Below are 72,089 nucleotides of genomic sequence, written 5' to 3' on the forward strand. Positions count from 1 at the left end.
CTTTTTTTTTTTTTTTTTTTTGATAATAGCCACTCTGACAGGTGTGATGTGATATCTCATTGTGACTTTGACTTGCATTTTCCTGGTGATCAGTCATGTTGACAACCTTTACATGTGCCTGTTGGCCATTAGTATGTCTTCTTTGGAAAAATGCAGGCATGGGGTCTCGTGGTGCCCTGTGCTAGGGCCACCTTTAGGGGATTGCTGTAGCAGGTGTGGTCGAAGGGCCTGGGGTGCACTGGGGCAGCCTTGGCAGGCCACCTAGAGTGTGAGCCATATTTCCACCTTGCTGTCAAGGTGGAGGAGGAATGCAAAATATGGTGCTCTCTGGAACCTTTGACCACAGAGAGAGTTCCAGCAGTTCCCCACTTTTTTGGCAGATGCTCTGGGGTTAGTAAATGGATTTCCTTAATGTATAGTCTAGGTGCCCTTTAAAATCACTGTTTTTTCACTGTGTCCCAGGGTGAGTGAGTCTACAACCTGGCTTCTCAGTGATATCCCTCCGTAATGCAGATTGCTGTGTTGGGTGTGGGGTTCCCATCGGTACCATGTCTCTGTCTTTCCTACCCATCTCTGTGTGGTCCCTCTATTATTTGCTGTGCAGAATCTGTTATCAGCCCTCAGTTCTTCTTCAGGAAGAACTGCTTTATGTGTAGGTGTATATTCACTGTGTTTGTGGTAGGAGGTGAGTTCAAGGTCTTCTAGACCACCATTTTTAAACTGGAAAACCCAAGACTTTTCATTCTAACTTTTTATCTCTGATTCTTTGTCATTACATCCAACCACCCCTAAGCAGTGAAGAAACTTTTCTGATTGCTGAGTGAAGGATATATGCCCCTCCCTTGTTTTTTGAAGACAGGAAGGAAAAGTTTATTCTTGTTTGTCTTAAGTATTTGATATATGATTGAGTTAATCCTTTTCAGATAACATCTCTAGTTAATTCAATCAAAATGAGACTCACTTTTTTAAACTTTAAAATTTTTTTTATATCTTTATTGGAGTATAATTGCTTTACAATGTTGTGTTAGTTTCTGCTTTATAACAAAGTGAATCAGCTATATGTATACATATATCCCCATATCCCCTCCCTCCCTTTTAAGCACTTTAGATCTACACAATTCCAAGAAGCCATCTGTGTTTTTTCTCAGAGCAGACAAATGGGGAGTGCATTAATTCTTTTAAATAATGAGACAAACATAAAAAAAGCCAAATGACAAACCTAGAACTCTCTTTCCCTCTGAAATAAGAGGGGTCATTTATCTACACCTTCTAATTTCAGAGGGAAGTATAAAAAAACTCCCCTTGAGGCATCCAGGTCATTTGTATTAAGCTTAGGTACACATTCATGTTTAGTGTAGCTGGATCTTATATCTATGACATTTAATCCAAAGGAAATATTAAGTATAGTTGCAAGGTTACGATATTGAGCAAGCAGATTCTCAAGGGAGGAAGTGCTCACTTCATTTCATCTAACCTCTCCTGCCTCCTTTCTGAAAGAAGGAAATCATGGACCAGAAGTAGGAGTTGGGGAAGATTTTGTGTTTAAGGTGGTGACATGTTTTCCAAAAAATGCAATTTTTGTGTGTATCTTATCTTGGAGCACATAATAGAGTGGGACTTCTTTGGAGCTTTTGCTCTTGCACAGAAGTGTCAATGTGAAAAACTGGCTAAAGGCTGCGTGTGGACAGTGTGCACAAGGGTGAGTGTAAGGCAAAAATCAGATGAGAGAAGGCAAGATGATAATAGCAAGGCCCTCTCCCTCTACCTGTCAAGCAGTATATAATTTTCACTCTCAAAATTTAGCATAAAATTTCTCGAAATTAGAATCAGCCTATGCATGAATCTCATACATTGTGCTGTTTAGCCGAGTAGAACCACATTTTTCCTTTGTGAGTCAGTATGACACAAAATGACTAAAAAATGACTAAAACTAATTTTTCCTCTATCAGTCTTTACTTCATGTTAGGTTCCACCCAGAAAGTGAGCAAAGGATGTCTAGGAAGCCAGCCTAGGGATAAAGGAAGAAACTGCTTAAATAACTAGAGCAGCAGTCTGTGGACATTTAGTGACGAGGCTGCCCTCCATATCATTAGGCTTGCCACAGAGGAAGAGATGCTAAAAATTGGCATCTAGCCTAAATTAGTAGGTGGGAGGAATTCAGTGAGTCCATTCTGAAATCCGAAGTCCTCAATTGCTATGCAACATCCAGAACATCAGCAGGATGCTCATGGTAAGATTTCTGTGTTACCAAGAAAAGGGTAAATCCTACTGTGTATGTTATTTGAGCAGGGAGGAGTCCTATATATCTCAGTGAGCTTTTCAACAAAATGATTGCATTGTTTGTAATCAGACGTAACGGGTTAAGATTTCATTATTCTAAATATTCACTTACTTGGATGACCTACCCTCCATCTTCCTGGATACTACTTTGGGTAACTTCGATGTCATGATATAAATATTTAGTTCTCTCTTAGTTACCAAATAGCATGCTTCTTCCTCATCTAATCTTCTGCTTGCATCTGTCCTTTTAACAGTGTACTAATATCACCATTGCAAGTTAATTTAAAATTATATTTATTTGGTTGCTTATTAAAGTATGTTGGTATGAACTTCTCCCTCTTTCCTTCCCTTTCTCAGGCACATACTTCTTAAACCCGACCAAACATAATTTGATCAGACTGTTCCCCTGCTTCCTCTCTAGCCTCTCCGTTCTGTTTCTCATCTCCTATATTGACACTAACACCTAGAGAGTTTGTTTCTCGGTCATTGTCATTGCTCACCTCCAATTTTAGCTCTTCAAATGACATCACCCTTCTCTCTCAACACATATGCAACTAATTTAGCTGCTCGACATGTTTACTCCTCACATTTATACAAAACACATTTAAACTTTCACTTTTCATTTGCATCTGCATTTCATCCTCTTTAGAAGAAAGCTCACACAAGAGAAGCATCTGCCAGAGCTGCAGTTCTTCCTTCAATTTCACTGTGCTTATTTTTTTCTTTTCTTTTTTCAACTCATCTAGTAATGAGAGAAACTATACCAGGGTTGTGTAATACTTGGCTCTTAACATCTCAAACAAGGTACTAGTACCTCCTTAATAAATGTATACCTATGTAAATATCTTTGGGAGTGATATTTCTCCATGTGTATGTATTTCACATGGATGGATGCACATGGTCATGTATATAACATATATTTATAATAAGGTTAGAAGGTTGGCAACTTAGCTTTCAATTCCTGTTAAGCAGGAAACAAACCGGTCTCTTCTTTAGCACAAAACCACCAAAGAGTTAGTGCTGTCTGGCCGTTGCTTTCAGGTGAATGATCAATTGTTCCTTTGCTCTCAGTTCTACTAGTGAAATCTCTATCATGAACCAGAAATACTACAAAGCCACAGCTTACCCTTTCAGTACTTTCAGACTCTAGCTCAGGCCCTAGATTTTATCTTAAACACTCAAGAGTTTTTTTCATTTAATTGTATCCATATAGTAATTTCTTGGTCTCTACTTCAGAATTTGCTCAAGTATAATTAAATAACTGCAAATGCTGCTGCTGCAGGCAGTATAACGGTAAGAAGACAGGCTGGTGTGGTAGCCAAGCCACAGGCCTAGAAGCGATCATTTATAATAGGCAGTGCTTTGTGACCCTCAGCTACTTTTTGCCTAGTTTCGTTTTTGGTAAGTTGGGGCCAGTGTGGGTTGATAGTGAGTACTGACATGGCTTATATTAAATACATAGACAAAAATATTATGTACTTCTTAAATCACAGAATCCTACTTTCTTCTAACCTTCAGTGACACTTTCTCAGATTATCTGGATTTTATGTTCATGGCTCCTTTTGTGCCTGAAGGATTTCTAAAAGTCATTCTACATGTCATTGTTTTTTTCTTCTTCAGATTTAGGGTTATCCATTGATTCTATATGCTACCAACCTCATCTTGTGTGACCTCAGGAAATTCATTAACCTGTCCACACCTTCGGGCTAGTATAGCTCCTGCACAATAAAATACACAAATCAGTCTTTTTTTCTGTGCACTTGCTTCTATTCATTTGTCTTTCAAAGCACCTCAGTTTCTCTTTTCCCAGGTCTGTACTTATTCAGAGCCTGGGTAACTTGTTGACTGGAAGCTTTAACTTCTGCCCCCCTTCATAAAATATGAAACGCTTCTCTTGCTCGGTCAACGTAGCCTGTTATTAAGAATCTGTGTTGCAAGTATCTATTATAGTCTACCTTGGTTTAGAAGAAAAGTTACCTTTTGGAAATGCAGGCCCCTGGTGAACAAGAATTTTAGTGAGGGATTTTTAACATTTCACACCAATGGTATTAATAGAGGTAGGAAACACTGCTTTAGCTAGAAGGGAATTAAAAGCCTTCCAGTAAAACTTGCTGTACTTTTCTCCTCAGGAAATTCTTGTACTGTAGCTCACAGTGCCTGTCAAACATGGTAATGTGTCTGTAAATTTCAGTTGACAGAAAACACATCAGTTAATCAGCAACCTCAGAAAGTAAACAAAGCTGAGCCACAGAGAGCGACTGCTAAGCAGCCAGTGTGGTTCCTAGAGGTGATGTTAGGAAAAGCATACGGAGACTCGAAGGAACACCAAAGATAATTCTCTTTATCCTGAGTGGGAAACCACCTGCCCTCCAGTCACTCCCAGAATGCTGTGACATTAAATACTTGCTGTCTCACATGGCTGGTAATTAGCTGGTAGACAGTGTACCTTAATGCTCTACATCAGGGGTCCCCAACCCCTGGGCCTCGGACCGCTGATGGTCCTCAGTCCTCGACCCCTTAGGAACCAGGCTGCACAGCAGGAGGTGAGTGGTGGGCGAGCGAGCTAAGCTCCATCTGCCTCTCCCCATCGCTTCCCATCGCTTGCATTACAGCCTGAACCATCCCTCCCCGCCCCCACCCTGTCAGTGGAAAAATTGTCTTCCACGAAACCGGTCCCTGGTGCCAAAATGGTTGGGGACCGCTGCTCTATACTTTGTCATCAAAACCCTGTCCATATTTCTCTTTTTTCTTTTTCTGTTTTAAAAAATCACACACACCATCATTACCATAAAACTGCAGAGAATATAACAAATACACATGTACCTGCCTGGAATTAAAAAATGGGGCCATTTTCATTCATATTGTTTTGAACTTAAAGCACAGATAAAGTTGACTTTCTTTCCTCCACCTAACCAGTTCCATTTTCCTCCCTACTTCCCTCACAGAGAGAACCATTCTCTGAACCTGATGTGATCTTTCCAGTCAGTTTTTTTAAACTACTTATAAATATAGCCCTGATACATATAACTTTTTTGTATGTGTAAAAAGGTACATGAATGTTAGCCTTGTGTACTTTACCTAACTAATTATTTCCCTGCTCTCTATATTATACTTTCGTAGCCCTGTCTTTCCTTTTCTTGCATATTCTTTCTCCTCATTTATACTTATATCTGTCTTATTCCAGTCCCTTCACTTTTTTCCTTCCTCATCCTTGTGCTATTATCTTACTTCTAGCGTGCACACACACACACACACACACATGACTATCTAAACTGTACACTAAAAAAGACCCCTGCATAGCAAGCCCTACCCATCTGCTTGCTGGTGGACCTTCCCATATGTACCAAAAGAGCAGTAAGTCTACACCACCAAAGGAGGATAAGTAAAGGAGCATGAAGTCTTCAACCTCTTAACTAACTCAAGTCTCTAATAATCTTCTTATGGAAAATGACCACTTTGAGAGTGATATATAAGCCTTGTTGAGGATTGACCATTGCAGTGGCTAGTGCGTTAAAATTAATGTGGCTGCCTCAGTCTTATCTTAATTTGCGTCTTCCCTGGTTATGGAAGCAGCTGAGTTTCTGACTACAACTTGCACAGGGTTGTAAGGGATTCGACGTCTAAAAGGAGCTCACTTTTTCCCCAGTGGTTTTGTGACTAGGTCTTAGAATTTCCCTAGAGAATAATCTCTGTACTGTATACACCTCCTGTTGTAATTTTCTGGTCCACTTACTGAACTCCCACTCAGATCAAAGGGCCGTATGTATTGACTCACTAAATTCTTGACCAACTCCTGCCCTCTCCTAGGTTACCTGATGCTTTTACCATGTGTCTTCTTTACCACATGTTCCTACCCTCAGTCAAATACTGACACTCACTTGTATTTCCTTGTGCACTTTTGATTTACCTCTTCCTCTTGCAAGAGAACCAAAGAGCATGCTTATACTCAGACAAATGGCAAACCTCTTCCAAGGAGCCATTATGAATATCCTCCTCTTCATTTTCACAAAACTTTGATGTGCACAAGGGATACTGAAAAGAGGAGGCAGAGAAGTAAGGTATCGTTTCCCCCACCACTGATTTGCTCTTCTTAGAATACTTCTTTTCTATGTAGTTGGTCCTTGACTGATTCACAGTTTAGTTTTGTCTGTCCAAGTGGATTTAATGTCTTTGAGGGTAAGGCTCATGGCTATGTCATTCAATGTAGTTGTGTAAAGCAGGCCCTACCTAAGGAGCCCTCTGTGCCACAGGCATCCTGAACTTTTTTTTTTTAGTTTCTTGAATACAGTATGAATATACCATAGGTCCTTGAACGCACAGTTTCCCGTGCTTGGAGCATCCCTAATATAAACCCTTCCCCCACTCCAACTCCCATCCCAGTTCACCCCAAATTTTCATCTGGATAACTCATCCTCATATATCATGTCTTAGCTTAGACAATGCTGTTTCCAAGGGATCTTCCTAGATATTCCAAGTCTGAAAAATCTCCTCATCACTTACCGTATTCTGTCCTTATTGGTTTACTTTTGTGCTGTCCTGACGAGATTGCAAGCTCTGTGTCTGTCATGTTCAGATTGTACCTTGAACGCCTGGCACAGAGTCTGGTACATAGTAAAAATCTTCCAATGAACCAGTGGTCTAGATTGCGGGGGCTCTTATTTTTCTCTGTCAACGACCTGGCAAAAGCATTTACCTTTTTCCCACTTCCCCTTTTTTTCTTTTCCTAGACAGTTTTCTCGAGCAAATTGCAGAGGAAGGAAAGTTGTTTTGCTCTTAACCTTTCTATGAGTTACTACATTGCACCTCTGCCCACTTTAACCAAGGGAGAAAAACATCTTTACATGTTTTTAGCTACTTGGGTTTACCTGGCTTAAAACCTTGAGTTTAAGGAGTATGAAACTTAACCTTGCTAAAACCCTCATCCTAAGGAATATGAAGCACCTTTAGCAGAACTCATATTTCATTTTAAGAAAACTCAAATAATGCTCCTGATGACACATTCACCAATGTCTCCTGTGTATAATATATAGACTTTTTATCTTAGGATTTCACATGGCTTTATCAATACTAATTAACTGATGGAAACAAGGTCCCGTGTGTAGAGGTAAAGAGATGGCATCAATAGCTCCTTTTATCATTGTGAACTAAGAAACCCCTAGATTCTTATCCACTAATGAGAAAATACACATCAAAAGTTATATTAGTCCAAGGCTGTTCTTTATCCAGGAGGCTTTTCTGCCTTCTGACAGTCATTCCTATGTAGACTATCCATGTAATTATTATTTGAATACTTTTGAAACTTTGACCCCTGAGTGGTTAGCCAAGCTGAACAACTTCTCGAATAGTTAAATAATTATTTTTTCCTGCGAGGTCCTCTGTAGGTGAAAGGGGAAAAAAAATCTGGTAGCTCATGTCAAAAAAGTAAAGAAAGGCCCTGAAATGTACAAAATGGCAGTATACTGACTTATCACATTTACACTTACATGGTAGCTTATTTTAATGTAAATTCAAGCTGCTAAAAATTACTCCCACAGGCAGCTGTGCAAAGTCATTTCTTCCCCCACACATTTCCTTGTAATAAACGAAGTCTTAGAGTAATTCCTTTAAATAGCTGTAGAGGAGAAAATGAAGATTGTGTGCCAGTTTCCAAATTAGGAAACTTCACCTCAGTGCGGTGACTATTTCCTGCAGAGGGACTCCAGAGAGCTGAGGCTGCCCTTGCTCGGGAGATCCTGCTCCTGTCCGGCGTTAAGGCCTTGCCTCCTGCGAGGCCAGTCTCCTTACTATGTAGAATAGGTGCCTTGGGGGAGCCTGGCACAAAAGGCTAGGTTCTGGAATCCGAGAATATTTGCTCAGATATTCTCTCTGCTGCCTTCTAGCTGTGTCACTTATAGTGATTTATTTGTCACTTCTACTTACCTCCCAGGCTTGCTGTGAGGGTCACATTAGATAATATAAGTGAGGTATGAAGTACTCTGACCAGCACATAGCAGTTACTCAGTAAATGTTCGTTCCTTCCTCTCGCCTCTGCTTGTGACTTTGCACATTCTCTTTTCCGCTTGGTATATTCTCTTCTATCTTCTCACCTTCAAGGAACAGCACTTATAACACTCACTCTGAGAATTTCTTTATGATTCCAGTCCACACTGAGTCACATCCTGCTTTAAGATGCTCTTAATTTTAGTTGGGGGTCACTGGTCTGTAGACTTGTGGTGTTTTGTTTCCATATAGTTACCCTAATATCTAACATTATGGGTAGGTAATCTAGGGGTTCCAAACTATGTAATTGATTATTATTATCTAGGACTCAGGCAGATATATAAGATGTTGAAAAGGCTAATCTCTAAAAAGACAAACACAGTGGTTTACCCACTTTGGGGTTTCAAGCTTCTAGTTAATTAAACAGTCATCCTTTCATTCTGTGAGCTGACCTACTTTTTATGATAAACTATCAGCTGGTTGAGGTTTTTTTTTTCCCACATTTTTTTTCTGGAAAGATCAAAACAAACCCCAAATTTCTCACTCTGTTATTGCATTTGAATTTCAGTGACTTCGGATAGCTAAGCAATTATTGTACAGTCCCTTACTCTATTCATAAGGATTTAGACGATGGGTTTAATTTTGGTGGTATGAGAAACAAGCTTCAGGGAAGATAACCAGTAACATTCCTGCCAACTGTGATCAAATACACTGCGGGAAGACAACATAGAGAAAGTTCTTTGGGAGCTGCTAACCAACATAAATTGAAGATGAGAGTCAGGCTTAAATTTAGCTAAGTCTATTTATAAGTGCATGAAAAAGTTCACAGCAAAAAGAGTTACAGATTGTTAGATAAACTAAAACACCTCAACACTTATAAACAATTTCTTTCAATTGTTTATTTCACTAAAGAAATTATCATCCATCATTAAATACACAAATCCCTGTGTGCCCCACCCTAGAGCACCTTAAGTATATGGAGTTGCCCATTTGAGAAGCAACTCAAATGCAAAATGATACTTGTGATTCAAGAGTCTGGTATTGTGATTTTTCTTTAGGACTAAGGCAAATATATATTACAGTTTGTTCAGGATAGTGCTGGTTTATATCTGTTGTCTTGGCATAATCATTCATCGCACCCACTTTCACTATCAAATGTATTTTAGTTTGGATAATAAATTTTTAAAAATTCTTTTTAGGGTCCTAGTTGCAGCTCTGTTTGTTTTCTGTGTTCATAGCATCTTACAGTCTGGGTCCTGTCTCTCCAGATGGGTATTTAGCGTCTGCCATAGCAGAGTTCTCCACCCATGTTGGTTAATGGTTCCTGTTGTTTGTTGAATTTTGTCCCTCCAAAAGAAAGGTTAATGTTCTAACCTCAGTACCTTATTTGGAAATCAGGCATTTACAGATGTAATCAAGTTAAATGAGGTGATATTGGATTAGGGTGGGCCCTAAATCCAGTGACTGGTGTCTTTATGAGGAGAGAGAGATTTGAAGACACGGAGAAGACACGGGAAGAAGGCCATGTGAAAGCTGAGGCAGAGACTGGAGTTATGCTGCCACAAACTAAGGAATGCAAAGGATTGCCAGCAACCACCAAATGCTAGAAGAGGCAAGGAAGGATTCCTCCCTAGTGTGTTTACAGGGAACGTGGCCCTGCCAACACCCTGATTTCACTAGTCTCCAAGCCTGTGAGAGAATGAATTTCTGTTGTTTCAGGCCACTCAGATTGTACTAATAAGTTACAGGAGCCCTAGCAAACTAATACATTTTTTCAATTCACCTGTTCTGGAAGATGACAGATAGGTTCTTTGGGGTTCACAAAGTGAAATTTGTATATCCTGTATAACCCGAGTCTTAAGTCAGGCCATCCCAAATGTATACTTCAAATGAGGTGAAAATATATCCTCAATTTTGGCTACCTTAGAAAGTCTCCCAGATTGAACTTTGCATTTGACACAGAGTCTGTATTTTAAGTCAGATCATCCCAATCATACCTTTCAAATTTGGTGAAAATCTCATATAGTATGGCAACTGCAGGTAAACTGACAAGTTGTCAGAAACTCTTTAAAAATGTTTGTATAGACAGATAAATATGGATACAGATTTATTTATTATAACTTTTTAAACAGGGTGTCTATCTAGTTGTTTGAAAAATTTTATATCTCTGTATAGATGCAGCTATAGATATGGATATCTATTTGTCTCATCTTTCTATCTTTATGTCTATATCTCTATCTATATATGGTATTTTTCAAACAATTTCCATCCATCTGTTACTCTGACATATCTGTTTATCTGTCAATTGATAGATGGATCAATAGATGTTGATAGACATTCATATATAGGTGTAGAGGTCATTATACATGTAGGAAATGCCATGAATAAAAACCAACTTTCAGAATACTTCACAATTGGATCTTGCTCATTTACATTGTATAAAGATATTGTACTGTTTCTGAAGCTGTCTTCCTTCTATTGCCGACTTCTATTCCATGGGAATAAAGTCTACATGCTTTACTAATCTGCTGTTAGGATTTAGGGAAAACATTCAAGGCCTGGTGGCACTAATGGCAGAGAGACCAGGAAGGGGTGGATGCTGCTGAAACCCTGCTGGGGAATAAGGAATGAGCCATCTGGACCTCCAGCTGAGGCCAATTGGATCCAGACAAGGGCTGCCAGCAGGAATGGTCTGGATCTGGATGAGGGCCATCCCTGCCTAAGGAAGTGGGTTGGCCCTCGAGCAGAGGGAAAGGGATGCTCTTCTCAGGAGAAAGGATTTGGAAGATAAGTTCTTTCAGAGGTCACAGTAGGGACAGACATGCTATAGTTATTAACACTGACTGAAGGCAGCAAGATGATGAGCACTGTTGAGAACATAGAAGCATTCTTGATTTCTGTCCAGGGAATCATTTATTCTGGTAAAGAAGTCAACTCTTTGGCATTCTTGTCCCTTATATTTTAACTCTGCAGAGCTGTCATTTTACCTGAACCAAAGAGACCAACCTTTTTCTTCTGTCAATCGTACCTCAGATGTTATGTTTCCATTGAAAATTTCTTGCATCTGATGTTGCTGTTCTCATTTCTTTCCTCTCAATTACTTTTGTATCAACTCCAGAAGAAAAGAAACATCCCCTGGTTCATCCACATCTTTCCTATTAGTATCTACAATATTTTGAAATGATGTAGTTTTAGTATAATTATTACTTCACTTTTATAGATTATGTAGTTACTAGATCTGTATAAGCACCTCTAATTTTAGAGCAGGCGAAGGGTAACACTTGAACGAATTCTCATTATCTACTATAGTTTATTCATTGAGTTTAAAAATAAGCTCTTGGTGAAATTTTGTTAAAATATGTAATTTTTTTTTTTAAAGGGAATGCTATTTATTTATTTATTTATTTTGGCTGTGTTGGGTCTTCGTTTCTGTGCGAGGGCTTTCTCTAGTTGGCGGCAAGCGGGGGCCACTCTTCATCGCGGTGCGCGGGCCTCTCACTGTCGCAGCCTCTCTTGTTGCGGAGCACAAGCTCCAGACATGCAGGTTCAGTAGTTGTGGCTCACGGGCCTAGTTGCTCCGTGGCATGTGGGATCTTCCCAGACCAGGGCTCGAACCCGTGTCCCCTGCATTCGCAGGCAGATTCTCAACCACTGCGCCACCAGGGAAGCCCTAAAATATGTAATTTTTAAGTCTAGTTTAGTAAGAGATGATTGAAGATGATTACTATACTCATTGAGTTGGCCTGTTGTTTTGCAGAACGAGTCTGTGGTGTTAGACACTTCTCTGTGCATTAGTATCATGAAAAGCATAGTAGCCATTGTTGCTCTGAGCACCATGACAGAGGACCCAAAGGAAAAGTCCTGCCAATGAATTTTTAACTACCCTAAACCATTTTATTCATTTTTTTCTCATCAAATTAATTGGTTTGGGTACTAACTGGACAATAAGTAAGCAATGATTTATTATTACCAGCAATGCACATTAGATCCCCTTGGGGAGTTTGACTGATTGTTTTTAAAATACTTGTGTCTAGGCCACCTCTAGAGCTTTTGATTCATTTGTTCTACAGTAGATACCAGCTATGTGTAATTTTGCAAAACCATCTCAGGTGAACCTGATATATACCCCTGAATAAGAGCCATTATTTTAAAGAATGTTTTGGTGTATATCATACACTCAGCAACCGAAAGGTTTCAATACTCTCCTAGTTTTTGTCTCATTTTTTTCTTTCTTAAATTCTAAGATTATACTCTGTACATGTTGTCTCTGTACATGTGGGCCTGCAAACTCAAGCCCATCGAATGATTTATTCCTGGTAGTCAAATGTTTCCATAACTATGAATATCAAAGACTTTTATTGATATGTGAGCCTTAACCTTGTCCCTAATTTGATCTTCTGGCGATAGCAGGATGAACTAATCTAGATTTAGTCTTTTTTATTTCCTCCTTTACCCAATGCTGAGTAATAAAAGGGCCAAGAGGGAGGTTGGCAGTAGTGAGCTGAAGCAAGGAGCCTCATCACTCGGATAAGCAGTCATTGGACATCCATTTCCTGGGTAATGGAGAGCAGACTGAAAAAGGCTGAGACAGATGCAGTAAAGGGAAAAGTGAGGTGGCTAACACAGTCTGCCCCAGCTGTAAACACAAAGCCAAATAAAAGAGCAACAAAGGACTAACAAAATAAGAGAGGGTTAAATAGTATTGTAATAGACTATATTTCATTTGAGACTGTTTCTACTGGAACATATCACAAGCCTAAATTGGAAATAAAGTCTATTAAGTTTCAGTCAACCCATGAAATCATTACTGCAAACATTCATTATTTTTTGAAGCTGCCTATTGACAGCCCCTTGCCTGAAGAATGAATTATATACCCAAGTCACAGTGTAACACAGTCACTGAGTTTCAGATTATAAATTCATCACTGTGCTCATAAGCCCATGCCATTGTTTCAAGCAATATTAAGGTAAAATATATGTACATTTTGTAACTTTTTTTTTACACTTTTAGTGAGATGTGTTGCCTGATGGAAATCATACATGCTGAAAGTCAAAATGAGCCAGGTTATGCACAGAAGGCAAAATTAGCATATCTTTGTATGTTAAAATACAGGCATACCTTGGAGATATTGTGGATTTGGTTCTAGATGACCACAATGAAGCAAATCTTTCAATAAAGAGAGTTACACAAATTTTTTGGTTTCCCAGTGCATATAAAAGTTATGTTTATGGAGCAGGGAGGGGGAGAAGGGATAAATTAGAAGTTTGGGATTAACAGATGCTCGCTACTATATATAAAATAGGTAAACAACAGGACCTACTGTATAGCACAGGGAACTATATTCAATATCTTATAATAACCTATAATTGAAAAGAATCTGAAATGAATATCTATATACATATAGATGTAACTGAATCACTTTGCTGTACAGCTGGAACTAACACAATATTGTAAATCAACTAGACTTCAATAAAAAAGTTATGTGTATACTACACCATAGCCTATTAAGTGTGCAATATTATTATGTCTGAAAGGAATGCACATACCTTAATTAAAAAATACTTTATTGCTAAAAAATGCTTTACCTTCAGCGAGTCGTAATCTTTTTGCTGGTGGAGGGTATTGCCTAGATGTTGATGGCTGCTGACTGATCAGGATGGTGGCTGCTGAAGGTTGGGTTGTCTGTGGCAATTTCCTAAAATAAGACAACAATGTGCTTACATGTGCTATAAGCACACAATACATTGTTTTAGGCAGTCAGTTATCATTTAGAGTAGTTAAAATATTCAATTTCCAGTGCTCTTTATTTATTTCTGTACATCCAAGATTCTGACTGGTATCATATACCTTCTGCCACATGTCTTGACCCCATCAAAATCATCCATGAAGTTTGGAATCAACTTCTTCCAAACTCCTGTTAATGTTGATATTTTGACCTCTTCCCATGAATCACAGATGTTCTTCATGGCATCTAGAATGGTGTAATCCTTTCCAGGAGGTTTTCAGTTGACTTTGCCCAGATCCATCAGAGGAATCACTATCTGTGGGAGCTATAAGCCTTACAAATATATTTCTTTAATAATGAGACTTGAAAGTTGAAATTACTCCTTGATCCATGGACTGCAGAATGAATGTTGTGTTACCAGGGATGAAAACAACACGAATCTTGTACATTTCCATCAGAGCTCTTGGATGACCAGGTGCATTGTTAATGAGCAGTAATATTTTGAAAGGAATCTTTTTTTCTGAACAGTAGGTCTCAACAGTGGTCTTAAAATATTCAATAAGTCATGTTGTAAGCAGATGTGCTGTCATCCAGGCTTAGTTGTTCCATTTATAGAGCACAGGCAGAGTAGATTTAGCATAATTCTTAAGGGCCCTAGGATTTTCAGAATGGTAAATGAGCATTGGCTTCAACTTAGAGTCACCAGCTGTGTTAGCCCCTGATAAGAGAGTCAGCCTGTCCTTTGAAGCTTTGAAGCCAGGCATTGACTTCTCTCTCACTATGAAAGTCTTAGATGACATCTTCTTCCAATATAGGGCTGTTTTGTCTACATTGAAAATCTGTTGTTTACTGTAGGCACCTTCATGAATTACCTTGGCTAGGTCTTCTAGATAACTTGCTGTAGCTTCTACACCAGCACTTGCTGCTTCACCTTGCACTTTGATGTTATGGAGATGGCGTCTTCCCTGAAGCCTCATGAACCAGCCTCTGTTAGCCTTCAACTTTTCTTCTGTAGCTTCCTTACCTTTCTCAGCCTTCATAAATTTAAAGAGAGTTAGGGCCTTGCTCTGGATTAGCCTTTGGCTTAAGGGACTGTTGTGGCTGGTTTGATCTTCCATATAGACCACTAAAACTTTCTCCATATCAGCAATAAGGCTATTTTGCTTTCTTATCCTTCTGTTCACTGGAGGAGCACTTTTATTTTCTTCAAGAATTTTTCCTTGCATTCACAACTTGGCTAACTGTTTGGTGCAAGAGGCCTTGCTTTCAGCCTATCTTTGTGGCTTTCAACATGTCTTCCTCATTAAGATTTCTAGCTTTTGTTTTAAAGTGAGATATGTGTAACTCTTCCTTTTACTTGAACACTAGAGGCCATTGTAGGGTTATTGATTGGCCTAATTTCAATATTGTTGTGCCTTGGAGAATAGAGAGGCCCGAGGAGAAGGAGAGAGATGGGGGAATGGCCAGTTGGTGGAGTAGTCAGAACACACAACATTTATCTATTAACTTCATGTCTTATATGGGCGTGGTTTGTGGCACCCCAAAACAATTCCAAGAGTAAAATCAAAGATCGCTGATCACAGATCACCATAACAAATATAATAATAATGAAAACATTTGAAATATTGTGAGAATTACCAAAATGTGACACAGAGACGTGAAGTGAGCAAATGCTATTGGAAAAATGGTGCTGACAGACTTGCTCAATGCAAGGTTGCCACAAACCTTCAATTTGTAAAAGAAAATTCACTATCTGTTGACGTGTAGTTAAGTGAAGTTAAGCACAATAAAATGAGGTATATACCTGCATAGGATAGGGAATAAATAGATCAGAAGATGCAATTTTGGACGTATGTACAGAATGATCTTCCTATTATACGAGTAGATATTGTTCATTTGTCACTTATTCAATCAAATAAACATTTATTGGGCAGTTACTGTGTCCCACATACTGAGCTAGGCATTGGGAAAACAAAGTTGAGTAAGTAATGCTTCTAGTTCTTAAGGACAAATAGATATGTATGTCAAAGACTACAGGGTAGAATAAGTAACTGCACCTTTATAGAGTTGTGTGTAATGGGCTATAGGAGCACAGAGGAGAGATGTTTAAATGGAACTTGGTAGTTAAAGGAGGACTTGCCAAAGAGGTGACATTTGAGCTGTCTTAAAGGGACGTCTTAATCCACATTACGCTTTTGGTGTACATGGAGCAAAGGGCAAGAGAAAGTGAAAGAAAGTTACTCTGAAAAGTTAAATGAAAATGCAGAATCTTAATACCCTTTTAAGTCCTGTAGAAGGTCACACAGGTTTGATAGAGTTGCTAATCTTGGAGTTTGAATATCCACAATGCCTTATATTCTTGATCTTCTGGGCTACAAGTTTGTAAAAAATTCATTTTGAAAGTTGTTTTCTTAGTTTTATTTCTGAGCAATGTATTTTTGAGAGTGACAATTTCAACAAAGTATCTTTTTGTTATTATCTGTCTTCAGAGAGATTTATCAATTTAGTAGGACTAAAAATTTCTATTTTCTTTATTCATTTTGAGTTTGGTGGAGTACCTTATGCTGCAGTGCAAACAAACTAGGGAATGGATGATTCTCTTGTGTAACAAGGACATTATTAAGTGATCTGATACATTAGTTCTGATTAGAACAAAGTAAACTTCAGTTCGAGCTGAGATATCTAGGGCTCCTATTTACCGGAGCAGGACAAATGCTTTTTATAGGTCAGCGTACTTTCAGAATAGAATTTGATACATTTTCAGCATAAACAATGTTAAGAGCATTTAGATTTCTGTCTCACATTTACTGGGTCAATAGAAACCCAATAAATTTCTGGATTTCTCTGTGACTTGGCAGGGAAATACAGAAAGCACTTTTGTTTCATATTTTATAAGGAAAATGAAGCATATAAACGAGAACATCCACATTCTGGTAGTCGTGAGGTAGTACTAAGGAAAAATACATTCATATTTAATTCTTTGAATAAAAACATAGTCTTTGAAAAGGAAATATTGGACATATGCTGAGTTAATCTGATTATCATGTACAGAAGAATCTTATCATGTAGTGTGGATATGGTTTACTACAGTGATCACATTGTACATACAGCTTGTAGACCACAGATTTGGTGTAATCATAGCCTGAGAATAATTTGAGTCACGAGATAAAGTATTTTGAGAAGTCTACGAATTAGGCTGAATTTAAAGGTTCCATATAAAGTTCAATTTCTGGCAGCAACCAAAGAGAGATTCATTTTCTAATTTTTTTGGTACAAATTATGTACACCAGATGCCTTTCTTCCTCCTACCCCATTTTATAAAGCTTTGGCAATAGGTTAACATGTGCCAGTGATAGAATTTCAAGTGCCTTGAGGATTATATAAGTACATGGTAGATTTAGGATAATCTGTGGATTTGTTTTCTCTAAGCTCTTCATTTTCCTATTCTGATCTTCCTCTTCCCTTCCTTTCTCTTTCTTCAAGTCACATAATAAGTCAAACTTAAAAACCTACCATTAATTTCTCATCTGATTGTTAGAAGATTATTTTTAAAAAGTCACCATCTTAGTCATATTGAGTATCTAACATACATGCTGCTAATGTAGGGGAATTGTCTTAAACCAAGAATGATCTGAGGAAAAGGGAGACGTAGATAAGCAGCTGGGAGAGTGACCTATAATTTCTACTTTTTTAAAGAGTTGAACCTTTTGCATCTCCATTTGTCATTTTAAAATGTTTCCCATCTCATTTTCTGTATCCACCCATGTGTTTGATGCTCTAAGCTCATTAGATTTCTTGAAGTTCACCAAGTTTGCAGTGCACTTTCACTCCCCTGTGTCTTGACTCATGTTGGTCTCTCAGTCTCCATCTATTCAAACCCTTTACATCCTGATGGATCAACTCAAGGGTCACTACCTAGGTGTGGTGGAAGGACATGGCAGACATAAAGAGTCCTGGGCACAAGTGCTACCTCTCACAGCTTAGCTCTCTTGCGAGTTATTGGATCCCTTTGAACTTCAATTTCCTCTTCTGCAAATTAGGGATAATATAAGATTATTAAGTGAGAAAAAAAGTATTTTCCTTTTCCTCCTCAGCCTCTTTCTTTTGTGAAGCTTTTTCTGATGACCCTCATCAGTACCTCATAGAGAGTCCTTCCTTCCTATGTGTTACCATACTTGTTTTGCCTCAATAATAAAGGTACTCTCTTTTATTACAATTAAGTGTTTATGTGTCCACTTTCTGTAGTAAGCTGAAAGCCCCTTGAGGGCAGGGGCATTATTTAGCCTATTGCATACTAAACATTCAGTAAAAATATGATGGCATTTAGTAAAGTGGAAATTATGTAATACTTCTGCCCCACCTCTTCCAATTTTCTGTACCCAGAATCATCTTTAGGCAGTTTCTAAGATCTGATGTTATAAGTACATATGACACTGAAGTTGTGACAGACAGTAGCATCATCTCAACTCATTTTGTCTACTTAGTGGTTTGTTTTGGTTTTTGTTTGTATCTTAGGATCAGAGAATTGAATCATTCCTAAGTGAACATATTCTTAGGTTGTTATTACATTTCAGGATGCTTTGGTTTCTTGTTTAGGTTAGGTTTCTGTCTATGACCACCTGCAGGTAGATCTAACTTGGGTACATTGTTAGGGCAGTGACGAGATAAAAAGCATGACTGGTTTCTTCCCTGGGCCCCGCTTTATGGGGAGCTGTAGCACTGCACAGCAGTGAAGTGTTCTTCCTCACTTTGCCTATGTAGGCCCCTTGCAGAAGTGCAGTGCAGGCGAAAAGGTGTGGGTGATGAGTGCATGTGTGCTATGTGTGTCTGAGAAAGAGACAGGGGCCGGGGGTGGGGGGGGGAGTGCGAGCACACTGGGTGATGTGATAAAACATTTGGCATGCTTCTACATCTGTTGGGAAGAGCCAGCCAAGCCACCTGTTGTATTTCAATTCTCCATTCCTCAGGGACCTGGCTGCTTGCAGCAAAAGGTTTAAGATAGCAGAAATCCACAAGAGTCGAGAAGTTATAGGTCACCCAGTTCTGTACCCTGGGGATCCCCATCAGACCATTCTCAACCATGGGCTCTTTGACACAATACAGAACATTTCTGAAACAGTACACTCTTTGTCTAGCTGAGTTTAAAACATTCTAAGGAACAAAGGTTTCACTCTTTTCTAAAGGAGATGAATCTGGAAATCCCATTGTTTACAATGTCAAGAAATGTGTCCTTGAGTGTCAGCCGACATAGTCACTTTCAGAACTTCCTAGTGTTTCGTACCTCATTCTTTTTGTACGTTGGATCTTGAATGGGGAAGGCACTGACTTATCTTGGCCCCTGAAATACCCTGCAGGATGTTTTAACACACTGATAAAAGGTTTAATCTATTCTTGTTAAAACCTGGAGGAAACCTTTCAGTCCTCTCCAAGAGCTACTAACCCTGGGATGCCTTCTTTCTCTCTCTTTCTTGTTTTCTGTTACCTGTTCTACCTTTCTTACAGTATCTAAGCCCTCCCTCCATTGGTTTATTTTTAAAATGTTCCCTTCCTCCCTCCCTCCCTCCCTCCCTCTTTCTTCTTTCTTTCTTTCTTTCTTTCTTTCTTTCTTTCTTTCTTTCTTTCTTTCTTTCTTTCTTTCTCTCTCTCTTCCTTCCTCCCTCCCTCTTTCCCTCCCTCCCTCTCTCTCTCCCTTTCTCTCTCTTTCTTTCTCTTTCTTTCTTTCTTTCTTTTCTTTCTTCTTTCTCTCTTTCTTTCTCCCTTCCTCTCTTCCTTCCTTCCTTCCTTTCTTTTCTTTCTTTCTTCCTTCCTTCCTTCCTTCCTTCCTTCCTTCCTTCCTTCCTTCCTTCCTTCCTTCCTTTCTTTCTTTCTTTCTTTCTTTCTTTCTTTCTTTCTTTCTTTCTTTCTTTCTTTCTTTCTTTCTTTCTTTATCACTCTTCTTCTTCTTCTCCTCCCCTTCCCCTTCTCCTTCCTTTTACATAGTAAAATTTTACAATACAAATATAAAACCTGTTTTCCCAGTTTCCTAACTCAAAGTCTTAGTCAAACAGAGAAATTCAGAGGTAAGCTGTTCCAACTCCCTCATTTTATAACATAGGAAACTGATACTCAGAGTGAGGAAGTGCTTTTCCAGGAAAAAATCAGGAAGAAGAATTCTAATCTCCTAAAGCCTAGCCCAGGATAGTAGCAATAATGAGCCTTCCCAGCATGCAGAGAGTACGACACTGTCTCGCTCCCCTCGTGTCCAAATGAAGGGGATAAGAACTACCCCAGTGTGCTAACCTCTGTGAGCACTTGCCATGAGGTCTCAAAGATGGTGTGGCAGCAGCTGCAGGAGTTGTCAAGAATATTGCACCTGCCTCTGTTGGTCTGGCTGGATGTCAGGCTGTCTGCTCTGGGATGTCCTCTTGTCAGGCTCTGGAGATTCCCTGGTTCACTTTAGAAAGTGGGGTCCTGATCCCCACCTGGCTGTAGTGGATTCTCAGCTAATGTTAAACAGCTGCACCAATTCTGGCCTTTGTTGGAACAAAGAACTTTCATTTAGCTTCACAGCAAGCCCTCCTGGTTCCTGCTATAGCGCAAGCAAGTAGTCTGTGTACCTTAGTAGTTACCCATCAGGCTCTGGAACCTCACAGCTTGGATTTGAATCTCCAGGTTATCACTGATCGGCTTGTAGCCTTGGGACCTTAATCTCTTTAAGACTCAGGTTTCTCATCTATAAAAAAGAAAATATTAGTACCTGCCTCACAGAATTGACTTGAGGATCAAGTAAACTAGGAAGTCAAAAGCAATGGCATGTTCAAGGCACTCAGTAAACATTAACTATATTTTTTTCTACCCAAGGAATCCTGAGTAAAAATGGAGTCACTTTGATAGTTTTACCATATTTCACTGGTTTTTACAGGTCATTGCTGGACTCTAGCCCTCTAAACAGCTTTACTGCCCCAGCTCAGTATTTCTGAGAAGGCAACAAGGGTATTTCTCTCTTGTGCTCAGTCTCAACAAGACTGAGTATTTATCATATGGTACATTTGCATGGAGCTGCTTCACTGGGCCTCTTCTGCTGGGGGCTGCCACTGACGCAGGGGGTTATTATATAGTGAATTGGGGTGGGGGGAATGCCTCTCTCCCATTTTTGGGGGGGTTATCTTTTATTAGAAATTCTTTCAAAGTAGTAGTAACTTGCACACCAGTGTCTTTTTGGTTTTTACTCATAGCTTCGGTCTCCAGATCTGAGTCCTTGGAGGGCTGAAATGCCAGAAACCAAGCTGGTTTTATCAGCTGAGCCTTTGGGTCTGACTCCCTCTTTTCCTAGAAAAAAATAATCTTCCAAGAGGTTCCAGAGTCACTCTGGCAAATAAACTTTAGCAGCCAAGTCTCTAGTTTATAAGATTTCCCCAAGCATGTTTGACTCTCATCTGTGGGACCTGTGCTAATGCTCATTTAATCTGAAATGGCAGAATTCAGAGCAGTAATACTCCTCAGAGTGAAGTTAAGGAAGATGTTAACTCATTTAAGAGGAGGGAGTAAGGCACAATGTATGTCCACCACCTGAGTCACAGTTAAAACTTCTCTCAGGCATTAAAACCTGCCACACAAGAAAGCTATGAGACTTAAACTTTTTTTTTATCTTAACAACAAAATCTTATATCTGTCTCAGAATGGCTAATTTAAAAATCTGGTCTGCCTAAAGCCTGTCAGTATTTAAAGGACTCGTATTGGTTCTCGTTTTTGGCTTCAACCTTCAGCATCTCTTAGAGCTGCCACTTACTAGTGGGCTAGGTGTGGGAGATGCCAGGGATAACAAGGAGGTGATTTGTCGGCTTACGGGATGTCACTGGTCATCAAAGAGCCTTTTTTCTTTGGTATGAGCTGTAAAATCTATCTGAGTCATGAAGTCAAACAGGTGACCCTTGGTACATCTATGCCATGAACATTTATGCCAATTACAGACTCAGCACATGAGGAAGAACAGAACTGATTTAGCCACTAGACAGGTAACTCACCTTAGGGCTCTAAGAAAAAGAGCTTAATGTTAAGTAACAACCAAAATAGAAGCTAAATTTGACCTGACTAGTTCCAGTCTGCTGCCATTAGTCTATTTATTTCTTTTAGGGTCATGGAGACAAATCCTCACAAAGGAGTGGATTCCCCAAAATAAGTTAATTAGAATTTTGTGAGGCAGAAGTATGAATATTGATATATAATGTTATGAGTATAAATATATATGTAACAAGAAGTGCCACACGAGATTAACAACATATATGATGTTAGTTCCTACTTGCAACTTTCTACAATCTAGTTTGAATAAAGATATACACATGGAAAAGGAACTGGTAATTCCATGAAATAATTCCATGGCAAATAAGTGGGAGAGACACTTGACACTTAGGTTGGACTATCCCTTTTTTTTTTTTTTTTAGAAATTCACGTTCTTTTATTTATTTATTTATTTATTTAATTTATTTATGGCTGTGTTGGGTCCTCGTCTCTGTGCAAGGGCCCTCTCCAGTTGCAGCAAGTGGGGACCACTCTTCATCGCGGTGCGCGGGCCTCTCACCATCGCGGCCTCTCCCGTTGCGGAGCACAGGCTCCAGACGCGCAGGCTCAGCAACTGTGGCTCACGGGCCCAGTTGCTCCGTGGCATGCGGGATCCTCCCAGACCAGGGCTCGAACCCGTGTCTCCTGCATTGGCAGGCAGATTCCCAACCACTGCGCCACCAGGGAAGCCCTGGACTATCCCTTTTATTTGGGATGGCCAGGAGAGTTTTTTTTAATAGGAAATGCGATCTAAGCTGGTCTTTGAAAGATGGGAAAAGTGAGTATAGGTTGATAGTAAGAAGAAAGGAACTCTTCTGTTAGAGATATGAAGTAAAAAAACAAAAAACAAAAAAGAGGAAAATACCAGGTGTTTTGGGTGGGGAAGGGGAGGGGAGGGACTGCTAGTAGAGTGTTTAGGCTGGAGCAGAGGGGTGAATTAGGAGGAGAGCAGTGGAGGGAAGCCTGGGAATGCAGGTTGAAGCTGTGTCATGAATTCTTTTGAGTGCTAGGCTAAGGGTTTTCTATATCCTCAAGCAATCAAAAAGAGCACTGTTGAACCTGGATTATTCTGTATTGGAGTCCTTTTTGAACAATTGGTATGTGATGGCTTTGAAATGTACTTTCTTGGATATACACAAACTAGTGTTTTGGGGAGTCAATCTTGAAATTGTGAGGGATGGATCAGGGAGGTGAGACTAAAAATAGGCCGGCCAGTTAAGAGGCTTGGAATATTGTGTGGGGTGAGCTTTGCTAGAGTTTATAATGGCTAATGGTTGATCTAGGAAGAAAAACCTCCTCAATAATGTGGGAATAAATAATTAAATAAGTAAACATGTATGGAAAGGGTCACAGGCTTTGGTGACTTACTGACTCCAAAGATGAAGGAAGAGGGAGAATGAGAAGTGACCTCAGCATTTTAAGCTTGGATGATGGTGGGACCAATAATAAAAGTGGGAAAATCAAGAGAGGAAAGGAGTTTTTGCTTGGATTATTGCTAAATCTTCCTAAATGTCCTTTTTTAGAAATAAATCTTTCAACTTGGCCAACTTTAATTTCCGTTCAAATCTCAAGGCCTGTAAAGGCCATCTGTTGAGAGCAATTAAGATTAGGTATGTGCCCTGAGAAAACCATAATTCAAAAAGAGTCATGTACCACAATGTTCATTGCAGCACTATTTACAATAGCCAGGACATGGAAGCAACCTAAGTGTCCATCGACAGATGAATGGATAAAGAAGATGTGGCACATATATACAATGGAATATTACTCAGCCATAAAAAGAAACGAAACTGAGTTATTTGTAGTGAGGTGGATGGACCTAGAGCCTGTCATACAGAGTGAAGTAAGTCAGAAAGAGAAAAACAAATACCGTATGCTAAGACATATATATGAAATCTAAAAAACAAGAAAATCGTTCTGAGGAACCTAGGGGCAGGACAAGAATAAAGATGCAGATGTAGAGAATGGACTTGAGGACACAGGGAGGGGGAAGGGTAAGCTGGGATGAAGTGAGTGAGTGGCATGGACATATATGCACTACCAAATGTAAAATAGATAACTAGTGGGAAGCAGCCGCATAGCACAGGGAGATCAGCTCAGTGTTTTGTGACCACCTACAGGTGTGGGATAGGGAAGGTGGGAGGGAGACGCAAGAGGGAGGGGATATGGGGATATATGTATATGTATAGCTGACTCACTTTGTTATAAAGCAGAAACTAACACATCATTGTAAAGCAATTATACTCCAATAAAGATGTTAAAAAAAAAAAGATTAGGTATGTGAAAGTGGGTTGTACAGTGTAAAACACTTAGGTAAAGTATTAAGTATATGGACATCATTGACTACCCTCAGAATTTGTTAGAAATTATTCTCTGAAAATGTCACCTTTATATGGAATTGCATTCATTTTTCTCTAATAAATCAGTACTGTCTCTAGAGGATTTGTTTTAAAAGATTAAGTTGCTAACTCCTTAATGAACAAGGCTTCAGCTAATTATTATTTTCTTTACTAAGAGATTTTCATAATAGCATCTGAAATTTGAGATTGGTAATGCTAGCTGAATTCTATATTGCTAAACTGTTATTGAGTCAAATGGGACTGAGTTTGAATCCTTGCTCTCCACTTAATAACCGTATGATCTTTTGTCAAAGTGGGTCCCTTTGTAGAGTAAGACATGGTGAAGATTAAGTGAGTTAATATGTGTGAAGGGCTTGTTGCAGTGTTTGGCATAAGCTGGTAAGCTTTGAATAAATGTTGTGATGTATTTTTACACAGACTCACCAGCAGGTATGAACCCCAGAACAAAATAAAGTCATGTTTCTTTCAATATCCTATTCAGTATGACCTGGAGAAGCCATTTTGGCATTGTAAGAACAACTCTGCCCTGTCAGAGCCCAGGAACCCAGAGGCTATCTTAGATCTTGTGCTTAGTTGGGATTATAATCAAATCCCATCAAGAGGAAATTGATTGGTTGTATGCATCCTTTGGCCTCACTGAGTAGGTGTTCACTGTTGAAAATGGTAACACAGTCCCCCCTTATCCGTGGGGGATACATTCCAAGACCCCCAGTGGATGCCTGGAACCATGGATAGTACTGAACCCTATATGTAGTATGTTTTTCCCATACATACATACCCATGATAAAATTTAATTTATAAATTAGGCACAGTAAGAGCTTATCAATAACAACTAATAGTAAAATACAACAATTATAACAATATAGTATAATAACAGTTATGTGAATATTGTCTCTCTCTCTCAAAATATCTTATTGTACAAATTTGAAATCTTTTCCATCTTAAGCACTTATCATGCACTATGACCATCACTTTTGCAGTTTGAGGTATGACAGCAAAACTAGCATGAATTTATTTTTCCTTCTTCAAAATTTCGCGGAAAGAAGATTTGTTCTTGCTGCAGATTTTAGCAACCTCAGCGTACGATTTTTTTTTTTTTCTTGTAAGTCTAGAACTTTCACCTTTTCACTTAAAGTAATCACTTTATGGCTTCTCTTTGGCATATCAGAATTGCCAGCATCATTATTCTTGCATTTGGGGGCCATTATTAAGTAAAATAAGGGTTACTTGAGTACAAGCACTGTAGTACAGTGGTGGTCGATATGATAACCAAGACGGCTACTAAGTGACTAACGTGTGGGATACGCCAGACAAGGGGATGATGATTTAAGATTTTATCACGCTACTCAGAATGGCAACAATTTTAAACTTATGAGTTGTTTATTTCTGGAATTTTGCATTTAATATTTTTGGACTGTGGTTGACTGTGGGTAACTGAAACTGCCAAAAGTGAAACTGCAGATAAGAAGGGACTACTGTGTTGCCTTTCCACTGTGCCCTGCTGAGGTGCCTCCGGGTGCAGGTCTGTAGAGGGAGAGGAAGTCTTCCTAGCCAGGGTCATCCCAGCCATGGCGGTCACCCAGTGCCATCAGATGACTGGACCTCCAATATCAGGCAGCTATTTAGGTTTGCGTACACACACACTCAAACTTGCTCACACAGCTTTTTGTTGTTGTTGTTGTTCCCTGTGGCAAACCCACTGTGTCAGGGTGGCGGGTTCAGGCAAGTTTTCCACAGAAGTAATACACGTCTAAGACAACTCAGGCCACGTCTGGAATCTGGCTCTCTAGTTCAGAACCTGTTTCTCATATCAAGTTTTCTCTGAGCAACGAAAGCACCAGCTAACCTCAGCCATGTCAGCTGTAGTCAGCTAGAGGTGTTTGAATAACCTGCAACCTCAAAAGGCGCAAGGGTAAAGTTTTCCGTCTCTTTTTTTTCCGGAAATCACCTCAGCAATTTGTACATTTCTATCTCAGCATTCTTTTTTTTTTTTAAAGATTTTTTTTTTGATGTGGACCATTTTTAGTCTTGATTGAATTTGTTACAATATTGCTTCTGGTTTACGTTTTGGTTTTTTGGCTGTGAGGCATGTGGAATCTTAGCTCCCAGACCAGGGATTGAACCTGCACCCGCTGCATTGGAAGACGAAGTCTTAACCACTGGACCGCCAGGGAAGTCCGTATCTCAGCATTCTTAGAGCTCCTTATTCCAAGGGATTTATGGTGGAGCAGCTTCAGTCATGGGGGAAAAAGAAAAAGGAAGCCTGTTATACTTTTACCCCATAACACAGGATGCCTATTTGTTTTACACCACTTAATGAAAAACGGTTCTTCCCACAGCTAATTGATGTCTTCCCTTGTAGAAGCTGAAGGGATTGGCAGTTTTTAAAATACATATTCTCTCATTAGAAAACTTCAAGTTCTGCCTTACCAGTCATCCCTCTACACTATTATTTTTATTCTTATTATTGTTATTTCAGAATTGAGGAGCTAAATAGCCCCTTGGGAAGACAACTTGAGAGAAAGGCAAGTCTGATTTTTTAAAAATCCTGTTCTTAAGTCAATTACCATTCTAGCTTTGGTCTGTCATATACAAGAAGATGTCCTAGCCTGATAATGAGGCTTTCTTGTATGATATATTGAATTTTAGGTCCATATCAGTTGACCATAATTATAATTCTTTTAAAGATTTTTTTGATGTGGACCATTTTTCAAGTCTTTATTGAATTTGTTACAGTATTGCTTCTGTTTTATGTTTTGGTCTTTTGGCCACGAGGCACGTGTGATCGTAGCTCCCTGACCAGGGATCGAACCCGCACCCCCTGTATCAGAAGGCAGATTCTTAACCACTGGACCACCAGGGAAGTCCCTATAGTATTTTTTTAATTAAAAATTTCTCAGTAGTTTGTCCCTTTAAAAAAGCCTTAGGAAATTCTCATTTGTCGTAGTTCATATGGAAACCAGATAACCACCTTCTACCTGTGGCTTTAATAAAGGGAGAAAAAGCCTGTTGTTATAGTATTATCACTGTTAGTTTGACATTCTCATCAAAGAAAACAGCTCTCCAAGCAAGGCTGTCCTTAAAGCCAGAGACAGACTTGTTAGCAACTCAGAGCCAGAAAAACTTGATTTTCAGAACTGTGATCGAACTGTCAGGGCAATGCTGCTTACATGGGAATCAAGACTAGCCCACCCGTCTGAATTTTTCTTCCCAGATGTAACTAAGAGCTCCAAAGATAAACCAACCAGCTGAGTGAAAGACATCAAACAATTGCATCACTATTTCCCTTAAGGGGTTTGGTCCTGAAGACTTAAGAAAACTCTTAAATGACCTCTAATTAAATGCTGTGGATCTACTGTTCCACCATTCAGAAAATGGATGGCCTCATTGTGTTTTTGTTTTTGTTTTTGTTTTGTTTCATGTTACTAGTGGAGTAGGACAACTGAGATTCTTTAAAAGAAGATTAAAAATATGGAAGGGACAAAAAGAAGTAGGGTAAGAAAAAAAAAAGAAAAAAAGAAAGTAAGGACAAGGCTATTCTGGATCTCTTGTGGACAAGTGGATGGTGGCCCTAGGTAACCATTCAGTATGTATTGACAGAATTGGTTTACGTGATCACTCAGGTGGTACACGAGCCATATTGATTATGGAGTGATATGTATAGATTATTAAGATGACTGATAGTGCCTTTCTCACTGGCTGACTACATGTACAGACAAGAGCAAGTTATTTTGCATAGGCTATTTCTTAGGATGTGTGGCAGGGGAGGTGGCAATAGGGGGATTCACCAGACACTCTGCTTTAAGTTATCCTGACAAAATAGGGTTATTTTTAGATTTATCATAAAGTGTTTCTGCACAAAGGAAATGTTTTGTGGAAGGAATTCATGACACCATACAAGCATGTTTCTTTAATTGGAAACTGGATACACTCTACTAAACATTTTATTGGAATATTTATTTCACACTTTAGGAATGATCCTGAGAGAAATGCTTTGTGATTAACTGTGATTGCCCACATATGAAAAATGAGTAAAGGGACAAAAATGAATATGCAATTTGTAGGGCAAGCTTCCAATTCTTTATTCATTTTCTAACATTTCTACCAGTACCATTTCTCCCAAAGTTAATAATATTAAGCACCCAAACTAGTCAGTTTGGTACCCTGTTATCTTTTATTGTTATTTCAATCTTTAATACTATTTGGCTGTAAGTAGGAAGCTAGAGATACCATTATAATCCTACAAGCAGTTTCATTTGAACAGAGAGAAAAATGAGACCCAAGACCTGTGCTGTTTTTATGTTCTTAGATAATACTCCTGACTTGCAGACTAGTGGCTTTTTTCTTTAGTTACAGTTTTAGGTTTTTGAATGAATGGATCCTGTACAAGTAACTACACAAGTACGGTCCCTAGACGAGCAGGATCAGCATCACCTGGAAACTTGTAAAAAGTTCAGATCCTCAGGGCAATCCCAGACCTACTGAATCAGAAACTCTGTGGGAGGGGGCCCGGCGATCTGTGTTCAACAAGCCCTCCGAGGTGCTTCTGAAGCCCACTAAAGCTTGAGAACCCCTGAACTATGCTATCCAACGCCCTCCTGTCCTTGCTTTGCATTCTAAGCGTAGCGTGCAGCCATGACTTAGAACAAAGTGTAGTTCACCGCCTTTCACTAAACCTTTGTAGTTTCATAAGGACCATGCTCCAAACAATTGAGCTAAGCAGTCAATGATAAAGGAAATGTGTGCGTTTCCCCCCACTTTCCCTTTTTTGGAAAGAAGCATGGTATTTAAAGGCAGGCATTTAAAGGTCTCATTTCAAGTTCTGATGTGTCTTAGTAGTTGTGGGGCTTGAAACCAGTTGCTTAACCCCTCTAACTCTTGTGTTCACCTATAAGCACATTCTTAATGGAGTTATTCTGAGTATGAAATGAGATCCGGCAAACTCTAGCACACACAGTGCCTTTATGTGAATTAGAAAAAGGTGCCCCACTGCGGGGTGTCGGAGGCTGGGTAACATTGTCCATGTGTCTTCCTAAATTTGGCAAGGAGAACCTGGCCTGGATTTCAGCCCTGAGTTCTGTCTGCTCATCTGGACTCCTTTGTCCAGGGCACATGTATATGCAGAGTTCTTGAATGAGATAATGTGTGTAAAGCACCTGGCATATGAGTTGCTTTTTATACAGTATATTACATACATAACACATATTACACGTGAACATAATCTTCTTATATGTATCTATCACAGTTCATGGAGAGGATAGTACTTGGTAGTCATTCGGTTATCAGTGAAGATGCTTAAACTGCCCAGTGAAAGTTTAAGAAGAATCATCGCATTTCTCAATGCTGTGATATATGGATCAGATTAACAGATTAATTGAAATCATTTAATTTTACCCTTCATTCAGTATAGATTTAGCCTCTCTGGACCATTAAAAAACGACATCTGGAAAGAAAACTGGTTTCACATTTGCTACTCATATACCATCCGTGACTTATCTACGGACTGATGAAATAATATAAATAGGGACTGGCATTGCAAAATAATAAATTAGACTTAGATACATGAAATGTGGAGAGGATATTCCCTGGCATGATATCATCTAGATGCTGAAGACTGGTTTCAGATCATTTTTTAAGGGCAAAGGTCAGCAGGGAGAAAAGCCTGGGCTTCTGCAAAAAGAGGATGAAGAGGGAGATACAAGAAGGGGAAGAGTGAAGTTTTTGGCTTCTTCACAAGTTTACGTAGGGTTCATAGGGTTGACCATTCCTGGAGTTTCACATTTAAGAACTTGAGTGTTCTCACTCTAGGAAAGGCATACAACCTCCTGTCATGTTTGGTGGTCTTAGACTTTGGTATCCACTTTTAGCACAGCTCGTTACTACTTATTATCAGTTCCCTGGTGTAAGGTGCTGGGATCCTGCCTAACGCTCATCATTACATATTAAATTAGCACAATGAAAATGATGGAACAAAGCACTGCCTTTAAAAGCAACAAATTCTTTAAAGGCTAAGCTAAATCCTTGTCCATGCCTTACTAGGTTACAGTACTGCTACCATAATTAAATGCTATATGAGGAAATGTAACAAGATATTATGTGGCCAAAGGAAAATGCTAACCTAAATAGCATCGTTAAAATGTAACACAGGAAATAAAATTGGAAATCACTATTAGAACATTAGAATCATGCATAATGCAAGAGTGGAACTGCTTACAGAGACTTTACACAAGATAATTTAAACTTGCTTCTATGGACATGCGGAACTACTCTTTGAAGCATGGGCTCTGATGAGATTCTGCCTGGTGCTAACGACATTCCAAGAGAATGTTCTCTTTCCATCTGATGCATATTTATTTATAGGGTGCTGAATGAAGGAGTGTTCATACCGCATGGCAGATGGCACCTCCACCATATTTTTCATTAATCACCTTTTCTTTGGCATTTTCACCATTGCTTTATTATTGATCTGTTTTTTGAACCCTCTTTGTGAATAAACCTACAATCACAAAATTAACCCATTGATCAATGTCAGCAAACACATTCCTGCAAACACAACCTTTAACTCCTTTTCTCTCTGAACCGTCATTCCATTTCATCTCTCCGGCAAAGGACTGAAAAAACAGATGATCCTTGTATTATTCCCTGAAGGTCAACAAATCCAGACTTTGCTAGGTTTACAAGGCTGAACATAAAGCCCATCTCAAAGAGAATACTTCTCCTCTGCTGCTCAGACTTTAAGTCAAAAGGTCTTTCTTATGCATTCTAACATTTCCCTCTACTGTGTATAAAGACTGTAGATCACACATTGGTTTTTGTTGCCACATACAGAGAAATCACAATCTCTGAATACATGTACCAAATACAAACATATTTATCCACATACCAACCTCTCTAATTTGGACATAATTAGAGAAAGGGCTATTTCATTAGTGAAAAGTCTTAAATTATAGATGGCTGATTACTTCTGAGTACATAAAATAATGGCAGGAAATGGCTAACAAAGTGTTGCCAAGTGCAAGACCTGCCAGGCCTGTTTTAATGAATAGCTAAAGATCACTGAAATTACCACATTAATTGTATGCATGTAAATTGCTTCTGCTAAGTACATTAAAATGTTGTTCTCTTTGTAATCATGTTGAAATTATTTATTTGGTTTGTACACCCTTTTCACAATTATTCATGAAAGACAAAAACGTGAATTTCAACGTAGTCCTTGCCTAAATCAGAACACTACCAATTATGTGCCTCCTAATTTTACCATGCACACCAAAGACTCATGACTTAGTTTTAAAAAATCCAAAATGCACATCTATTAAGACCCCCCCCTTCAAGGTACCCATTTCCTTGCTTCATGTCTTTCTTTCAGACTCTCATGGAGGGTAAGAAAGATCTCAGGGTCCAGATCAAACTCCCCAAGTGTGCAATCCCCTGAGAGCTCTACCACTTCAGAGCCATGTGATTTTGGGCACATTGCTAACTGTCTCTGAACCTTAGTTTCTCTTCTGCCCTCCAGGATTGTTATGAGAGTCAAATGGATAAAATGATACTTTGAAAGTGTTTCTCAAACTTCCATGATGATAAAAATCACCTGGGGGCACTTGTTAAAACCAAAAGTTTCCCAGGCTCATCCTCTGAGGCCTCTGCACCTGCTGATTCATTGGGGGCCACCAGCACCGCCCCCCGAGGAGATTCTTATCATCTGGGAAACACAGTTTGGAGGCACCTGGCTTATAGTAGTTTCTTTTCTGTCATACTCTGTGCACTATATGTTGTATTGGTGAGCCAAGAAAAACAAAGGAAAAGTAGACTGAAGATACAGAACCAAACAAGTCATCACAGCATGTCTGGCAATTTTTTTCAACACCTCCAGTAAAGAGGAGTTCACCATCTTATAGAGAGAGCAGTTTTCTCCACAGTTGAACAGTTCCATTGGTTCAAAAGACAAATCTCTTATTGTGTTGGAATCTGTTTCTTTTGAAGTTCTGTCTGTTGTTCTTGCCTGCTATTTGGAACAACATGGAGCAAATCTACTTACTCGTCCATTTGACAGACTTTTTAAACATTAGAAGAGCTCTCTTATCTCCTCTTGATCTTCTCTTTCCAAGCTAAATATACCAAGTTCCTTCCTCCATTATTGGTCATAGAACATGGTTTCTATAGTTCTCACAATCTTAGTCACCCTCCTCTGGATCCAACTTGAGACCACCAATTTTCCTCTTCAAATGTGTCTTGTGACAGAATTGGATAGAAAGCTATAAATTTCTGAGTAGGAGAGAATATAGACAAAACATATTTCTATAAAAAATGCTCAAAATAGATTATCTGAAAAGAATGATGCACTTAAGTTAAAAGAAAGGTTTCTAATGCCAGTTTGCCAGTTCTTTGACTTCCTGCATGACCTTACATGAGTCATCTAGCATATCCAGATGCTGGATGACTGATCTCTGAAACTGGGATAGCGATCTTCCTCTGTCTACCCTTTCACCTCCTAGGATTGTTCAGAGGATAAAATATAAAAGAAAGCAGTCTGAATAATTATGTGCTACTTTTATGACCAAATCAACATAGCTATGAAGCTATGTTAAAAATAATAGTTATTTAAATGTTAAGATATATTTTAAAATAAAAAAAAAAAGAAAATGGCTTGTTACCTGAAAATTCCATATAAAATAAAATTTATTAGGTTTTTAAAGTTTTTTTTCCTCTTGCTTTTATGGAAAAACATATCACACCGGCTCATATCAAGCTCATGTCAATTTAATAAAAATCCCTGATTTTTTTTAACATAGATTTTTGCCAAGCCAGGTTACCTTGAGTTTGCAAACTAGAATTTTGAACTTTTAAAAAAAAACAAAAAACCTTTCATGCTTCCAGGATGAGGGTCAATAGCCAGGAGACTGGACTACTACAAAATCTTAGCGACTTACCTGTTAGGTCTGAAGAGAGAATTGGACACCACCCTCACCTCTCTTGAGTTTATTGGAATTCTTTTCAGGGAGGAAAGTGCGGCTGCAGGAGTGTTTTATTCCTCAATTCATTTCAGAGATTTTATTGTCAGTACTTTCCTCTTCTTTTCTTCTTTTTCTTCTGGTGTGATCTTAAGATAAAGTTTAGAGTAAATGAGAAGTAGGTCTCTCTCTGTCACAAAAGATTGGGGCTTAGATTCATGGGAGAAATAACCTCATTATAAATATAAAGATTAGCCTTGCTGATGTTTTCAAGTAATATTTAATTACACAAGGACATGTTCTTTTGTCTAATGGTGACAGTAAATAGAAAAATGAAGAACACTGGATGGAAATAAACCAAAATATAAAAGCGATTAGTTCTAGTCAGTGAGATTACAGGTGTTTTCTTCTCTTTATACTTCTCTGTATTTTCTGAATTTTCTACACTATGCATGTATTACTTTTGTAATCAGAAACATGTTAGCAAGAAAATGAAAGAAAGCAAAGTTCTTTAACTATGCTGCTGGTGAAAAGTTGATGTTTGTATTAGAAACAAAGTTTCATGAATACACTTTTTACTAGCACCAACTCCAGAAGGTGGGAAAAGGACCTTCTTTTATTCTTCTTCCCATTTCACTTCATCTGACATGTAGGAGCCTCTTTTAATGATAGATTTCAGTGAGGGAAAGGCACCTGGGGCAACAATCAAGGGAGATTGCATTACACTGTGACAAAATCTTTAGAAATACTTTTCTGTTTGTGCCATCAAACAGATTGCAACAGGTGTAAATTCTTTTTCTTCTTTAAAGTAATTTTCAAGCAGACTTCTTATACATTGAGATACACATTGATTATTTTTTAAAATCTGGCTTATTTCCAAATAGCATTAAGATTCTCACTTCCACATTAATTTCTGGTCTTTTATCTAAATTTAGGAAGTCCGGGCAGTGGTACCTGACCACTAGACTGAAAGCTCTATGAAAGTAGGAATGATGTTTGTCTGTCGGTCCTTAATTCACCTCTGGATCCTCAGCATCTGGCTTAAGGCCTGACGTTTCCTAAGTACCAATAGAACAGGGTAGAAACAAGCCCTTAAGCCAGCTGACCAGGATACAGAATAGAGCTCCTTTCCCTTCTCCCTAGGGAAGGATGCCTGAATAAAGGACAGAGAAACCCTAAGAGACCTGGGCAAAAGGGGACTGAGTAGACTCTGTCAGAATATGGACAAATTGGGGAGGAGTTGGTAGAGGGGGGCTAGGGAATCCGGCTGGAATCTCCTCCACATTGTTACTGAACTGTGGAAGCTTTGTGTTTGCTCTTTGGCTTATTGCTTTTTTTTGGGGGGGTGGGGGAAAGGGATGGGGTGGATTACAGATAGCTGTAAATTCACTCTGAAATGTTTGAGAAAGGGTTGGGACAGGGCCTGGGCTGACAAAGTGACAAATATCAGAGTCAGTAGGGCCCATTTCCGCCAGAAATAGAGACAGGGACTTTGGCATATACTGAATTGCCAGAACAGGTGAGCAAAGCAAGGAGGGGCCAGGCCTTGGGAACAAGAGGCTCAGTGTGACTTCAGATAAACTCCTTTGTTATTGGGCTTAAACTCTGTTAGGCATGACCTTTGGGTTTGGGGTGTGGGGAAGGGCAAATGGGAATCAAGTAACTAAAGCTCTTGGGACATTTGGCCTGGAGAGACTGAGAAAAGAGGTGGATGGTATGGGGTGGGTGCTCAGAGGCCTTGGCTGCCTGGCCTGAAACAGTAAAGCAGGGACGATCCTTCGAAGGCAAGCTAGGGAAGACAACTCAGTAACCACCACGTACCTGCAGTTTGCTGACATGCATATAACTTGTGTTCCAAAACTCCTCTCCATGTAGTAAAGCTGCAGCGATTTTTACATCTTAAATTACGGGCTGGAATGTGTGAGGTTCCAAATGACTCACTGTGAAAGACAGCATGAGGGAGATGTGCCTTCCCAAAGCTAGGGTTTCAAGAGAAAAACCACTTTCGTCCCTTGGTGGCAACAGAGGAGCAAGAGTTTCCAATTGAGTTGCACGATAATACGCACTGACTTAAACAGGGTTTAGGGAGTCAGCACCTTGACCTAAGTGGCGACTTGTGGTGGGAATTTTCAGTGAGAACCTTGAGAGAAATAATGAACTGGGGCCGCTGAACCTCTCATATCTGGACAATCTGGACAGCTCCATATTAAGGCTAGATGCGGTTTCCAAGGGATTACTTATCCCTAGAGAGATTTGGACACAGCATTGCTAAATTAACCTCTTCAAGGTTCCATCCTGTGCATCAGGAATCCTTTTGAGCTAAAGTTACCAAAGAGCCAATTTGCTAGTCCAGTCCATTCTGTGCTAGTCAGGTCAGTTCTTTGAAATCCAAGTCCTCTGGTCTGTACCGTTGCCCTTCCTGGGGTCTGCTGTAAATCTGTCAACCTCCTTCTAGTTGATCCTACCCACTCTTTCTAGATTAACTTAACAAAAACACTGCTTCCATCATGTTTTTCTCCTGCGCAGTAAACTTTGGTGCAGTAAACCCATGGAGCACTGGGTCTCAAGACGTGGCTCTTGAATCAGCCACATCAGCATTACGTGGAAAGTTGTGAGAAATGTAAATCTGGTGGCCCCATCTCAGTCCTACGAATTAGAAGCTCTGGTAGTGGGGTCCACTGGTGTGTTTTAATAAACACTGATGCATGCTGGAGTTTGCCATTGAGGACAGCCTGGCATTCACAGCACTCCCTCCTCTACAGTCTTCTGACGCTTGCCTCTTGTATTTGGTGCTCCTTGATCCTGCCTTGTATTATGTTTTTTTTTGTTAGTGTGATCTGATGTCACATTCAGAATTGTAAACTCCTTGGGGTCCTGGTCTGTGTGTTTTCTGGATTTACTAACTTGCGAAATCATAAAACTGGAAAGGACCTGGAAAAATACTATCGGGCGTCTTCATTTTGCAAACCTTTGAACAGTACCGTGTGCATAGTGGACATTCAATTAACAATAGCTGAATGAAGTAACATGCCCTCAGGGGCCACAGAGGTGAATTAAGACTGCTGAGACCTCAGTGTCATTGCCTTAATTTAGATGGTCCCTTCTGGCACCCTCTAAGGGTTTGTGAATGCCTGGGGAAAGCCTTGGATGCGTTTGCCAGCTTTTTCCCCATGGTCCTTTGCATGGACTCTGGAATTTGCTTGCTGAATACAAGGCAACATGGTGTTTTGAGATAAAAATGGCAGAGCAGTTGAATTAAGAAGAAAATCAAAACAAAAACAAAATTGGTGTTGTTTTCTTATTGCTGCTTTGAGACTCGGCATGAAGTATGAATCTGTCATAACCAAGAAATAATATTTTGCCTGAATATCTAAGGCATAAATAAAATTAATTGCAGCACACAGCTGTTAATTATCAGGCTTTGGAGCATTCCAGGAGCAGTTGTTCATGAACACCTATTTAGATAAAGATCCCTCGCTCATTAGGACATGCTGACATCAACTATGGAGACATTTGCCAGTTGTTGATTGGTTGCATCTGCATAGTCTAGAGGACCAGGCTGCTGGTGGTCATGGCACTTGTAAGGGATACTCTTTCTCCATTTCACAAACGTTCACATCTAAAAGAGGAGATTCTTGACTTCCAAGGATGGCTTTGTGGTGATTCTTCTTCTAAACGAATTGGGCCATGGGTGTGACAGACATTTGTGTGTGTTTGTCACTTTGTGGCAGGCAGCAGATCATAGTGGTGTGCTAAATACATAAATAACTTTTATATTGCATTTTTATTATCAGAGTTTAATGCTTCAGGGCCTTGTTAGAATCTGTTTCTCTCAAAAGAATGGCCAAGACCTGAGAAATCTCTTTCCTGTTCTTTAGAAGGAGGACAAGGACAAAAAAGCCTTTGTGTCTCAGAGATGAGAAGAAATTCAAAAGGTACTTCATTCTTATAGGTTAAATTCACATACTAAAGAAAAGGAGGGAAAATAGGAAAAGAGATGCTTTTTCATTTTCTGTGGGCAGGGCAGCTGTACCATATTTAAAAAGCCTATCATTTTACTCTAGGTCAAGTTCTTTAAGACAAACTCACATGGTCTTTCCTAATTTTTGTTTTGTGGTTGTTGTGCTGGGATTTGGTTTAAAGTGCTGCTACTTGTTGTTTAGAAAGTTTAAGGGTAATTATATTGATTGTAATCTCCGAACTGCGGGCCTGGTTTTCCCGATCTGGTTATTGTCAGGTCCTTCCTATTCTCCAGTTTCTGCTGCCCTCCTCTCACCATGACTGAGCCTTCTAAGCTCGCTGTGGCCAGTCTTGACCTGGGAGAGGAGGCATTCAAGGAACTCCAACCCAACGCTTTTGTTCCGCAGCATCAAGTTAGCTTGGCTTCTAGTCTGCCTTTGGCTTCTGCCATATTTCTAAAATCATATATGTCTTTTGTTCCTTGGATTCAGTATCTACCTTGTACTTTAGTTCTTGTGCCCGGATTTTTGTCTCATTACCAAGGACTGAGTTCCTGTCTTAGGAATTTGCCAGGTGTGCCCAAGTCCTCTAAGGACACATAAGATTCAACCTTACCCTTGCCATTCCTCCCCTTTCTCAGCCACCAGGGTCCAGCCTCTGCACCATAGGCTGACTGAGGCTCCACTGTCACAGATTAGGCAGTACGATGCTGCCTGCCTGAATCCTGGGGCATTTTTCACTTCTGGATCTCTCAGCACCATGCTGTAATTTTGCATTGAGTGAACTTCCACTGTTCTATGTTTGTCTCCTGATTCCAGTTTCCTGGCTGCATCATCAACTCTTATGTATTGCCATATTCTTCAGCTACTTTGTTCTGTCTGCCAGACTGGACATCCTACCAGCACCTGCAGCTGGGCCATCCTCCCTGGTGGCAGGTTTAGTTTCAGGTCCCAGATTCTTCCACTATGACCTGCCCAGGACGAGCTTAACAAATTCAACAAATGTAAAATATGTCCTTTAAAATGTTTATGTTTCAAATACTGTAGTTTAATCATTTTTACTCAATTAGGTTGTGTTACACTTAAAGAATTATTTCCACACTTTTTTATTATTCTATGTGGATTGTGAAAATGGTTGCCTTTACCTGTTTGCAGGTCTTTTAAATAATAAAATGCAAATGAACCTTGCTTTTAATGGACATTCCGAGCAAAATTCTTCCGAGAATAACTTTATATTTAAGTGTGATATGATCTATTGAAATTGTGCCTATTTCTGTCCTGTTGTCCATGGGAGGAACCCTGGGCCTAATTATTATGCTTATCTATTGCCCTCAATCCTAAACTAAATGTGAAGAGTCATCGAATAGGCAAAAACAAAGAAAATCTATTTGTGCACCAGTATGGCTGTGTGTGTGTGTGTGCCTGTGTGCACGCCTTGAGAGAGTGAACGGTGAGAAAGGGCAGGGCAAAGCAACTCCATTCACCTGACAAATGTAAAAAGGGATCCCTGTTAATATAATAGTTATCAATTATGTGAATACTTATGTTGTATCAGGCAGTATGATGGACACTTGAATTACCTCATTAAGGCCCCCTTAATTTGGTACTAATTTTGTTTCCACTTCACATGAGAGAAAACTGAGGTTTAGAGAGGTTAATTAATTTACCTGAGTCCACACACAAAATGATTGCTGGATTAGAGATATGCTTCCCTGCAGTGAGGTCCAAATTTTTATCCTCTGGATTATCCTCTGCTTTCCTGTTCTTCACTAAGATGTCTCCAGGTTATTTTTGTATAACCGGGGAAGTAATAGAGAATGTGGGAGGAAAATAACTAACGTTTACTAGTTATAATTTTCTGAGGATTTTTACATACAATATCTGCTTAATCCTCAGAAAAAGTTGTGTTATTGCTGTCTCCATTTAAGATGGCAAAACAGAAACATCAGATGACTCCATATTGTCGTAGGTAGCTGTAGCTTCTTTACCTGACTATTGTTTACTATTCCATTGTGAGACTCTACCACATTATCCTAACAATGGACGTTTAGATTTTTTCAAGCTTTTTGTATTGTAAGTAGTTCCTCTGTGAACATTTATATGCATATTTCTAGTGCACGTTTTGCATAGCCTTTTCTTAGGTATATACCTAAGAGTATATATGTTGAAACTGAACACTTAAGACAATAAGTAAAACAAAAGCCATGTGTGGAGCAATGATGAGAGTGTGTCATGAACCAGCAATTTTGATTAAATTAATTCTATGCATCTGAGGTCAAAAAAGAATTCTGTAAACCTGAGGTCTCACCTTTCTCCCCCAAAACAATCACCTAACTTGGTAACTTATCTAGGGCAACGGAGTGGTGGAGCTGGGACTGACTGCACCTAAGTTCTGTAATTCCAGACAGTTCCCAGGCCTGTCCCACCTTAACACATGAACATCATTCTCACCATTCTACTTGGGTGGCCTGAGAACTACAAACTTCACAGCAGGATTTTACACCATTGAGTTGCAAGTCTGTTTCTGCAGAAGAGATTTGGTTTTGAGAAATTACTCAGGAGTGTTTATATTGCTTCACCCATGGGCCTGTGTGCTGCTAAGCTTGAAATGAAAAGAATGGCTTCGTGGTTTAGTTTTATGGGGGAACCAAAGCCATAGAATTATGATCCAGTGCATATAACATTGAAGGATAACAATTTAAAGTCCAATAATTCTTTGCTATTTATCTTCACCAGAGGATCTCAGAGAGTTTTATGAGAAATTATAGACTAAGAATTTGGAAGAGTTATGTGCAATTTATAGTTAAAAAAAGGAAGTGCTGAAGTTTTCTGGAATGCTCCAAGGCTGTCATTAGAGAAGGCATGAAGACAGCCCAGGATCATTGACTCTTTGGCTAGGAACCCTGGCAGGACTAGATGTGACCAAACGACTCGGTGATCCTGAATGGCTTCAGCTTGCTTTTGCATGGCAGTGTTCCTTTTCCAGGGGTCCTGCTGCTTGAAGGAGGACTTAGAAGAGCCGGCATGAATTAGTTGCCCAGAACCTTTAAGAAACAGTGATATTGTGGTGGTCATATTAATACAGCTTTTGTAATGTACTGTCTTTCTGGTTAGTATTTCTCCCTCTTCAATTGGAATTTTAAGCACCATAATGATGTGAGCCAGCTGAAGTTTTTAAACAGCACAAATATAAATGGTTATCCTAAATTATATTAGGGAGAAACTCTACTTGAATTATTTAGGTTAATAAATAAAGACACTACATTAATATAAGCTTAATATGTTTTAAGACTAAATATGCAATTCTATAAAACTTTGGTGATTTGTGTGCTTTCTTGTATGCTTTCTGTTGGCTGGCTGTAGGATTTTTAATTGAATTACTACAGAAAATTCAGCACAAAATATTATCAGATTTAACCACCCACTGAGTGTGTTATTTGTTACTGTTTTACTAGGCTAAATCAAAGGTCACACATCTCTTTTTCTGCACTGATTTTCAGCCCAGAGGGGTAAAGTTTTAAAATGAGATGATGAAATTTTAGAAAAGAGCAAGAACTTAATAGAAGGATAATACTCAATTATTTTCCTTAGAAAAATAAAGCTTTCATGACTACTTTATATGTGCATTCCTAGCTTTTTAATAGTTCACTTCTTTGACGTTCACATTCTGAAGCTTGTAACTAGTCTGAGGTTGAAACTGGAAGCAGAGTTGTAGGGGGACAGAGGTGCTCATGGAGAGAAAAGACCTGTTGGCAAACCCAGTGTCCACATTTCAAGCATAGTGCCTTCTGGCCATATCCCTCTAAAAGTTCAAAATGTGGGTGGGAAGGCAGCATGGCTGGAGGATTCAACCCAGCAAATAATCTTTTCAGAGTCTATATGTCTTCATTAGTCATAATAAGTGGTTAGGAGTGACCCCTCCCTCTTTTAGCTTATTACGAGTCAGCGTGTCTCATTTTACACTTGAGATTATTTAATTCAATGGTTCTCAAAGTGCAGTCTCCAGACCAGCAGCATCACCTAGGAACTTGTTGGAAGTATATGTTCTCATTTGTTCATCCAGACCTACTGAATCAGAACCACTAGGGATGGGGCTCAGCATTCTGTTTTAAAAGCCCTCCATGTAATTTTCATGCCTGCTAAAGTTAAAAAACAACTGACTTATGTTGATCAGTGTATGCTTTTTGGTAACCATATCAAAGAGTGACTTTCCCAATGTCTGATTCATAGTAGGCTCTCAATAAATATTACCCTGAAAATGAAAATATACTTAAGTTGTAATGCTACATTCTATAATGCTTACTATCCTATTTTAGTCCCTTTGTAACTGTATACTCAGGAATGAGTAGTTGCCCTCACAGATTATTCATTTTCTTTCCCTTTAAGATTAGCTTTTCAGCCTTTTATTTAATATGAAAGGTTACCTTCAAAGAAAATTGTTGTCTGATGCTTCAGTTATTTAATTCTCTGGAAAGTCACTGAGAAGCAAAGTTGGCTCATGCCAATTATTTCTTTCCCATTTTTAAAGAGGGATAGTCACTTCACTGTCAATAATGATTAGTGAATTTTTTTTCTAATCTCTTCTGCAGGACCAGCCAGAAGTTCAGTGGCCACGAATTTGTTGTTTTAGAACTTCTAAGTTGGCTTTGAGTCTGCTTAGACAGCAAATTCATCCAAGGGCTTTAATACTCTCAGCTTTGCTTCAAGTAATATGTGAAAATGAGGAAAAATCAATCACAGAGAATTTTGAAGTGCAATAGGTTTATGGAGACAAAGGGGTTCATACTGTGACATGTGAATTCATGTGTATTATATACCCAGATAATTTTTGATTTGTGAAATCCAGAGGAATCATGGACTTGAGATTTAGTGACATTCATGTGGTACAAATCTCTTTTGCATCTTGTCAGACAAGTGCCCTCTGGGGGTGGGGTTGAACAGCATCCCTGCATATGAGCACATCTAGCTCTTGTGGAGAGGTTCCTCGGGTTGGAGCATCAAAAGGGAGAGTCAGGGCCTGAAATTGTGTATGTGTCCTATGGGAATGAAATAGCAGATTCTGGGTAAAAACTTGCAGTCCAGGGATCACTGAGATTTGGAGGAGGCCCTGCATGAAGCAGGGTGGGGACGTAAGGATGGCCAGGGTGTGCTGACACTCTACCAGGAAGATGAAAAAGTATGGTAGGGATGGGAGGGAAATGGGCCTGCAGGGACCCAGGGATCTGAATAACTGTAGGGCCTCCCTGGGTAGCATGCCTTGTGATTCTAGGGGGGAAGTGGGTGGGAGAATGCTGCTAGTCTAGAGTTGTGCTGAGTAGTGCTAACCACTCCCTGAGTAGCTTTTTTTTTTTTTTTTTCCTGAGTGAAGCCAGCTACTGACATCACAGGCTCCAGATTGGTAGCTGGATTTACAGCTGAGCCCTGGCCAGCACTGCTCAGTTTTGTACCCCAAACTTCAGTTCGTTCAGAGAGAGGGGAGAATTGAACTGCAGAGCCCAGGCTGTGGGAGGCAGCCTGTAAAGACCTGCATTTTGAAGTCCACAAACACTGAACACCTTCCAGGTGCCAAGAACCTTGGAGACACTAGGGATGAAGTGACAAGCAAGACTTCCTACCCTCAGGGAGCGCCGAGCCTAGTGAAGGAGACAGATATCTAAACAGGTTATTACAATCCAGTGGGTTGATTTTTGTAGACACAGAATGTTACCTGAATCAAATCAGTTTTTTCTGCCTGAGGAAGTCAGCTAAGTCTTCTTAGAAGAGGTGATACTATGACTAGGCCAGGTAGCAAAGAGGGGAAGGGGCACTGCAGGCAAAATGAAGAGTGTCTAAAGAAGTATAGTGCTCTCAGGAAATGGCAAATGTTACCTTTTCACAGTAGCAGAAGATACCTGAGGGTGACTGGTGGACCTGAAGTTGGACAAGTGATGTGGTGTCACATCACAGAGGACCTGTATCTTTCTGGGGGAATAGGGAGCGGCAGAGCTTTAAATAGGAGAGAGACATGATCAGATTTATTTTAGAAAGATTATTCTAGCTCATTTGTGGAGGGTGAATTAGAGGGAGTAGACCCTTGTCAAAGTATGGTTGAGGCATGGTGAGGGTTTGACTCAGGGCCATTTCAAGGCAGTGGAGAAGTCAGGTTGACTTTTGGACTCTTGACTTTGCCCAGCTGACTTCTCTTTTTTAGTTCTATCCTCACCTCTTTGGGGGCTGCTCTGGCTGCTGCTTCTATAGTTGCTGTCTCCATAGTTGCTTCTGATACAGCAGATAGCTAGAACTTGAGCCTACATTCTCTCATTTATTACATGGAACATTTTTGTCTCTCAAAGATTTTACAAACTTTCCTAACAGTGTGGAACTAAAGCTAATTACAAAGAATCCTATGTTAATATACTAGTAAATAAATTCTGTCCTTAGATACCATCTTTTGTGATAAGCAGTATTCTTTGGACTTGACATGTAATTTAAGTGGCTTACACCAGATGCATTAATTCATTCATGAAACTTTTATTGACATTTACTATGTGAAGGCACTGTTAGCTTTACTGAAGGGTAACATAAAAAGTACTGAGTGACCTCTTGCAGAATGTACCGACACTGCTTTATTCTTTACAGCTACAAAGCAAGGAACTTTCTAAAAGCACTTAGTTCATTCATTCATACGTTTACTCATCCATCTATTAATCCATCAGTCAGCATATATTGGTTGAGTATCTACTTTGTGAAGGCAAAGGAATGAAAGGAGGAACACATTAGGGGTAGAAATAAAAATAGAACAGAATTTGGGTGTAGCTCATGGTTCTCAGAAAGTCCAGAATGTAAAAATAACCTCAAGGTTCTGGACAACTTACTCTTTAATACTAGGCTCATTTTCATTATTAAAAAGCATCTTGGTTGAGAAAGTGAAGTTTTAGCTTCTTAGATAACCTCTCCTATCTTTGCCTCCATGTTTCTCTGGTAGTTACTTGAAGCTTTTGATCACTGGACTGTGGAACTATGTTCATCAGGCCACGATAATTTCAAGAAATGAATAATGAAAGTATTTTCCATTATCTTTCTGTAGGATTTTCTCCTCAGTCGAAAAGGGACCAAATAGTATGCTTTTCTAGGCAGGTGTGATAGGAGATACTCAGTGTACTCCCCCCACTTCCCAGCTGATGGATCCGTTTGAAAAGTGACCCAGTTTCAGTATTTAGCTACTAGTTGTTTGTGTAAAGGGTCATAAGAGACCATCTTAGAAGTACTACATACCCAGACATATTTTGATCTTTTCCTACCTTAAAGTCCTGCTTTTAATTGAAGAAGGCCTTTCTCTGTCTATAATCTACTCTTTTATGGAAAGAGCACTTGCTGGGAGTTAGGTGACTTGATTTCTAATCCCAGCTATGCTGCTGACCAGTTGTATGACTTTAGGCCAGGGGTTGGCAGGCTACAGCCTGCTGCCTAATCTGGCCTACCACCTGTTTTTGTAAATAAAATTTTATTGGAACACAGTCATGATTATCTGTTTACGTATTGACTGTGAGTGCTTTCGTGCTATAGCAGAGATGAATATTTGTAACAGGGCCATATAACCCACAGAGCCTAAACTATTTACTATTAGGTCCTTTACGGAAAAAAGACTCCAAGCTCAGCATTACGCAGGTCATTATCTTACTTGAGTCTCAGCTTCCCCATCTGTAACCTTTAGGAATTGGATTAGGTTTTTCCCCAGGGCCCATGTCCTTCTTAGCTTTCTGTTACTCTGTAGCTCTTCCCACAGAAAAGCCTCATCTAATACAATCACTATACACTGGGATATAAACCTATTCATGTTTTCATTCACTTATTCAATTCATTAGGCACCTGGCAAGCCTCTGTAGAAAACTAACAAATGTAAGAGAATCCCTGCCCTTGAGAAGCTTATAATCTGGTTAGAGACATAGTTACAATGTTCAGAAGTTAAATTATAATAGAAAATAATAAAGGATAACATTCCAAATTTAGTGATTATTATTAAAGGTGTTTAGAGGAGAGAAATCATTATGGGCTGAGATGATTAGGGAAAACCTATAGGGGAAAGTGGAATGTTTTTAAAGAATAGTCATCTCTGACTCCATAGAATACTGGATTTAGTGTCCCTCTAAGATAGTAGTTTTCAAATTTTAGAGTGCAGGAAAATCACTTAAGTTACTAGGAAAAAATGTAAATTCCTGGAACCCAGCTTTAGAGATTCTGAATGTAGGTCTGGGGTATGACCCAGAAATCTGCTTTTTCAAAAAGTACCCCAGGTGATTCTGATATACATGGAGAATACTGCTCTGGAAATTTGGCAAGTTTCTGCCTAGGAATTTATGCTAGGTTTGGCTGAGTCTTATTAAATCATGGATTTTGTGTGACTGGGAGGAACTCCACTATCCATGGAGCAATTACTTCAGTGACTTTCTCTCTCCTTTTAGGGAAGCTGAGATCTCCCAGGCCAAGAAGAACAACCTGAGGACTCTATTTCTGAAGGCCATTGAACTCCTTCAGATAAGTCCAGAGGGGAAATCTGAGATCAGTACAGCTGTTTGTCTATGATAGCTGAGGGTAAATCATTGGAGTCAGGGAACTAACTACTTCCATTAGCATTTGACTATTGGTCCTTTTGTTGTGAGCTCCTTGTTTCTGCAAAGATGGCTGGGGTCAGCACAGTGGGTCAAAAAAAAACCCTAGATGAGAGAGGTTGGGAATCTCCAGTCTGCATCCCAAACCATGTCGCTGATGACTTGAGCATATCAGCAGATACTCAAGATACAGAGGATAGATTCCACCCATGGGAGAATGACCCTCTGAAGAGAAGTTTGGAATTATCATCAGAGCCATTGGAGGGGACATCTGGAAGTCATGTGGGTGATGTTTCACAAGATCCTGTCAGGCCTCCAGTCCAGAAGAGAAAGCTAGATCCACTTCCAAAAAAACATAGACATCTTAGAAAGGTCGTAAGGACAAAGAGAATGAGAAAGAGCAAGAGGAAGAAGAAAGTGGAGACCCACTGCCCTGGCATTCTTCCAACGCCTTTGTTACCACCACAAAGTGAAGAAGATGAGGTGGTAGATAAAAAGCTGACCCTACTCAGTGCCAAGGAAAGTGATCCTGACCTTCCCAATGAGGTAGGGATGAGGCATGGGGTAGAAAAATTCTGGGCTTGCCACACACACACCAAGCATATACCCAAACGTATAATGGCTCGACACTCTAAAAATGTATTTCTTTCCCAAATAACAATTCTAAGTGGTTCCAGGATGGAGGCTGAAGGAAGAGGGCGTGGGTACCACAAAGCCATTCAGTGATCCAGGCTGATGGTGCCTCTGCCAGCCTCAGCATGCAGTTTCCATGGGGGATCCTGCGTTACTCCAGAAGGGAAAATAATGACAACTCTTCACCTGGGGTGGGAGGAGCTGGGGATAAGGAACTTGAGAAACAAACTAGGATCCTTGGGCCCAGATAGAGTATGAAAGAACTGGTTCTGAAGGTCAGGTTCTTTCTGTATAGTGCGTTCGCATTGAGGGCTTTTAAACTTTTTTCTTCTACTTGCAGGACAGATTACAGAGTCAGCAGGATGAAGGTACCTGTATGATGCATCAGGAATGTCAGATCCAGCCCTGTGAGCTCTCCGTGTCCCAGGAGCTCGGGCCCTCCTCTCCTGCAATGACATCCTCGGCATCACCACCCCTCTGTTTCGGTCGTTTTTTAAGCTGTGTCTGCCAGACCTTCTCAAGGTCTAGGAAGAGGGAATCTCCTGGAAGAGAGGGCACCAAGCAAGCTGAGACAGGAGGTGACGCTAAGGCTCTGAGACCTGGTCTGCTGAGAGTTCTCGGCAAAAACAAAGTACAGCCTCACTAAAGTCTGTAGCAAGTTGAAATTGATTTAGGTTTCCCTTGTGTTTAGTTTAATAGTTTTCTCTGTGACATTGTTCCTGTTAGTTGAGCTCTTGTCTGTCTAAAAGAGCTGCTTTTAAGTTGAGATCTTCAAGCCTAAAGAGGTAGTAAAAGCAAAGTAACTTTGAGGCTTTTAATACCGTGCCCAGGAGTGGGATTGCTTCTTACTTCCTCCCATTAGACTGAAGTAGGATTCACTCTGGAGCAGCGGTTCCCAAATTCATGCATGTTTCACTCATGTATGTAGTTGGCCTAATTTTCTCTAACTTCCCTGAGGATGGAAGTTGTACAGTTTCATCATTTTGAGTAATGTCTCCTGATATCTATCACCAAGTGGAGACTTCTTATGCCCAGCTCCTCTCATTTTTTCTTTTTAACCTTTAGCTAGAGATTCATTTTGCATTCTTCATTTTCAGTACTTCGTTGAAATTCTGCCACTTTCTACTTGATTTGGCTATGCCAAATCAGTGGGTGGTGGTTATTACTGTTCTTTCACATGATGCCACAATTACTCTCCCATCTCTAAGCATTGTTTCGTTTTCTTTTTCTTACTTGTTAGTAAGATACCTGGCTTCTGAAGTGTGCCTGTGGTCTTCTCTCTGTATTGAAAACATAGTCACCCTAGGTAATGCTCCTTCCTTGTCATTCTTTAGCCAGACTCTCACAGAATCCTGAGTTCTTCTGAGAATCCCAAATACAATAAGTACTTTAAAAAAAAGTTCTAGATCATTTCACTTCCCCCTTGTTCTGGTATGCTAGGTTAATCCTCTTCCCAGGATAGAAAATAGAGTTTAAATTAATCTTATACCCTCCTATGAGGAGGGAGTAGGTTTAAGAAGAGTTTGAGAGTTTCTCTGTAGCTTTAATTACCTATTGTTATTTCCTACTTGTCCCAGTTTCCCAACTCATATAAGATTAATAAATAAAAGTAGAAATATCAATAAGTGTGTAAAGGATCTGCATAGGACGGAAGTTATATATTTTCTTGCTTTCTTAAGACTGACCTTGATGGTTACTATATTGGAATTAGAGAAGATGACCAATATGTTTGTTTTGTTCTTTTCTCTCCTGGAACAGGGCTTTGTACTGTTGAGAGAATGTAGTTGGGAAGGGAATAGAATGAGTTGCAAGAGCAGTGGCAAAGATCCTTAAGACTCCCTTGGAGGTAATTGGTAAAAATTGACCTTGAAAAAGTCTTGTGTGTTACGGTGTGTTGAGGATTTCAAATTAGAATTAGGAATTTTGCTAAATGTCATACTCAGTGCCTGGAGTAAAATGGGGCCCATTTCTAAAGTCAGTCATGCTTTGAAACCTTTATTTTTTTAAACAAGTCATTGATTTCTTGTTTTAGAAAGTATGGAGTTTTAATAGAGTTAATAGACCATTATAAATGGGCTCAAGCTATTACATGAATTTCAAATTATCCAAACTATGTTTATGTGCATGTTTTCTCAATTTAATACAGGCAAGGCACAATGTACATAAAGTCTTGAGTCACAGAGCCTATTATTAAAGGCTCAAAGGAAGGTAGATATTAGTGTTGCTATTAATACTTTATTACTCTTATTGTTTTTTATCATAGAAAAACTATCAGTTGGAGCCTAGTTCGCCATATCTCCAACCCGTCTCCCATACTGATTTTCACATAAGGTTTATTTACTCCAAATTTAGAGGACAGGTTTCAGATAAGGAAAGATCTGTATAAGCACTTAGTTTTGAAACGCTTTTGCTCATGTGTCTTGACCCCTTGCTCACAAACAGGAGAAAGGGTGTCCACCTTTCTTCTGATGCATTTGTAAATGAGGAAGTGCATGTTCTCTGGTTTCAGATTTTGTGTTGCTGTCTTTTTGGTTTGAGTTATTAAACATGGTTTATGGCTTAATAAACTTGCTTTTATAAAATATATTTAGAAAGTTAGTACAACTGTATCCAAGTAAAAACAAATTAAAAAATAAAATCTACTACTATTGATGAGAGATAAAGCTTAGGGGTCATTTTTAAAAACTGTTTTCCAGCAAGGCAGATAAACATATTATAAATGTGTTGTAAACAGAAATAATTGACAAGTATAAAAATGATCATATTTAATGTGTTTAGTTCCCTATTTTTTCATGGGAATCCTAAGAACTAGGTAGGTGGCAGGTGTACTTATTGCTATAGGTCAATTAAGTTGAGATTAAGCGGGTCAATTAAACTTTTCCAGTGATTTTCCTAAGATCACTCATTAAATCTGATAGGGAAACATAATACAAGTTCTTTAAACAGATTATTTAACCACAAATCTATGGTTTTCTTTTTCTATATGTGATTGCTTTTGCTCTGTTCTTGTTCCAGCATGCCATACTGAAACACTTCCTGCTAACCATTTTGTTTTTTTCACCTTGTCCTCACATTACTGTCCAAATGCCAACTAATGTCATCTTTACTTACCTGGAAAATTTTAACATGAAAAAACTCTGGCTGATGTAAAGTTGTACAAAGAACGAACAGAGACTGTAAGTAACTGATTTACTTATTAAAATGAGTTTTGACAGAAAAAGTAGAAATTGTCTAGTCCCACCCTCCTATTTATCCAAGGAGCCTGAAACACAGGTAGCTCTCTCAATATGACATAGCTGGTTAGGGGCAAAGCTAAAACAAGTGATAGCTAATAGATTAAATATTGTACTTTTTATGTATCATCTGTGATCTTCAAGCAATCTGTGTAGGGTTGATATTAATATTTTCATTTTAAAGATGAGATAATTTAAGTTCAGAAAGGTCCCAGAACTTGATAAGTCTTGATGCGAAATCCAGACCCAGGTGTGTTATTCTCCAAAGCCTGTACTCATTACATTCTACCTCTCAGTATTATAATATTATAAAATCTCTTTGTTTTCTAGTCTAACTCTGTAATGCCAAGAACAGGCAATTTCTTTTATTTGCCAGAATTTAGATTTTAACCTTAATACATCTGCAATAAAAATAGTCCAATAAAAAGAGTCTAATTAATATGACTATTTCTTCCAGGTACAATTTCTACATTAGGTAGTAAATAATAAAATAGTTAACCTAAATATCATTGATAAAAGAAAACTGCAGTGTAATATAAACAAAGTTTTAATCATTACAACCAATTAAGCTTAGACAATTACTTACCTGGAAAACAATCAAGGAAAAAAGGGATAGTACACAATCAAAGCAGGGCCCTTCACTTGACAGGGTCACAAGATAAAGCACAGCAAAGGTGAATTATGTCCCATAGAGAGCTAGTAGACTTGAGAGTGTTTCTAACCCATTTTCAGGTGAATGATTTGGGACGTGGGTAGCAGAGAGACAGGCTCTTCTACGTAACCCAGTGACCCTTGAAATAAGTGAGTATACTCCTGCTAATGAACTCCAGGCTTTAAATAGGAAATTTGAATTTTCTCATGCCTTAAAACATTCTTTTCATTCTGATTTGATAAGGCCTCTTTCAAGACAAAAGGAAAGAACAACAAAACTGGAAGATTCAAGCCACTGGACTGTGTGGCCAAGGAATGTTGTTCTTCATTTTTTCAAATTCAAGTCGTGAGGACAGCTGTTGTATGTGGGAGATCAGATTGGTACAGATTTCTTGTACTATATTCTGTCAACTATAAAGAATTGCAGCACTGCTTCCATCATGGAAGCTCTGTGATGGACCGTCTCAGACACATGGTTAAAAACCCTCCTGGTTCGCAGTGCTAGAGGAAGTAAGTCTTTGACTAGGATCCTTGTTCCGCCTCTCCCCACCAACCCCCGTGCCTTAGAATCAGTCCTGCAGTTGGTAAGAGACTCAAGGAAGGCTATTTTAGTAGAGGAACGCTATTTTTATAGAGGTTTATAGTCTACATGAGGACAAAACCCAGAACAGATTAAAAGAATCTTTAAATAAGTTACATAATTTTGGATAAATTCAGAATTCTGGGATTCTATTACAAATGATTTCTAATGTGAACTTCTTTCCTGGTTGTAATCACCATTCTGATTCTTGGATGCCTGTGAAAATACACAGTTCTGGCTCATTACAATGGTAGCCCTTCTGGTGAGCAGGACAATAGATCCATTCACAGAGAGTGATGAAACAGTAACTGGGATTTTTAATAACTGCTGTGAGAAATAGCCCCTTAATGTCTGTCCCTTTTCTTGAAAGAAAGAAGAATATAATGACTGTAAAAATAAGGAAAAGAATACATTTCAATCAGCATTTAGTACCAAAGCTTCTACTTGGTCTGTGATGCTCAATAAGAATCTCTGGATAAAATTTATGTATAGAAGATGACAGATCCCATATGGTTATCCCATAACCCCTTTCCTAAAAGCTACCATTCATCTTAATTTAAAATTTGGTTTCATTTTAAAATTAAAATTATGAAGCAAAGGTCTATATCTAACTCTGTAAGTTGTCTAATTCTACCTGTTACATAATTATATAATAAGTAGTTGGGAAATATCTGCCTGAATCTGGATTTAAAAGTTGAAAAATTTAAATACTGAATCCTGGTTTTGCCATTTGCTATTGTGTAACTTTGGCTATTTATTTAAACTCATTAATCTTTGGTCTCCTCATCTAAAAATGGAAGATAGTAACACCCCAAAGGTGGTTTTGAGGACTTCATGAGATAATATCTCTGAAAAAGTCTAGTGACTGTTTTGTAGTAGAAAGCTTTTGACATTGTAATGCTTATTGAATTCTTAGAAAACAAAACAAAACATTAACTTCACTAAGTGCTCTACAAGGGTAAGCAATGCACGGCAATCTTTACTTCTCAGAGAACTAAGTTCATTTCTGGGGGTACCACGTGGAGCAAATAGTTTTCATATTTCTTTATTCCCAATTTGAGTGTCTCTTGAGAAAATTTTTATCTCAGAATTTAAGTCAAAACCCCTTTATTGTTACAATCTGCGAAATCAATATTAGTTCAGCCTTTATTCTTTTTTTTTGGTTTGTTTTTTTATTGGGGAATAGTTGTGTTACAATGTTGTGTTAGTTTCCGCTGTACAGCGAAGTGGAGTTCCCTGTGCTATATAGCAGGTTCTCATTAGTTATCTATTTTATACATATTAGTGTATATATGTCAATCCCAATCTCCCAACTCATGCCCTCACTTTCCCCCCTTGGTGTCCATACGTTTGTTCTCTACACCTGTGTCTCTATTTCTGCCTTGCAAACCAGTTCATCTGTACCATTTTTCTAGATTCCACATATATGGGTTAATATACGATATTTGTTTTTCTCTTTCTGACTTACTTCACGCTGTATGACACTCTCTAGGTCCATCCATGTCTCTACAAATGACCCAATTTCATTTTTTTTATGGCTGAGTAATATTCCATTGTATAGAGGTACCACATCTTCTTTATCCATTCGTCTGTTGGTGGACATTTAGGTTGCTTCCATGTCCTGGCTATTGTAAATAGTGCTGCAGTGAACATTGGGGTGTATGTGTCTTTATTTAAAAATTTTATTTATTTTGTTTATTTACCTTTGGCTTTGCTGGGTCTTCGTTGCTGTACACAGGCTTTCTCTAGTTGTGGCAAGTGGGGGCTACTCTTCATTGTGGTGCACAGTCTTCTCATTGCAGTGGCTTCTCTTGCTGTGGAGCACGGGCTCTGGGCACGTGAGCTTCAATAGTTGTGGCATGCGGGCTCATGAGCTCTAGAGCACAGGCTTAGTAGTTGTGGCACATGGGCTTAGCTGCTCTGTGGCATGTGGGATCTTCCTGGACCAGGGATCGAACCTGTGTCCCCTGCATTGGCAGGCGGATTCTTAACCAATGCACCACCAGGGAAGTCCTGCATGTGTCTTTCTGAATTATGGTCTTTTCTGGGTATATGCCCAGTAGTGGGATTGCTGGGTCATATGGTAATTCTATTTTTGTTTTTTTAAGGAACCTCCATATTGTTCTCCATAGTGACTGTATCAATTTACATTCCCACCAACAATGCAAGAGGGTTCCCTTTTCTCCACACCCTTTCCAGCATTTATGATTTGTAGATTTTCTGATGATGCCCATTCTAACTGGTGTGAGGTGATACCTCATTGTAGTTTTGATTTGCATTTCTCTAATAATTAGTGATGTTGAGCATCTTTTCATGTGCCTCTTGAGGGCCTTTATTCTTTTTCGTAGGGCTGCATAGATACTCATCTAGTCATAAACTGATTTAATGCAACATCTTTTTTTATAAGTCATTAGCATTTTCTAAGAAAACTTCATTGTAAAGACAGTTTATTCAATGGCTGTAATAGAGTGGTGGTTCTTAACTTTTTCTGCTTAAACCCTCCTAAATGATAGGAGATATCCTGTCAATAACAATACTTCACTATAGCAATGATTATTGAATGTTTAATGAAATGATGATAGAGACACGTACCAGCTATATTAGAATTCTGGAGACATTATCATTGGGAAAAGTGCCCCCTCCCCTGTATTTTAATAACCTCCTTTACCATTTCCTTTATCTATCTGTTGAATATTACTGCAAGACTGACTGTGTAAAGGACCATTAGATTCCAGTGTTTGTGATCTGAAATTTTATTTTGTTCTACTCAATAAGCATATATGGAACATATGTGCCTAAGCTGAAGCTATTTTATCTCAAAGTAAAGCAAAGGAAACATACATAAAAAGTAGAAGAACCTATCTGTCCTATCAAATAATTTGCAGACTGTTCAGAGAAAATAAGACAAGCACTCACACTGTGACTACCAAACAATATTAAAAGTATCCAAATGAGCTTAAGAGAGCGTTTGACAATGTTTAAGTAAGAACTGATAGGATGCCTTGTATTGGAAGGATATTGCAAGGTGGAATATAGGAGATGCCATCTTTGAATAGGTAAATTTTGAGCTCAATTTGAGGGAAGAATATGGTCTAGATTTTATCCAGTCCCACAGCCAAAAAGTTAAAATTACTTTATTGGATGGAGTCCTGGAGGCTGGATGGAGCCAGAGCACAGGTGTGACCAGATCCAATAGAAAGCTGGCAGAAATGGTGAAGCCATTCAGACAAGTCCTTTGTTCAAGGGTAGGCAGTTTAAAAGATGGGTCAGGAACAGAAGACAGAGCTACACAGTTAGGCCCTGAGTAAAGGCAGTAATGGTACAGAGGCAGTCACAAAAGAGAGAATAAAGAGGGCCTAAGACATTTATCTGAACAGTAGAAAGGGCTATGGTGTGTTGGTCATGAAGCATTTTGGGGGGAAGGTCCCCTCCAAAGGAAAACAGGGTGGATAACATTGAAGGAGATGAAAGTGGATGATTCAGATGGAGGATATCATGAAGAAAGATACAAATGTGGCATTATTAGGTCATATATGGGGGACATGGAGTAGCTTAGAAATGTGTGGTGGAAAGTAATGAGAAATAAGATGGGGCCATTTGAACCCCATTATTGTATTCTATACTTGGCTTTGATTCATAGTTGAGAGAGAGCCATTGTAAATTCTTGATCTTCTCTAAGGAGGTAACATTGCCCAAGTTAGCAAGCCTAAGAAGGAGCAAGTGTGGGAGTAGAGATGTGCAAGGGCATTAACCTAAATTCAGCAATGACCTCTAAGAATATGTTGTTTGGTTAGCTGCTTTCTACTATACGTTTGGGCTAGATGATTGCCTCTTTTTCACCACTTGCTTACAAATAATATATATATAATTTTTTTTAAACATTTTTTTGATGTGGACCACTTTTTTTTGTCTTTATTGAATTTGTTACAATATTGCTTCTGTTTTATATTTTGGTTTTTTGGCCACAAGGCATGTGGGATCTTAGCTCCCTGACCAGAGATCGAACCTGCACCCCCTGCATTGGAGGGCAGTCTTAACCACTGGACCACCAGGGAAGTGCCACAAATAATATATTTTTGTAAGAATGGTAGATAAAATTAATGATTACGAAGGAACCCTTATGTGAAAACACATAGTAGTTTGTATTATGAAGAATGTAGAAAATCATGATCTGACTTAGGTTTCACATTCTACATTAGTCAAAAATTAAACATAATACATTTGGTGGAAACGTCTAAATGCTTATTCATAAGGTAATGTTACTGACCCTCCAGAGTTGGTCTCCAGGAAGGGTCCTTCTGTCCAGTGTCGCTGGTGCGAATAGAAGGAGATGGAGTTCAGTTCAGAAACAAAAGGAAAGCTTTATTCTTGGGTCAGAGAATGGAGAGGTGCGAGCTCTCTCGCTCTAAAGCACAGGCTCTCCGGACAGGCTGGGGGGCGGGGATGCTTTATAGCGATCCCGTCAGCGGGGCGGGGGCAGAGTTCTCACCGATTGGTGAGAGGTGTGTTGCCCTGGCTGCAGATCGCGGGGCGGGCGCAGCGTCTCTGCACGCGGCCCGCCACCGCCATCTTGAATTGCAGTGCAGCGCTTCTGCACGCAGTCGCCGAGCTGAGGTGCGGGCACGGCCGTTGCACACGAGGAACTCAGGGCTGAAGAGCCGGGTGCAAGGCCTCTGCACGCGGCATTCTGCGAGCAAGTGAAATGAGACTAAGCACAAAGGGAAAGAAAAGGTTAGACTTGATTTTATTATCTAGTTTCTATTTTTATTTCCTGGGAATTGTTAATGGGCTTTGCCGGTGACAGCAACAGAGCGGTACAACCTAGTATTTGAGAATCCCACTGCAGACAGAGCCTGGGTTCAATTCCTGGTTTTACCACTTAGTAACTATGTACCTCAAATTCCTTTTTTTTTTTTTTTTTGTGCCCTGATTTGCTCATCTGAAAAGAATAATTATACTTCATCATAGAGCTTTGGTGAGAATTAAATGAGGTAACACATTTAAAGAACTTAGAACTTGGCACACAAAGTGCAAGCTCAACAAATATGCACCTGTTGTCATCAGATGGGCAGGATCCTTTTTAAAATACTGATTTGCGTGGGAAGAGGTGTTAAGGTTTCAAAGGGGGAGGATTGCATGAGGTCCCTGGGGAGTCTGACCCTAACTGTAGCGGCTCCCAGCCTCACCAAACATTCTGAGCATGGGTCGTCACCACACCTGAAGAGATTCTCTGTGTTAAGATAGGTATCACGTGACTATAGGGTATGTTTCTTAGCATCTAATTGTGAAGGAGTCTAATTAATCCTTTATCCCCAGTGCTCAGCACAGTGCCAAGCACGGTAAGCACACGATACCTTCTCAGTAAATGTCTGTCAAGTGAATGAGTACACAATTCACGGAAGAACAGAATTTCAGTATATGCAAAATTAAATATGCCATTCACACAAACAACATTTTGTTTCTCTCTCAGATAGCTTTTGCAGTGTTTGGCACTGAAGACAACTCTCAGATCGTAAGACATAGTGGGAGATCCCCCAAAGGGACTGAGTATGAAGTTTTCATCAGTTAAGTGGCATGGAGCATGGGATCAGCTTTAGGCTGATTAAAAAAATAGATTCAGAGCTGCTATATTCAGTGATTAAGAAGAACTAATGCATTCCCCTTTTCAACAGTCTCAGTTCTTTGCTTTAAAATGCACATGTGCACACACACACAAACACACTTGCACAGGCACAAAACACAAATACAGCACAGTTACAATATCCCTTTATTAATTTGGGTTGTGTTGTATAACAAGCTACCTCAAAACTTAGCAGTTTAAAACAATGACATACATTTAGTTCGTGAATCTGCAAGTTGGTCAGGGTTTGGCAGGGAAGTCTCTTCTGTGTTCTATGCAACGTAGCTGGGGCAACTCTATTTTTGACTGAGGGTTTCGTATCCAAGATGGTACACTCACATAATTGGCAAATTAGTGCTGTCTGTCATCTGCTTGCTCAGCCATGCTGTGGGCCAGGGGCCGAAGTTCCTTTCCACATGGGGTCTCTTCATAGACTGTCATCCATCACAGCATGGTGGCTGTGATCCAAGAGTGAGCGTCCCAAGAGAACCAGGTAGATGCTAGGTTTCCTGATCTAGTCTCAGAAAGCAGGTAATGTCAATTCTATTATAGACCACCAGATTCAAAGAAATATAGACACTCCCCATACCACCCCCTACCCCACCCTGCCCCGCCCCCCAAGCTCCAGAGGAGGAGTGTCAATGTCACATTGTAAGAAGAGTGTGTGGAATGGGAGATCTTGTTGTGGTCTCCTTGGAGAAAGTACAGTTAGTGCTTAGACAAATACTAATTCAAGTTTCAAAGGTCCCAAAGTGACAAGAATATTCTGGTATGTTGGAAGTATTTTCTGGAAGAGTCATATTCAAATGAAGAAGACGTTTTTGTTGAGATTTGGAAAAGACAGTTTCAGTTACATGTAAGTTGTGCCATGGAACTTACCTTTGAAGAAAGTTCCCAACAGTATGAATAGGACAAAGGGAAGGGGGCGTTAGCTGGCTTAGGTAATTTAGCATGAAGAGCTGAGTGTCAACAATTTAAAAACTAAACTTAGGAGTCCTCACCTTGTCCTGTTGATGCCAGTGGAAGAGGATATTCTTTTTTTTTAATTGAAATATAGTTAATTTACAATATTATGTTAGTTTCAGGTGTACTATATAATGATTTGATATTTACATACCTTATGAAATGATTACCATGATAAGTCTAGTTACCATCTGTCCCCATACAAAGTTATTACAATATTATTGACCACATTCCTTATGCTGTATATCACATCCCTGTGACTTATGTATTATATAACTGGAGATTTGTGTCTCTTAATACCAGAAGGGGATATTCTGAACAATCAAGGACCTACAGCTATGACTCCTTTGATATAGCAGAGTGTGAATAGCTAAATCTAATTTTTCTCTATCTGTGACTGAACAAAATTTTCCATCATGACTAAAGGCTCAGAAAAATCTTACCCACCAAATTGGAAGTAGACAGGAAAATTGTAGGAAAACCTATATCTGAAGTATGTATCAGCATTCTTTGTTAGTAAATATTTATTTCACTCTCACAGGTGAAATATAAATAATGACTGCAGTTTTCCTTCAAGGCAGATTAGAGTTTAGCTGAGCGCAGTATTCAGCAAATCAAATGCCAGCAGCTTTGACCTCTCTGCCAGAGGAGAGGCATTTAAATGGTTTTTAAAATTATCTATCTTAGGACTTTGCATGGAAACCCAGCAAAATCAGTTTGCTAAAATCCATGCCAGCTGGCCTGGATGACTTTTCATAGTCTCCACCTGCATCTGCTTTATTCGCAACTGAACTGCTATTGATTTGTATAATGAAGTAATAGCATACAAGTGATAGCTTCCCCCACAGCCATATCCTTTCTCTGTCTAGGATTTGGGGTGGAAAAGAGAGACCAATAACAATACATTTTCTTCTTCAAAATATATTTGTTACTTTCAATTTGCTTCCTTCCACCCAAAGAAGATTGTCAAAGACAAGTTACGATTCAACATGGCAATTCTTTTCTCCTTATGAAATGTTAATCTGGCAGACAGAATCTGCCCTGGCAAAGGAGAGGATAATCATGATTGGTCTCTTACTTTACTAACCTTTGAAAAGCACTCCATCATTCATTTTCCACAATTATATTATTTTAACTGATACCGTATGCTTCCATAATTTTCTTTTGTTTAATAATTTAGCCTCTTGATGAAGAATTGGGGGTAGTTCAACGATGATGTCTTTGTGACAACTATGTGTACCTTATGTCTGACCACTATCATCAGGACGGGGATAGTTTGACCAGAATGGAAAATGCTAGACATAAAGAATTGGGAACATGCAATGAAAGTAGGATTTTTATCTCGTTACCTGGGCACTTCTGTGAATAGAGCTGTGGGCTCATTTACCTAGGAGGGTTGAGGCAGAGCCCTAGGAGTAGGATCATATGACTGCTAATGTCATTTAAGCCTTCTCGCTATTTACTGATTAGTATCTGATAACTTATTGAGTCTAGACAATTTTATATGCAGGATTAAAGGCATTGCTTTGATTACAGCACCTCAATTTCAATACCTTCTGATGCTGCCAGGGCATAGAAATTGTGCAGATGGGGTTACTCTCCCTGACACTAGGCAGAGATTGAAAACAAACTTCTAGTATTTATTTCATCTCCTTGTAGTGATGACAGTTTATGGAGTTGAAAATTGTACATTTTCTATGAGTTCCACAAGTTTTTTAACCTCTGACCTGGAACTGATTGAATGCACTTAATATTGTGTTTGGAAGCATGCTCCAAAAGGAGTTATTTTGAAGCTCGGTGCTCTGCCTCTCTTCTTCAAGTTTAATTATATTCTAAGTTCCATTTCTGTTTTTCAATGACTACCATTGCTTTCAGAAAATTCATGGTAACATGTCTTAAGATACTAATATGACATACTATATAAACAGTTTGGTTTTACATTGTGTGTGCTCTTCTTTCTGAAGAAATGTTAAATGAACCTGTTAAATTTTACTTTAAGGAGTTAAGCTTAGAAAAACCCTTCAAACAGCATGACTTCTTTAGACAGGTGGTAATTTATTGTTAGGCATTCTGAAATGATTTGCCTGGCAGAAATAAACATACAATAAAATTATTCAAAAAGCATTCAGGTGAGTGTTTTGATTCATCAAATGACAAGAAAGTTTGAAATTTGAATATTTTGTGAATTGTAGTAGCAACTTTAGCAACTGAAGGGCTATGAAGACAAATCAAATGGAAAGGAATTTTGGTTTTAACATGGAAAATGTGCAGTTATGTAGAAGGTACTAAAGGTACTAGAAAAAGACTTCAACAAGGAACTGGAAATTATGTTTAAATAACCAAGAAGATCAAGAACACATGATGATTGACAACTATTAATAGAGCTATTAAAGGTGTTTTTGAGGCAAATGCACATGGCATATTTCAGTATTTCTTCAATGATTTCAGCACAGTTTTTTTGTTGTTGTTAGCTGGCTGAGCTTTAGCAGATGATATATAAAAACCAAAAGGCTACATGATAAGAAAAGCTTTTTAATTGTCTGGATGCCAATCTATTTAAATGCCTGTGTATTCAAATACATGTGTATACACATATATATATCTATATCTAGAAAATAAATTGACGAAAAAGATTGTAAATCACAAGTAAATAAATAAATAACAAATAAAATGGAGTATTACGTTTATCTGTATCAATTAGAACCAGATTCTCCTTTAAGTCCTAAATATGCTTTTATATACTATTTTGTTCTAGGAATGACTGTGAGAAAACACATATATATACTGGAGAATCAACACTATACTTTTCTCCAAAGAGGTATTTAAGTAGTAGAAAATTAGGAAAGACATCAACACAAAGGTCAATATGAATAAGAGTTTAATGTTGGAGTAGAGATGTTATAAAGATTAATTAATTTAAATTTCACCTATCCCTGGATCTTTCAGCCTTGAAAGTCAACTGTGTATCAGTGTTTCTCAAATTTTATGGGTTTCAGAATCATTGGAGAAGCTTCTTCAAAATATTTTTTCTTGGGCTCTACCCTCAAAGATTTTTGAGGCTAGGCTTCAGGAACCAGTATTTTTAACATCATTCTTTGTCCTACTCCCCAAATGTGATTCTGATAGACACCAAGTCTGAGAGCTATTGGAGCAGATAACATATACATACAATATCCAAGGAGACCATGGCACTTGAATGGAAAACATTTATACCTTTAAAAATGTCAGAGCTCATCTAGAGTCTGTGAAACGTACTAGAGTCTGTGAAACATGAAACGTATAAAACCCATTTTGCTTCTGGATTAGTTGGTTCACATTTTACTTTTTGCATAAGTATTCTAGAAAATATTCAAAATTGACTTAGATTATACTTGTATTAATTTATGAAATGACCAAATTATTAGGATTGGGAATTCTATTAATGATTTCATTTTAAGCTGTTACACCTTTCTTTTGACTTTGGTAGCAGATGAAAAATATCACAGCTTTCTGTAGTGACACACAAAGTTTGTAAGTATACAGGTATTTAAGTCAAGAGAAATCGTATTGAGAAATTTAAGGCCTTATGTTATAGTGCTCCAACTTCTCCACTGCTGTATCAGCACTATGCTTTATCATTCCTGTCCAAGTGGCTATTTGCTCTCAATTCCCTACGTCCTATTCTTAACTGGGTCCTATTCTTAATTGGTAAAACCCGAAGAACCAAAGGGCTTTTAATAGCCCTGCAGCAGACCTGGTAGTTGTGGGAGGGAGGGAGATTAATCCTTTGAAATGGAGACTTAATAGCTTGTGGAGGGAGTGTTGGCTGTGGTTGTGTAGCCCTGATTGGTAGAAGCATGGGGAGGAATGGTGTAGTTAATGTGGCCAGGCTGGGTTCCAAGGAGCGCTAATGTTGGAGGACTGAAGGAAAAGAGAGGTGGGTTTGTTGACTGTAAGCCTAGGGCCAGGCCACACATGAGTAAGATGTTGAGGAGGGCTTTGTAAAATCTGCCTTCAGAGATGGTTTGGTGTGTTTGATATCTGTCCAGACTTCAGGGCCACGCTGTCATGGTTTGAATCACAGATCTGTCACTTACTAGCTCTCAAACCATTGATAAGTCACTTATTCTCTCTGATCATCACTTCTTTATCTGTAAAAAAAAAAAAAAAAAAAAAAAAAAGGACAGTAATAGTATCTGCCTCAAAAGAGTTTTGTGTGGATTAAATGAGTTGGCAACTGTTTTAATTGGGGTAAAGTAAATACTAGATATTCACCAAAGTCTTAAATCTATGAGGAAGTAGGAGCTAATTGAGATGGAAACACCACCGTTAAAATAAGAATGTTGTTCCTATGAATGGTACATTTAACATTATGTATACTGGAATTCTTTTGTTCATTGAATCATTTATTTGATTTTTGATGGGTACTTGTTAAGCACTTATTGTGCGCTCATTGGACTTGGCAGTGTGCTAAGCACTAGGGATAAAAAGGTGAATTAGACTCCTTTGAAATAAAGCATTAGGAAACATGCCCTATAGTCACATAATAACTGTATCCTGTTATTCAAAGGGAGCTATTTCAATAATTTAATTAAATTTTACTAGTGTATGTTGGCATGTTTAAGAAGGCCCAGCAATTAACCCCCTTTTATTCCCCTCACTGGAGTACCAAGATGAACGCATAAATCATACAGAGACCAAAATATCCAATGTAATTTACTGAAATTAAACAATGTGGCTTATATCTGTAAGTTTCCCAATACTGAACTCCAGAATTAGTGAAACCAACTCAGTGAGTCACAATAAGTGCTACACCATTGCATACCTGCTCCATAGGGACAAGGCCTTTGCCACCAAGTTTATCATGTAACTTAGAGAAATTAAGAACACAAGCTTTCTGTGGGCTAGAGAAGGGGGACGTGCATGTGGCTAGGCTGTGCATGCCCTGCTTTTCCTTCGAAACTCACCAGTGATTTTAACTCCCTCCTAATTCCTTAGGGAGTAGTAGGTAAGGAGGAAGAGAGAAGCATGTGTGTTACATGGGAGGGCACAGCAGGAGTGGAAGAAAGTGCCTCACCCTGTCCTCTCATACGTTACTCTATTTTTAGCATGATAGCTTGCAGAACATATTCTATCATTTATTCTCTTTGCTACACGTACTCCCACAAAGTAGGTTTCCTTTTCCCTCTATTATTCACATCTTAGAAATTTTTTAAAAACGTGACTTTTGATTCTAGACATAGTGGAGTACACACACTCCACACTATCTCTTTCACTAACTACAACTAAAAGTCCCAGAATAAAATACATTAAGCAACTAGTGTAAGACTGAAAGATGCATAAAAGCGTGCAAACTGGGTAAGGATCTCAGGACTGGAGGAATGATCTGACAGTAAGTTTCAATACCTCTCTCCCTCCCCATCAGCTCATGGTGGCAAACTCTGAGGAGAGGAGTCCTGTGGACTCTTCTTACTCTATACCCTATATGCCAAGTGAATGGCGACAAAGAGGTGAGACCCCTTTACCTTGCCAAGAGCATGTCAAAAGCAAACACTGTAGGGCCATACTTGTACAACTGCCTAGCCCTATTGCTTTACAGTGTAATGGTAAAAAACCCCTCACTGGTGTGGCAGAGGCACACCTTGTAGGGCAACACCTTGGCATCAGTGTGAGGAGGCTAACTTCTCATCTTTTTAATAAGAATTCCAAGAAGATGGAACCCTGAAACCACAGTGAGGGAAAGGATAGTGGAGAGAAAGTAGCTGCAGAAAATGAGCATTTAAATCTATGTTTAAAGTCTGGGACTAACTTATGGTCTATGCACACGTGAAACTAAATGGAATCAGCTAGCAAAAGCTTTGAACACTGAACCACTGCTCAGGTTTCAGTTTGAACTGTAGGTGGCTCACAAACTGTGCACCATATATCATTGCAAATTCTTTGAAAACTAATCAACATTTGAAAGGCAGAAAGTGGGCCAGGATATGTGTTGACTGCCTGTTAAATAATATGAAACAAAAGAAAACAAAAAATATTCTACAAAAGATTTAAATAGGATCCAGTCTCATGATATGGTATTTTAAATGTCCAGGATACAACCCCAAACTACTCAACATACAAAGAACCATAAAAATCTGAGCAACTATCCAGAGAAAAGGAAATCAACAGATACCAATCACAAGATGACCCAAATGTTGGAATTATCAGAAAGTCTCTGAAGCAGGTATTATAACCATGTTCTGAGAAGTAAGGGGAAACACTCTTGAAAAGAATGGATTGATAGACATTCTCCGCAAAGAAATAGAAATTATACCCCAAAGATCAGAAGAAAATTTTCAAACAGAAAATCACAATAATGGAAAAATTTTAAAATCACTGGAGGCGCTCAAAAGCAGACAGTAGATGAGAAAGGAAGGAGTCAGTGATAGAGCAATAGAAATTATCCCATCTAAAAAGAGAGAGAAAGAGTTAGGAACAGAGCCTCAGGGACCTGTGAGACAATATCAACAGGTCTAATATTTATGTTGTAAAAGGAGAAGAGAAGATGTGTAAAAAAAGCAAACAAAGAAAAACCAAAAAGTTTATAGAAGACTTGAACAACACCATAACCACCTTTACCTAATTGACATTTATAGGACATGCCACCTCACAACAGCAGAATACATATTCTCTTCAAGCATAATTGGAATATTTACCAGGATAGTCTATATTGTGAGTCACAAAACAAAACCTCATTAAATTGAAAAGAATTGAAATTATTGACAGTGTGTTCTCTATCATAAAAAAAATGAACTAGAAAGAAATAACAGATTTATGTCTGTAAAACTCCTAGATATTAGGAAGTTAAACAAAACATTACTAAACAATCATTGGGTCAAAGCAGAAACCTCAGGGGAAATTAGAAATGATTTTGAACTGAAAGAAATGAAAATATAAACACCCCAAATTTATGTGATACAGCTAAAGCAGCGCTTGGAGGGAAGTTTATAGCATTAAAAGTTTATATGAGTAAAGAAGAAAAGTCTCAAGTCAATAATTTAAGCTTCTACCTAAAATATTAAAAAAGAGAAAAATATACTCAACACAAATAGAAAGGCAGAAGTCAAAGGAATTGAAACCATAAAAATCAATGTAACCAAAATTTGCTTCCTTAAAAAATAAACAATAAAATTGATAAACCCCTAGTGCGATTGACCAAGAAAATGAGCCCACAAATGGTCAACATCAAGAATGAAAGAGGGCCTATTACTAAAGACCCAATAGACATTAAAAAGATAATAAAGGAATATTATGAACAACGTTAAGCACATAAATTTACAATTTAGTCAAAATAGATCAATTCTTAAGACACAAATATCAAAACTCAATTAAAAAGAAATAGATGAGTCATCCTACATCTATTGAAAAAAATCTATTTCATAATTAAACACCTTCAAAAAATATTTCCAAGCCCAGATGATTTCACTGGAAAACTTTTACTAAATATTTAAGGTGGAAATAACATCAATTCTTAACGACCTCTCATTGAGTTGGAAAAGGAGAGAACATTTTCCAACTAATTTTATGAGGCCAGCATTACCTTGATAGCACAAGAAATGAAAATTACAGACCAATATTCTTCTTAAACATAGACATACAAATCTTCAACAAAATATCAGCAAGTCAATTCCAGCAATGTATAAAAAGAATGACATATCACAGCCATGTGAGGTTTATCCTGGGGAAACTCCCAGATATTAGAAATGTCAGATCATTCCTCCAGTCCTGGTTTAACTATCTAAAACCAGTCAATATGCGAAACCATATTAACAGACTTAACGATAAAAAGAACAAATGATCATATCAATATGTTCAGAAAAAGCATTTGACAAAATTCAACATCCAATTTGTGATAAAAGCTCTCAGCACATGTGGAAAGAAGGAAATGTTCTGCAATCTGATAAACGGCATTTATGAAAAACCTATAGCTAACGCTGTACTTACTGGTGAAAGACTGATTCCTTTCTCCTTAACATCAGAAATTACGCAAGGATGTCTGTTCTCACCACTTCTATTCAATGTTGTACTGGAACCCAATTTTAAAAAACGGACAAAAGATTTAAACAGGTACTTCACCAAAAAAGACATATAGATGGCAAATAGAAAAGACGTTCTACATCATTAGGGAAATAAAAATGAAAACCACCATGAGACAGCATTACATACCTATTACCTTGGCTAAAATAAAAAATACGGATGATGTCCAGTATTGATAAGGATGTAGAGCAAAAGGAGCTCTCATACATTGCCGATGGGAATGTAGAATGGTACAGTCACTTCGGGAAACAGTTTGACAGTTTCTCAAAGAGTTAAGCACACACTATATGACCGAGCAATCCCACCTTTAGGTACGTATATTAGAGAAGTGAAAGTTCATGTTCATGTAAAAACCTGTACATAAATGTTTATAGTAGCATTATTAATGATCATCTAGAGCCTGAAGCATCACAAATGTCCTTCAATGGGTGAATGCAGAAACAAACTGTGGTAATCTACATATGGAATACTAATCACCAATAAAAAGGAATGAACTGTTGATACATGCCAGAACTTGGATGAATCTCCAGAGAATTATGCTAAGTCAAAGAACTCAAACTCAAAAGGCTATATACTGTGTGAGTCCATTAACATAACTTTCTGGAAATGCTCCCCCACCCCCTAAAAAGAAATAGAACAGATCAATGTTTGCCAGAGCTTAGGAGTGAGAAGGGCATGAATACAGGTGGCAGCCTGAGGGAACTCTTTTGGTTGCTGGAATTCGTCTGCATTCTTTTGCAGTATGGTTAAAGAATCTATATGTGTTAAAACATACAGAACTGTACATCCAAAAAAGTGAATTTCACTGTTTGTAAATAAAATAAAATAGAAATTCATCTGGATCATCGGCACTGTTTAATGTAACAGACTTGGGGAAATAAATGTATTCTCAGCTCTATTTATAATCTGTAGTTATACACTAAATGAAGGGATTCAATATTTTGTTCTTTTATTAATATATTTTAATATTCAGCTAGGAACTTAATAGATGGCTCAAAGGATAATATGAAAACTAATAGCTTTAAATTCTGATGTTTTTAAGGATTTTAAGCCCCCAGTGTTTCCTCTTCATATACTAAGTTCTCCAGTCTGCATTTTAATTAAAATGGTAATTTCTATAAAATATTTAATCATTTATCTTTAGTAATGCTTCTTAAAAAATAGAATAAGGTGAAGATCTCTGCTGTTCTCCTCAATGCCCATTTCTACATCTTTCTCAATTTATTCTGATACGTAAACTTCTGTTCTTACCAGAGGAGACTTGAGATAGAAGCTTTACTTAAATTGAGTGAGTGTGTTAACGTTGCTTTGAAAAAAATAGTATACTGGAATGTTCCACCCCCAAAAGCAATGCTTTTTCAAAACTATAAATAAGTATAGTGTATATTTTCACAAACTTCTAATATGAGGATTCAAGATGAATTAGGTATCATAAACTGCAAAGGGTCTAAAATTTTACCCCACTTGCAGGCTAGCAAGATAGCCTGCCACAGTTTTATAGATGCCCGTTGCCAGAGGCTCCAACCAGTCACCGAAAACTGTAGCTCAAAGAGGTCATTATTATTTGGGAGCCCCAAAAGTAGAGAATGTGCCCTACCTTGATGTCCAGCCTCCAGTTCAGCCTATTGGTTGGTACCCATTCAAAAGATATTTATTTGCAGATTCGCAGATAAAAGGACCAAGTGATGTACATATTGTTTACAATGTTCAAAGAGTAAATAAAGTGCTGAGCCTTCTATTTGGTGGAGGGATGGGAGAGGCAAAGAGACAACAGTTTTTCCTTGACTGCCCGAGAGATTGTGTTGTGAATCTGTCCACGTAGTCCTAAGAAAGTTCACTTGACGAATAAGCCCCTGAATTTCGTTGGGGTTTATCAGCGACCCGTACTGGTAGAGCTATGATAACAATGCAGTCAGGGCTGTTTAGACTGAGGCTCTCCTTTGCCAACCCACAGGACATCAACTACAGAGTGAAAGCTTTGGACACCATAAGGTAGAGGCACTTGTGCTAAATCCTGGTCCACTCATTGGTGGCAAATAGCAGCAGAGTTTAGTTAGCCCTGACCAATATATATTGGAGGCCACATGAATATGAATTGGTTTTGGCAATCAGGCGCCAGTGACTAGAAAATAAGGCATTGGCAACATCCTAGGCAGCATATCAAGTGTCATTAGTCCGTGCAGTAGATTCAGTTCCAGTCACAGTGTCTGAAACAGCCAGGGCTATGGGAGCAACTACTGAATTCGTTGACAATGAAGCTACTCTAAACCTCCAGCTCATGTTGGTCTTTCACTTTAGCCATTCAGGAATGTAGCATCTTTCACTACACCTGCTGCCTTTAAGTCCTCAATCAGGGCTTTAATTTCTCTTTTTCTCCTGGAATTCTGTTGTTTCTGTTCAACCACCTGGGAGGGAACATGGATTGGAGAGTGACTTAACATGTTTCTCTAGCATTTCTCTACATGCAGTAGTTCCTGAATAGGAGAATCCCTTTTGGTGCTTATAAGCATTCATACTACAGGCATGTAAAATATCAATACCAATTATACATTCTGCAGTGCAAGCCACAGTGACAGTACATTGAATCATCCCAAAGGGCCCCACCTACAAGGTCAGATTAGCTTCCCTTCCTCTCTGTGAATGTTGCCCAAACCCCATGATCTGAATCCGGGCATTTCCTCCCCTCTTGAGAAAGGATAGTATGGTGACTTGTTCTATGTAACCAACGAAGCATACAACTTTGGGTCCTTCTCTCTCCACTGTTCCTCAGCATACTTGGGCTGGTGCATATGGCTTTTGGTACCCCTTGGGAACAGGGAGACTTTGGCTGTACCCCTAATCAGCTTTCTCTTTAAAGCAGTTGAATTCGGATTAGAGGAAGAGAGAGGATCAAGGGTCTTGTAGGGGAGAAAATGACTCAGCTCCAGTGAACAAGTCATATTTACTTTCCATTTCGAGCAGTGTAGCAGCTACACATAACCAAATGAACCTCCAATGTTTCTGATCCAATCAAAATCCATTATCAAGCAGCAAGGTCATTATAACCAACAACATCAATATCAGCTTTGGAGACCCTTTAACTCAACAACCACAGACACATGAATTCCTATTTGTGGTTCTTGGGGCTTATGCCTGTTGCCTGGCTTGGTCTTTATTCTCACCAAGACAGTTTTTATAAAGAAGTCTACCTTAATGTAGTACTTACTGCCACATCACCAAATTCTCTTAAGTTCTCACTTGGTTTCAACATAGAACTAGGGGAGTCTTCCAAGGCAGCAGGGCTGACGGCAAACATTTATCCAAATTTCTTTGGGTCAGTTTCTCATTGTCTAGTGAGTTTCCTTCATCAACATTGTAAACTCAATCCAGGGCACTAAGAGCCTGGATACCAGTCAATGCCTCATTCATGTCTTCCTACAAATGTTTGCCTTCCTCACAGAAATCTCCCTAAGAAGATCCAAAGCTCCCTTTAGCAGCCTGGATCCACTAGAAAAATCTCTGAGACTTATTCCTGTTGCCTTCGAATGGATCTAAGATTGCCATATCAGACTGCAGGAGGGGCTGAGCCATATACAGCCCAGCTGTTGCCATCCTTTCTTACCAAGCACTGTTTGTTTCCCTCTGTCATCTGCCACTTGACCCAGTTAAGGTTCTAAAGATTTGCCTGCTTTCTCTCTACAGTGGTCACAAATTTCCCTCCTTTTACAGTCAGTGTGGGTGTGCCTCTCTGTAATTTGTCTAAAAGGGGACACCATCTTGTGCTTACCCAGGATGAATCTTATTACTAGTTATTACATTGGGGATAAAACCTGAGGCAGACTGTGAGAATGACGAGCAAGTCTCCCTCCTCCTCTCATGGGCATCTGTCTTTAAACTTACTTTCTGGTATTCAATCTGCAACCATCTCTTCAATTTCTCCTCATTACCAGGCAATAAAGTGGAGGACCATTTAGTGCCTAGTTGACCACACAATTTGGTCAGATGTTCGATACTGATCAGTTAGAACTTTTCCATTTCTACTATCTTCCCCTCTGGGTTAATATGGAGATAACTGATTCTGTTCTTCTGTTAAATCACCCAAACTTCTATTTAAAATGACCAGTTAAAGAAGGAAATCATAGGTTTCAATTTTCAGAAGAAAGAAATCACTTTCACCTAAAAGAATTTAATCAAAAAGAAGAATGAGATGTTAAACTCGTGTATTTCTGAAAGAAAGGTGTGTGGTATGGGAGGAGAAAGTATTGAAGCTTGAGAGGGGCTTAATAGTCTCTAATTGGTCCTGCAATATTTGCTGAGTTCTGATTAAGCTTGCCACAGGCGTAAGCATCAGTGGAAGAAAACAAGATATGAGACATTGGACAAGTTACAGAGAAAGAGCATTCTCTCATTTTTATGCGTTTTTCTCAATACCCACATTTGAAATACTAGTGGATAGTTTCAGCATGCTAATGTGGCATAGAACCCATAGTTTGAGAGCCCAGAGTTGGGAATTTGACACATCGAGTGATAAGTTCCAACCATACCACTTGCTCATATAATTTTAAACACATTTCTCGACGTTTTTTTTTCACCTAAATTTCTTTAGTTTTATCTGTGCTGTGACAATAATATATAATTTATATGGTTGTGAAGATTAAAGGATGAGATAATATGTAAGATTAGTGCAATGCTTAGCACATAGAATCCTGAATAAATACCCAGCTATTATTATTAATCAATGAAGACCATAACAGCCTTACTTTGGTGTTACTGGAGTAGATAAATGTAGGATAGGATTAACTAGTATGAAGAATTGGTAACTTCCTACATGGCAAAAATTCAGAAGCCAAGAATTCTCCATCAAACAGCTCTTAGTTGATAAGACTGATTCCTGGAATTCCATTATTAGAATTTTATCACACTGAATTTAATGTGTTTAAAATATAAGATAATTGACAGATGATAGATGTCACCCTTTTTAGTCATTTTAATTGTAGGGAACCTGATTTGATTCCATCCTTTCCTGAGAGTAAAAGAGAAAAGAGGAGAAGTGGGAAACATTAGGAAGTTTTGGAGAAGGGTTGACTCAAGGAGGACAATGTGGAGAATAAGGAGGTGAAGTTTATTTGAAGACAAATTTTACCACTTTGCTAATTTAGCCAAAGTTCAACTCTATTTCAAAAGAATTAATATTATATACAAATATGCCATTTAGCTAAAGGATTCAGGAGTTAATAAAATTTCATCATTGTTCAGTTAGTGCTTAAATCTTTTAATTTCATGTAAGTAAATAGAGATTTTGAATGGAATTCTGAGCTTTCACATTTTTAAGGTAATACCAGTTAATTACATCCTTGGTAACAATATATTGCTATGATTTTCCTTCATGCATGCAAATCAGACACGGAATTGTATTATCTTTTGTGGCCTGTCCTGGATGACCAGTCTCACACACAGGAAAATTTTTCATTTTCCTTTCCTGCATTTGGTTATCTCTCTGCTTTGGTTTGAGTGTAGACTCTTTACTAATGCATGAGATTCTTGATATTACAAAACCAACAAGATCCCATATTTTTTTCATGATAGTAGCCACTTGCAAATTACAATGGTCAAAGAGTCTTAGGAGCTATTTATATAGTTCCTTGCTCATTGTAGAAAATATCCCACTGTACCAATGAAAGGTATCTACTCTTCCTCAGATTGAATGCTTCCAGAGTATGAAGAGAGTACTCTGGTGAGGCAGCCTCTTCTGTTGTTGAGTAGCTCTGATGCTTGATTCCTTATATTGAGCCTGAATCTGCATCTTGATCATAATTCTGCTTTTTGGAGCAAGAGAGAATAAACCTTTCACTCTGCCATTTGATGGCCCTTTGAGTAAGTGTATGTTGTCCTCCTTTGTCTGCAATGTACACAAACACACATAAATGGCCTTGGACTATCAGATTTCTCTCCATCTGAATGTCTTCAGTGTGCTGATATGATTTCCAGGATTCCAGGCCTTTCACTGATTGATTTTTCTCCTCTGAAAGGTAATGTGTCTAAGGTGACCACATGGCCTGGATTTCCAGAGACAGTACTGTTGTCCAGGTGTAAATAGTAACAATGCTGTCTTTCACCCTTACCATGTTCTTGTTTCAGTGATAAATTGTAATGTCTCTGTTGTGCAAATAAAGATGAATTGTAAAACAGCTGTCACATAAGGCCTACCAGAGTAGCATTCTGGAAAATTCATTGGTACAGGATCTGTACCAATGTACAGATAGCAGATGTGTGGGCTGTGCTTCTCTCACACCCATTCTTCTTAGGACAGTGCACAAGAATCTATCAGGGTTCTTCATCAGACTCCATCAGAGGTATCCCCACCCTTTGGGTTGTGGTCTTTTAAACTGCATGATTAGTGAAGTGCCAGCTCCTCTGGTGTGTTCAGAGGCTGAGATACAAAAGCTGCATGACATGGCAGCACATTGACTACAGCCTTATCCTGCCACGTCTGTGAGT

At 38.9% G+C, this 72,089-nt stretch overlaps 1 protein-coding gene across 2 annotated transcripts; it reads left to right on the forward strand.

The window, feature by feature from the left end:
- The first annotated feature begins 1,923 nt into the window (after window positions 1–1,923).
- On the forward strand, window positions 1,924–57,168 carry LOC309659928 (uncharacterized protein NECTIN3-AS1-like). 2 transcript variants are annotated; one of them, XM_082460227.1, is made up of 3 exons: window positions 1,924–3,084; window positions 45,731–46,423; window positions 46,851–57,168. In XM_082460227.1, the coding sequence occupies exons 2-3, from the start codon at window positions 45,947–45,949 to the stop codon at window positions 47,154–47,156; spliced, it is 783 nt and encodes a 260-aa protein (XP_082316353.1). In that variant the 5' UTR covers window positions 1,924–3,084; window positions 45,731–45,946; the 3' UTR covers window positions 47,157–57,168. The 2 variants fall into 2 exon arrangements, with proteins under 2 accessions (XP_082316353.1, XP_082316352.1); XM_082460226.1 differs by having other exon boundaries at window positions 1,924–2,230.
- Window positions 57,169–72,089: the final 14,921 nt, after the last annotated feature.

The sequence above is a fragment of the Balaenoptera physalus genome, assembly GCF_965194825.1.
Source record: "Balaenoptera physalus genome assembly, chromosome: 4".
NCBI classification, from domain to species: Eukaryota; Metazoa; Chordata; class Mammalia; order Artiodactyla; family Balaenopteridae; genus Balaenoptera; species Balaenoptera physalus.

Bases quoted from the DNA above. Each gene is read 5' to 3' on its own strand.
- LOC309659928 (XM_082460227.1), top strand. From the start codon at position 45,947: ATGGCTGGGGTCAGCACAGTGGGTCAAAAAAAAACCCTAGATGAGAGA. The intron at 46,424-46,850 runs GTAGGGATGAGG...TTCTACTTGCAG, and splicing joins ATCCTGACCTTCCCAATGAG to GACAGATTACAGAGTCAGCA.